General features: G+C 43.8%; 2 protein-coding genes and 1 long non-coding RNA gene across 6 annotated transcripts in view; 1 reads left to right on the top strand and 2 right to left on the bottom strand.

Annotated features, from left to right (window-relative positions):
• Positions 1-2,421: 2,421 nt before the first annotated feature.
• LOC118257010 (uncharacterized) lies at positions 2,422-6,125 on the bottom strand. The gene is made up of 3 exons (XR_004781433.2): positions 6,044-6,125; positions 3,134-3,276; positions 2,422-2,610 (listed from the first exon to the last, which is right to left on the bottom strand). It is a non-coding gene; the product is annotated as an uncharacterized LOC118257010 (long non-coding RNA).
• A 1,481-nt stretch (positions 6,126-7,606) lies between these two features.
• Positions 7,607-19,884, top strand: INIP (INTS3 and NABP interacting protein). Of its 3 annotated transcripts, none has more exons than XM_035564541.2 (5): positions 7,607-7,737; positions 8,422-8,507; positions 15,711-15,813; positions 18,327-18,417; positions 19,476-19,884. In XM_035564541.2, exons 2-5 carry the CDS (start codon positions 8,483-8,485, stop codon positions 19,569-19,571), a joined length of 315 nt encoding a protein of 104 aa, XP_035420434.1. In that variant the 5' UTR covers positions 7,607-7,737; positions 8,422-8,482; the 3' UTR covers positions 19,572-19,884. The 3 variants fall into 3 exon arrangements, with proteins under 3 accessions (XP_035420434.1, XP_035420435.1, XP_035420433.1); XM_035564542.2 differs by lacking the exon at positions 7,607-7,737 and adding an exon at positions 8,048-8,308; XM_035564540.2 differs by lacking the exons at positions 7,607-7,737; positions 8,422-8,507 and adding an exon at positions 8,749-9,015.
• Positions 19,885-47,902: 28,018 nt separating this feature from the next.
• Positions 47,903-61,797, bottom strand: part of KIAA1958 (KIAA1958 ortholog) — a 24,591-nt gene continuing 10,696 nt past the window's right edge. For both annotated transcript variants that reach the window (XM_035564543.1, XM_035564544.1), the window contains one exon: positions 47,903-48,948. In XM_035564543.1, coding sequence (XP_035420436.1) covers positions 47,903-48,948 — 1,046 coding nt within the window. The remainder of the gene's footprint in view (positions 48,949-61,797) is intronic.

Here is a 61,797-nt window from a genome sequence, read left to right as displayed (position 1 = left end):
AAAAAAGAAAAAAGGAAAAGAAAGAAAAGAAAAAAAAAAGAAAAGAAAGAAAAGAAAAGGAAAAAAGAAAGAAAAGAAAAAGAAAAGAAAAAAAGAAAAGAAAAAAGGAAAGGAAAGGAAAGAAAAAAAGAAAGGAAAGGAAAGACTAGGAAAATGCACTGCAAAAAGAATTAGGAAAAGGCACTGAAAAAAAATAGGAAAAGGCACTGAAAAAAAAAAAGCAAAATGCACTAAAAAATAGGAAAAGGCACTGAAAAATGAATAGGAAAACGCACTGGAAAGAAATTAGGAAAAGAGATTAAAAAAATTAGAAAATGCACTGAAAAATAGAAGGCACTGAAAACAAATAAGCAAGTGCATTTAAAAAAATAGGAAAAGGCGTTTAAAATAAACTAGGGAAATGCACTGAAAAAAAGAATTAGGAAAAGGCACTGAAAAAAAATTAGTAAAAGGAATGGAAAAAAGAAAAAGGCACTGAAAATAACCTAGGAAAGTGCACTAAAAGAAATTAGGAAAAAGCACTGAAAAGAAACTAGGGAGACGCACTGAAAAGCTTTACTCTGATCCTGTGTTGATAAACAAAAAAGTATATATATTTTTTTCAGGCAACCTCAAATCCAGGCTCTATTATACTTTGATTAAACAAGCTGAGAGATGGCATCAAGTCCTGCAGAAATGATCCCTGCAGATTACAATTTACTGATCTGTCCTCAGTTAACGACGTGTTAAAGCATTTGTGACTGCTGAATAGTTAGCAAAGGGGAGAAAAAAAAATAATCATGGTCTGTTTTAAGACATTCCCCGAGCAGATAAAGCAGCTGCGCATCTGTGATAAATTATTCTTTGTGAATAATTTGCTCAGTGCTAACTGGACGTAATAGAATAACATGCTACTGGGGGAAGAAGAGACAGATTGCTGTTAGGCTGCTATAATCCCTTACAGCTGTGTATAGAAATATAAAAATACGCACTCGTATATGTGACCAAACAGGACTCGGATGCTGTGAGCATTTTTGCCCACATTTAACTTCTCCTGAGGGAGGGAGTGCAGCCCGTTGAAACAAAAAGGGCAGCGCTGCCACCTAAAGCTAGGCTAGCAAAGCTTTGCAGGTGTCAGCTCACGAGCAGGACAAGTGTGGGAGTGCAGCACTGTGGACTTTGACTGCACAAAGAAATGCTATTTATCCCAGCAAGCACAATGACAAAAAAAAAATCCTTGCTATAAGTAGCTACTTAATATTATGCAATGTTTGAATGCTGTTAACACTCAAAAACCCAAAACAAGTCCCAGGCCCCAGTGAGAAAGAGGCCGTGAAGAATGCCGTGTTAGTTACACTTAAGAAACAGCAACTAATTTATCTCTCAGGGAAAGGAAACAGCACAAACTAGCCAGCAGGCAGGTTCGTCTATCTGCCACGCTGCTCAGGAACCAGTTCCCTTCATCTGAGCCCGTTTACAACTTACCAAGAGCTTTTTAAGCATCTTCACCCAGCTGTTTGTTCCGACTCAAAACCTTCTCTGAAGGAGGCCCGTCGAGGAAGCTTACACCAACACTGTCAAAATTCAGAAACCTGGGCACACTGTGGCTGTGTGCGTGCACAAAAGACCCGCTCACTAAACCCATTGGCCTGGTGGGCAGCAAGCTGAGCACCAGCCTGCTGTGTCCTTGCAGCAGCAGACCTACAATACCCTGGGCTGCCTGAACAGCAAGCAGTGTAGCCAGCAGATGGAGAGCAGGGATTATCACCCTCTCCTTGGCACTCATTATACCACAGCAGAACTATTGTGTCTGATTCTAGGCCCCCTAATACAGGAAAGACACTGGGAAACTGGAGATCGAGTTCAGAGGAGGGTGCTGAGATGGCTGGTGACTGGAGCAGTTGCCTTGCAAACAGAAACTTTGGGGACAAGGCTCTTCCAGCCTGGAGCAGAGACAGCTTCAGGGGCACTTAACTGCAGCCCCCAGTACCCTGCAGGGGGGGGATGGAGGAGATGGACCTGGGCTCTTCACAGTGGTGCACAGCAGGAGGGTGAGAGACACAGGACATGAACTGAAAGAGGCAGTTCTGATTGATGTCAGGAAGAACTTCTTCCCCATGAGGGCACCTCAGAGGAACAGGTTGCCAAGAAAGATTGTGCATTCTCTGTCCTTAGAGATTTTCAAGACCTGACTGCGTAAAGCCCTGAACAATTTGATGTGATTTCATGCCTGACAGTGTTTTGAGCAGGAGACTGGACTGGAGACCTCCCAAAGTCCCTTCCAACCCGAATGGTTCCGTGATTCAGATAATGTTTGTTGCTAAGGAGGTCATATATCTAGTTTCTGAAGTGATGTGAGGTCACCTTCCAACTTTCCCACACACAAAGATGAAGTTCCAAGCTCTAGCAATTTATTTATTGGTTTAGCTCCCTGTGAATACTGCATGGCCAGGCAACATGCCTCTCTGCTTGCTGATCACATTTCTCTGTGTTGCCTGAATGGTTTCTGCTTGGAGCTGAAGCATGTCATCCTTGGTCTTTTCATCTGACACAAACTACTTAGAAATGCTTCCAAATAACTAACTGGATCCGTGTATGTAAAATGCAGTCATGAATGCAGCAAGCTGTAACCTGGTTGGAAAAAGTTCAGAAGACATTAACAGAAGGATTCATATCCAGGAAAACATAGAAACCTCATGATTATTAATATGGTGATGTTCCTAAATTCTCACTATGGTAGTCATGTTTAAATTTCAGAATTCCAGCACCTAGCGTGCTATAAAATCAAGGCAGTTAACTGTTGAGCAGTTAACTGTCTTTTCTGTATAGATCCGTGGATCATTTCAATATGAATGTTCACTACAACTCATTTCTGGTAACAGCATGGATTTTGTCAAACCAAGCAGACAGGTGATAGTATCTGTAAATCTCTTAAGGACTGAAGATGAGACTGCAAGGCAGATGCCTACCTTCCTCTGAATTCAACAAGTACTCAGTCTGTAAATATCCCTCTAGGCAGCAATCTAGGTGTAACAGCAATGTATATATTTTAAGTAGCAGATGCAAACTATCATACTCAGAACCAGAAGAGAAAAAATGAAAAATCATGAAAATACATGAAACTTGTAATTTGTAAAGTGTGCAACTGACTGACCTTTTCTTTGCTGTCTTCTCTGCAACTTATTGCATGCAGAAGCTCGTTATAACTTCCTCTTTAGCCATGAGAGAAACCTTTTTTTTTTTCTTTAACATGGAAGATGACAATCTTATATAAACACTTGATTCCAAGAGCTAGAACTCCAAAAAGACAGAAGGTAGAACATTTTAATACTTGCATTTGAAAAGTTAAGAGTCAGCAGCAAGTTCTCGTACCTGTATTAGAACTAGTGATGGTTCGAACATTATCAGAGGAGCTAAGCAACTCCAAATATTTTGTATATGAAACAAAAAAGCAAATAGGTATGCCATGTAGCTGACTTCTTGCAGGAAAATTCTTCCACACACAAATAGATATCTCTAAGTGCATCAGCATGTGGATCATCTGGCTCCAGCAGCAGGCAAAAGAATGTACAGCCAGTAGCAGAGAAAGGAAAGTATCTATTTTCCTAGTAACATTGGAATAAATAAATGTCTCAATTCTGCTAAGAAGTTATGACTGATTAAAAAGATGGTAACGTTCCATTCTCCAGTTCCTTCTCCACTCCACTAACTGCAGTGGTGTAATTTTAGGACTGTAATATTTCCCTCGACATACTTATTGGTAGTCTTCTTTCTGTAAACTTTCACCAAGTTAAAAACAATCAGGACATGAAACATGCAAGCAACAGAACAAAATACAAAATGGGAATCAAAATCAGTGATTAACTGAAAAGAGACTGAAATTCAATGCCCATCTTGTAACACAGGTTAACCAGAAAAAAAAGATTGCACGCTCTCCTACCAAAATCTTAACTGTTTCTTATGTTTACATCATTTCAGCTTAAAAACAAGATAAAACAAGACAGGCACGTGTATAACACTAACCAAGCAAGAGGACAAACAGCGAATGTAGGGATCAAGAATCTCATCATTTCAAGACAAAGGTCACCAGTTTTGTGTGTTTAAGTTTCCCGGAGAAAATAGTTCTGCCTTTATATCTCTGAAATCAAAATCCTACAGGCTACCTCTTCAGAATTTTACCAGGTTGAATAGAGAGAGGAAAGGCCTATAGTTTGCCTTTTCGTGCCCCTGTGACAGGGGTACAGCAGGGCTGTACAGGGATACTTTGGCATCTCCACTATGACAGCATTAGTTTAGGAAGTACTCATATTACTTTTGGTGTTTAGATCTGTTTTCTCATTCAGGGCTGAGATACATTATTATTAAGCATCTTTGGCAACAAATGGAGAGCGTTCTGTTTATGTTACATCTCCTGTTATTTTTACTGATGGTGGGACCAAGGCCAGAATAAGCAAGAACAGGAGTTTTGGACAGAACCTACACAGTGCTGTAGAGTTGTATTATGTTTCAGATACCCTCACAGTTGTTAGTGTAGAAGCAGTTTAGTGGTGGGTTCTGAGAACTGGGTGCTTTCTCAATTGCTTTTTTAAATCCTCTTAAAAAAAAAAGTCTTTAAAACAATCCCTAACTTGACAGATAATACAAACAACTGCAAATATACTATTTGTCAGCAATAGAATTTAGTGGCAAGGTGTTTTCATTCATAGGAAGGATTGGAAAAACTCCTCAGTAATCATGGAAAGTGACCTGCAGGGTAAGCTATTTACAAATTTAAAGATAGGCAGCACCAGTAGGTTACTGCTGATCTGATCTGGATTGCAGGTACTCCAATAATACCACTTAGAATGTTTTTATAATGGCAGATGGCTTCATAAGTGCTCAGTATGAGCCTGAGAAGGACTTCTTCAGCTATTTCATAACATTCTTTTTCTAATGCATCTTCATCTTCCTGTTAGATAATGAGACGTTAAATGTCAACTGAGTTTAAAATGACTAGCAAGAGGCTATCTTCAGGTTGAATTTACTTACCAGACCAGACATGTAAAACCTTCTTGCTTTTCATCAAGTGTTCTATTTAAAGCCTAAATGATAGGATTCTTCTGCATAGCACACTCCAGACAGTACAGACAACAAACAATAAGGTAGGCTGGAGGCCACACCAGACAGACAGTCAGGCTTGTCTGGTTTGTCAGGTCAGTGGCAGGAAAGGCTTTTTTTCCTACCGTTTAAAAGACCTCCTTGACCCCTTTCTCTTTTTCCACCTGTGCTCTACGTGGAGAGGATAACATTAGCATCTGTCTGCTCATGAGCATATATGAAAATAATACACAGTGTGACCATTCTAGAGGATGTTCCAAAATTAAAATCCAACTGTATTTTGAAAAAAAAAAGTCCTTCCTTCTCTGTGCTACAACTCATGTCTTTCGCTGCAGAGGTTTCAGAGAGCAGGCTTTTGCCCCAAGCCAGTTAAATCTCATGCACATGCTTGACTCTGCTGGAAATTTTGTAATGACTTCCTAATAGATGCTATATAAATGCTATATTTTGCAATCTTTTATTTGAATATGGTGAACAAAAAAGAGAAATTTGAGGGAAAATGAAAGTATTCTGATGTACTAGAGATTAGACTCTGTTCCTTTCAAGGGATACATTTGTTCCTATTTCTACAACCCAAGGAGGAAATTAATTTACTGATATGAAACTCCTCAAAGCCAATCATTTGACTTGAGGCAGCACCATGTTTTCAGACAGATGCTCAAAGCTACTACTACGATTAATTTTCATCATGCTTAAACAAAACTTCAGAATTAACAAGTCCCAACCTTTCTACAGTTGAGTTGTTTCCTTGCTCAGGACTCATCCCCATTGCCCTACTATGTTTCCTTTTTCTACCCTCTTTCCTTGCTCCCCAGCCCAGGACCACAGTCCACTAAGTAAATTTTTGTCACCAGTGTTAGCTGGGTCACGGAAGAGCCCAGCAGCTAAGCCTCTCAAATAGCAATTTTGCAAAATCACATCTTGGTTCTGGCACAAGTGTTCAGTGAAATGCATCAGGTGGGGTTACCAGCCAGGGCTCTGCGCTGCTCTTCACTTGCAATGCTTCTCAGCAGGTAACAGATGACATGCAAAATCTCTCGCTGAAGTGAACTGCAGATCACCCAAGACAGCATAATTAAAAGGCAGAAAAAACAGCACACATTACAACTCTTAAGATACGATGAGAAATCATTAAAACAAAGCAAACAGGAAAAAAAAATCAGAAACAGGGAAGTTCAATCAGCTGTTTAGGCAAAGAGACTTGAAAATAATGCCCATATGTGCAAATGGCAGCAATGTTTGCCTTCAACAGTATTAACACAACTTTAATAGTCCTAAAGCAAACAGAAAAGTCCCTGTGATTGTCAGCTATTTGCTGGTTGCTCAGGTGCTGGTTGGGGTTTCATTAAGACACAAACACACAGAGACTGGCTTTACCAGGCAAAAAGTCCAGGTAGCCAAATTCTAAATGTGGAAATTACAAGTCTCTAGACATCTCTCTAACTTGTCCAGGTTTAACATTTTCACTCTTAGCAAGGCTTTGAAAAGTATGAATGCGTGTACAGCCAGGCAGCATACTTGGTCATCAGGACATTCCCTCTCCCAGAATTTGCATGCACAATACATGAAAAATGTGCTATTTTAGGTCAAATGAATGTTGCAGATACCAATAGGATTTTTATATGTTCTGTACACTCCCCTGAAATATTATTTCCACATCATCTGCTGCAGCTGGCCGCAGCGGAAGTTTTTTTTAAAAAAATGTCATTTCTCTTCGACAATTAAGCATATATCTGGTTGTCCAAGATAATGGAACAGCGTGGCATTTGGCAGGCACCCTCCCTACATTCTTACCAATATGAGTAATTCCACCCTAACTAAAACAACTCTGATTTTAACAAGCCCTCATTCCGCTTTTAGCCAGGAAACTGTCTTTTAAGTTAGGGACTGGTAAGACTTGCTGAAAGAGGCAGCAGATGCATTTTAAAGGCTTGTGGTGCATGAGAGACACGATACCAGGTTTGAGATCCCCCGTGGTGGGTCAGGATGCCCAATACAAACCCCACCTCACACCTTCAATACCCAAAATCTCAGTATTAAAGAGACCCCTTGAAATAACACCAGAAACAACAACAGCTGACTTTATACAGTTTATTTCCAATATGGTTAAAAAACAGAACAAAACAAAAACCCACAACTTTACTTCGCACCATCAAGACCCAAAATCTTAGTATTAAGGAGACCCCTTGAAGTAACACCTGAAACAATGTCAGATTACTGTATATATTTTCTATTTCCAATATGGTTAAAAAAAAAAAAAGTTATTTCACACCATCAAGACCCAAAATCTCACTATTAAGGAGACCCCTTGAAATAACACCAGAAACGACAGAGGACTTTATATAATTTTTATTTCCAATGTGGTTAAAAAACAACTTTATTTTATGAAAATTTACTGCCTGTAAAATAATAATCCTGTATTTAAAACCACAACAGGCCGCGTGACTGCCTTATTGACAAGCCAGGGGCCTGCGTTAAGTCCCCGCGGCCGGGCCAGGCCCGAGGTAGGCGCGGGCTCTGCCCTGTTGCCTTGGTTACCAGGCGGGGGGCGGGCCCTCCCGCTGCGATGGAAGCCGATTGGCCAGCGTGACCCGTCCATCATGACGCCTTCCCGTGCCGCCCGCCAAGGGTGCGTGACGTCATGAGCGGGCAGCGCGTACCGTGAGTTAACGGGGGGGGGAGGGGGGGATGGGGATGGCGGTGGCCGGGCGGTGGCCGGGCGGTGGCCGGGAGGGAGCCGGGAGGGAGCCGGGAGGGGGCTGAGGGGGGCGGGGGGGGCCGGGGCCCTCCCGCAGGTGGCACCGAACCGGGCCTGGCCGTGGCGGGAGAGCCCATTCCTGCGGCGGGGTGGGGGGGGGGGAGATGTGAGCGGGAGAAACCATTTCGCGTAGGGCGGGGGGGGGGGAGAGGGGTGAGGTGAGCGGGAGAGACCATTCCCGACGGCGGGGGGGTGGAGGGGGGCGAGAAGGCTGAGAAGGCGAGTTCATTCCTGCCTGAGGGGGGGGTTGCCCCCCACCCCCCCGGTGTGGCCCTAAAGGTTATTCATAAAACGTGAATAAAAAAATCAAAAATGGAAAAAATAAATAAATAAATCAGCCACGACTCACGTTGTTTCCGCTTAAAAAAAAAATTTGGAGCAGAACAATAAAAACAGCGCTAAACGTTTTCAGCAAGGCGTCGTGTCAGGGATCTGCCTCCCCGCAGCTGAGGCTTTTGTGGAGTCCGTAACAAAGTAAAATCCGTAACAATAAAATCCGTCACAGAATAAAATACAAACTTTTACAGAGTAAACCGACCTCGCGTTGTGCCTGTTTTTTTTTTTTTTTTTTTTTTTTTTTTTTCCAGAGATCTGTGGGGTTAAACGTTCGGACCGCAGCCGGCCGAAGGTAGGGCTGGGAGCTGGAGGATGGCAGCGAACCCCTCGGGACAAGGTAGGTTTTACCTCAGGTGCTGGATGGGGAAGGCAGTGGGCAGGGAGCCAGCGAGGTCACCGAAACCATGAGTTCTGTTCGTGGAAAGAGAAAAAAAAAAAAAAAAAAAAAAAGAAGTGAAGGAAGAAGGGCAGGGTGCTGGGGCTGAAAGCAGCAATGTGAGAAGAAGGCATGCGTTACGCGGTTGTAAAGCGACCCTGGCACCGCCAGGAGCTCTGAATTTCCGGTCATCCCTTCACATTCGTCCCATGGCTGCTTCCTGAGGACTGCTCTCAGGTAAAACACCGAGCACTGACCACCCTGCAGCTCACTGACAGCGAGGAACAGCCACAAGTCCCGGCTGTTCCACGTCATGATGGGAGCAGCAAGGCCCCGGCAGCAGTAGCTGTCAGGGGCAGACAGCAAGATAGCCTAGGAGGAAAAGCCAAACAAAATCATCATGATGATTCCCATGAAGCGATTCTTCACATGGTGACGCATCAGCATTGCATCAGTAAAATCGTTGAAGGCAGGGAAATGGTCAATCCATCTCACAGAGATGCTTAGAGGGGCTGGGGAGACCACATGCCTGGGACAGTAAATCGAAAGAGGGACTTAAATCGCCCTCTAGAGGTGCTTTCTGGAAACCTCAGCCAAACTCGGAACCTTCTGTCTTGTATGGAAAAGCTGAGGAGAAAAAAGCCTCCAAGGTGTGGTTCTTTAGGTACTGGTGATGAGAAATGAGTCCAGAGTTCAGATTCCCGGTAACGTGAGACGCCTTCAAGCGCTTTGGTATGTGAGTATCCTTATCCGGGAAAGCAGTCCTACAAAGCTGGGTGTGATAAATTCTGGAGCGCAGACACTTTGAAGGACTACCAGATCAATTCCCTTTTGTTTGTTTTGTTTTTTCAGTGCTTTCAAAATTTCAAAACAAGCACAGAAGGAATGTGTTGGTCGAAAGACATATTTTACTTGCTACTTGACCAACAGAAGTTAGCTTTTGTACAATTTACTGGCTTCTGTAAAAGTGCAGAGAGAATAGTATTGCAGATGGCAGATAGTCGTCTCTTTGCACATTTGAACTCTGAAAAACTTTTTGTACACAATAATAAATCTTGCTTTAGTTTGTAAACACCAAGTGAGCATCATTGCAAGGAGTAGAATGTTGTCATATAGACCTAAAAGCTGTTTTTTCTTAAATGTGTGAATTTATAGGGAAAGAGGAGAGGATTTTAGTGTCAAAGTGCCTTGGGTTTGCTTCCCCCCAAATTCCACAGGCTTGTAAATTGATAGCCCAAAGTATAAAAGATTCCAATGGTCTGTCTTTTAGAGACTCACCAAATGAACTGTTTAATTATAAAATGAAAATTATTTTCACAAAGGAGGCAAGAAACACTATTGATTTACACCATCTAAATGGGCCTATAAAGAAAAATAGAAAGGCACAGGTAAATATGTTCAACAGTTCAAGGCCTCTGTGGCTTTCTCCTGGCCAGATGCAGCCTAATAGTGAAAACGAATGAGACAAACACTTTGTTTTCATCTTTCTGCATGGTACATATATTGCTGCAGTTCAAGCAATTCACTCTGTCATTTCCTGCTTGGACAATTAGAAGAGGGGTTTTCTGAAATGCTCCTTGGAAGAGCTGTGAACTTGCTCAGATTTATCTATAATGGTGAATGAAACACTAGCGTTATGCACACATAGACTGCTCTCAGATTTTTTTGTACCGAATTGTTTCTTTCCCTCTAATCAGAACTGGTTATTATCTTAGATGGACTTGATTCAGCTTACTGATAATTGCAGCCTCAGACTGCAAAGGTTAAGATTTTTTGGACTGGACTTCCTTTAGCTCATCGGTCTCTGTTGTGAAAGCACTCCGTTATTAGAATCTCAAAGATGAGGAGCTGCAGCTGTTTTGTACAGCAAAACCAGATAGGATTTAATGAAAGCCATATTTCAGGGCTTTAGTATCACGTGAAACTGATTACACTGATTGCATGAAACTGGTTACAGTATTTAAAAGAAAAGGAAAGGCTTTCAGCATGGTGCATATTGTCCAGAACAGGAGTTCATAGACTGTAGTGGTGGACTTTGGTAGAAAAGAAACGATCAGCTTCTGATTTTACAGAAATTAATTTCAAGCACGTGGTAGTACGATGCTTCTGCAGTGTACCCTCACGGTACGTATGCAACATGCATTAATTATTTTGCTATTGTAATGCTTTTGTTTGTGCACAGCAAAGCCAAAGCTCACCTTGCATGCTACCAAATCAAAGACTTTGCTGCATGTGTGAGCTCCCCTAGAGGAAGCCCTCAGATCAGGGAAATGTCATTGTGCTCCAGGAGGAACTTTAGTTTAGGTCCCCACAGATGGAAGAAGTGCTTCAGACAGGGCTAAACTCTGGGGAAGAAGAGTTCTGGTATAATGGAAGAAACAAGCCCTTGAAATAAGTCTTGGAAGCTTCAAGTTGTAGCAGTTCTGCAGGGTCTCTTTCTATCCTGGTGGTTGTTTACTCTTTTGGCCTAGAGATATGCAAGCACGTTCAGGTAACACAGCCTGAGCAGGCAGGTTTGGCATTCTGTTCGTTGAGTCCCTGTTAAACAGGAAGATCATGGTGTTTTGCTGTGGGTTATGTCATCTACCAACTGTTCTGCTCTGCATCTGAGCCTTGCCCGAAGGCTGTTGCCTTCCCTGGAGAACTTCGCAGCCATAGAGCAATCAGTGACTTACATTCACTGATACATGCAGATGTTGTTTGGGGGACAGAGAAAATGTTAATATTTACCTCAGTAACTCAAGTTAACTGACAAAATTATTAATACATCTTTTGTTTCACAGAGCATATAAAACAATGCTCGATGTCAGAAACACAGATGTCAAAAATAACAGGTTTAAATGTCTCTGGTACCTTAGAGATGCAGATCCAGGTCCTCAATTTGACATCCAACACTGCTACCAATCTGTTTAGATGCCTTGAACTTCTTGGTTATCTTGTGTTTGGACTCTTGGGCCTGCAAAGCTGCAGAGGATATTCATGCACTGCTCAAACTGGAAACAGCAGTGCAACTTTTACCAGTTAGGGGAAGCCTAAACTTAAAGGTTTAGTAAGAGTTGCTGTGTTTGAAAATCCATGCTTCTTTTCATAGGTGCAAGCCTGGTCTTTACTGAGGATGGCTTTTTTTTTTTTTTTTTTTTTTTTTTAATTTGACACGTCCACATTATTAGTACTACAAAGCAGAACGGGGGAATAAAATCTACATATGGAAGGCTTCTTTCTTTACGGTTGAAGTAGGAAACTTACATAGCTTTTCAGGTCGGCCTTTATTGAAGCTTTAGGAGTCTGGGCAGGAAAGAATCTAAAGGGAAATCTCTAATATGTTGTCAGATTTGATGAATGATTTTGTAAGGATGCCATTTTTTCATCACAAAAATGGATTTCTCATGCCCTGCCCTCTCAATTATTAACTTTTTAATGAGCAGGTTTTATATTGCATTATAAATAAGTTAAAAATACCACCTGTAGGACCCTTGCATTATTAGCTGGGGAGCTCTGACATGTACGTGTTGGCTGTATCCCTCCATTTCCTCAAGTAGGCGAGTAGGCTTTTTTCTACTCATCATTAACAAATTCTCTTAAATGACTTCTTCAGTACAGTAGGTTGCTGATGGGTGCTGTCTGAGTGTCAGAGCAACAAAAAAAAAAACAAACCTCTTCTCAGTAGAGGAGGAGAGGGTAGAAAAATTATCTGGACTTCTGAATCCCTCTAGAGTTTCTGGCCTATGATACTGTAGCAAGACTTGCACTAAAATGGAAGACTGTGATAATTTTGCTTGGTTTCTGATCATAGTCTAAAAAATAGCATTTAAAATTCTATTAAAATTTTATTCTTACATATGCCTTAAAGCTTTCTGAATCATGCCATCTGCTTCATGATAAAATGTAAGCATATTTAGTCTTTATTTTTAGCTGATAGTAATGTATATTAAAAAGTGATCTTTTTTTCTGCCTCAATCACCATATCGTTTGACTTTCAAGCTTAGATTTATGCATTTCGGGATAAACAAGTGCTGGCAGAAGGCTACTGAGTAATATGTCAAGTTTTAATCATTTCGCCTGATGTGTAGAATGAGCATGCATACATAATGACTTTAGCTCAGGCCCACTTTGTTGTACTCCAGTTGTCCTATTGTCTCCAGAGTTTATGAAAAGGAATAGGCTGGGCTAGCTGCAACTCAGAAGTGTTGAATCTTAGCTTGTTGACAAGATCTCATAGCTGTTGCATCTCTTGGAGCGTGCATCCAGCTATGTTTCAATGTCTTGAACTCCTTACAGTTGCAGGGTGCTCAAAAAAAAAAAGATAGTGTATGTTACCTACAACAGGGAGAAACATTGAAGATGTGAATCAACAGAGTTGCAAAACAGAGAGTTTAAGTGGGAATAATGTAACACGTGAAGGAGAGATGGAAAAATGTGAAAATAGTAACTAGTTATGTTTAATTTAAAATCTGTTAACAAATGTAAAGGTGATTGTGGGCAATCTTGCATAAAAACACAGTAAAAAGTAATGGAATGACTCAGCTCCTTTCCAGAAAGCAAGGATCAAGAGACACTGAGTCATAGGGGAGCATATGTTAGGCATAGTAAAAGGAAAAGGTGAGGGTTTAATAGCAAGGCGATAAAGATGCAAATTATTATTTAGGGTAGAAGATTTCTGCTTGATAATTGTCTCCTTCACTGAGGCGTGCTGATAAAAGAAATATTGGATTACGCAGTAGAGCAGCAACAAAAGATCTCTCAGAAGGAATGAACTCTAAGTGCAGGTACTGCAAATACATTTTAATTCACTGTACATCAGTATGCTGATACTCCCCCTAAGAGTTACTCATCCGGCCTTGCTAACAGCATGTGGGCTACCATTTTTTCTACTCATGTTAATGCAGCGTAGCACCCAGGGTGGGGCCTGAGGGCACGACCCGCAAGTTTCCAGTGGAAATTACTTTGGCTTTTTATACAGAGCAAATTGAGAGAGAACTTGACCCCTACACCTACTTTTTATGATATTGTAGTGGCTTGGTATTTTAGAGACTAGCAGCGAATTAGATAAAGAAGTGTCTGCATTCTTGATATTAGGAGTGATGCTAGTGACCCAGGGGCCTGCAAAAGTTCTCTCTGTAGCTGTGGCCCACAGTCATTCTGCTGTACATGGCGTACTGGGCCACAGCAGGCACCTGTATATCTGGTTTATTTGGTAGCCACAACATAGTTACCACTGGGATACAGTGAGGTCCTTTACCATGTAAGAGTCCTGTGTAAGCACGGCTGTCTGGCCACATTTTTGTTTAAAGACAAGTTCGAAAATACATCAATGGCAGCCATTTTAGGCATTTTCTGAATTCCTTCGATCACTCTACTTCCGGACCCCTTCTCTACAATACAAGTCCCTTTCTGATATCAGAGAATGACATGCAGACAAACAAAGGCCACTTTCTGGTGTTGTCTACAGACAATATAATTTTTCTTCTCTGTTCTAGCGTTGTGGGCATTCTCCAAACTCAGGCTAAGGATAGTTTGTATATATAAGGGCATCAGTGTACTGAAACCTTTCTCCATGGATTGAATAACAGGCTGTTACTTAACGTACAAGCACATTTGCAAGCTTATTAGTGGTCTCATTCTTACCTGTTACTTATATAAAACCTGTACTATAGTTTAAGTTTGCTGGCATGAAAAATTAGTCCCTGTGTGCATATTACACTGGTATCATTCAGTTGTACTTTCAGTGACTGCGTTCAAATCTAGAATCTGGTAAGTTTACCTTTTCTTTGAAAGGGAAGTTATTTGATCATGTACCATGGCCATAGCTCCAGAGGTGACTTGGGAAGGAGTAGTAGGATCTAACTTGCGATAGAAACCTGTGTTTTAAAATGTATTAATATGTATGATATCTTAAGGAAGGTATTTCATGTTATAAAATGAGACGAGGTAAATTAAACCTATTTATTAATAGCCTTTCAGATGAGAGCAAAGCTTTGAAGATTAGTGTATTCATCATAATGTCATTGTAGTGGGTTTACACGGCAAGGTTTTGGTAGCAGGGGGCCATAGGGGTGGCTTCTGTGAGAAGGATCTAGAAGCTGCCCCATGTTTGGTAAGGGCCCCACTGCTGACCAGAGCCGAGCCAATAAGTGATGTTGTTTTGCACCTCTGTGAGAGCATATTTAAGACAGGGAAAAAAAAAAAACTGCTGCGCCACACAGCAGCTGGGAGAGTGAGAGGAGTGAGGAACAGCCTTGCAGGCGCCAAGGTCAGTGAAGGAGGAGGGGGAGAGGTGCTCCAGGCGCTGGAGCAGAAGTCCCCTGCGGCCTGTGGTGAGGACCATGGTGGAGCAGGCTGTCCCCCTGCAGCCCGTGGAGTACCACGGTGGAGCAGGGTTCTGCGCTGCAGCCCGTGGAGGAGACCACGGTGGAGCAGGTGGACCTGCACTGACAGAGGCTGCGGCCTGTGGAGGACCCCTGCCGGAGCAGATTCCAGGCTGGACCTGCAGCCCGTGGAGAGGAGACCACGCAGGAGCAGGTGACCTGGCAGGAGCTGCTGCCCATGGGGGATCCAGGTTGGAGCAGTTCGCTCCTGAGGGATGGACCCCGTGGTACGGACCCATATCTGGAGCAGTTCTTGAAGAGCTGCTGCCTGTGGGCAGCCCACGCCGGATCAGTTCAGCAAGGAGTGCATCCCGTGGGAGGGACCCCACAGCACAGGGGACGAGAGTGACCGAGAAGGAGCAGCGGAGAAGAAGCGCTATAGACTGACCATAACCCCCATTCCCCCATTCCCCTGCGCCGCTCGGGGGGGAGGAGGTGGAAGAGGGTGGATGAGGGGGAAGGTGCTTTTGGTTTCTTTCCTTTGTTTCTCGCTTCTCTAGCTTGTTAGTAATAGGCAATAAATCTTACTATCTCCCTACGTTGAGTCTGTTTTGCCCGTCACGATAATTACTGTGCGATCTCCTCGTCCTTATCTCAACCCTTGAGCCCTTTTCATCCTATTTTCTCCCCATTCCTCTTTGAGGAGGGGGAGTGAGAGAGCAGTTGTGGTGGAGCTCGGCCGCCCACCCGAGTAAAACCACCACAGTCATACTGTGCTGGATTTTTAATTCCACAAGGTTAGAGTTGGACCATAAAAATGAAGTAAATCTTTCTAATGTTTTTCTGTCATTCTCACCAGGTTTCCAGAATAAAAACAGGGTTGCAATCCTGGCAGAACTAGACAAGGAGAAGAGAAAGTTACTTATGCAAAACCAGTCTTCCACAAATCACCCCGGAGCCAGGTATTTTATATATTTTTTTTGGAGTTGTTCAGACATCACTGGTTAAATCAAAGGGGAAAAAAGAAATAGCAAGTGAGCTGTAAACTTGTATAAACACTTAACAGAAGTGTTTGTTCGCCATGCTCAATAACTAGTCAGAGAGACCTTGCATGCTAAGAACACATTAATATTTAAAAATTTTTACAGACCTTGAATTTTGGCTTGCTTAATTTCTGTTTGAGAGGGGGAGAAACAGGTACGCTTATTCAACTGTATTGAAGTCTACCTTAAAGAAGAATCAGGGAGTAGGTATGTAGAAAGCATTTAATTATTAAGCTAAAATGCTCTAAGGAACGCAGATAGCAGACCATTAGTTTCAGGGTACTGTGTGCAAGGAGTGAATTATCCTTGAAACTCCCTGCATGCAAGCCAGAGCCAGTTTATATTACTGCAGATCTTTTTGTAAAAGATGCTGAATTGTAATTATAATTCGGCACCGTGAGGTGTAATGATCTTAATTTGAGTTTAGAAGCTGTCACTGGAATATCTCCCATTTAAGGAAAAAAAAAAGAAAGGATTTTTGTCATTTTCAGTAACTAGAAAATCATACACTAGCTTACATGGAGAAATGGGGGTTGTTGTGCTTTAGGGCTGGCAAGAAGCATGTGCAATGCCGTGTTCTAGACACAGCGTTACGTAGGGCATCTGTACAGTAGTTAGACACTCGGAGTACAGTCTAGGTGCTGCCTGCTGCTTTTCTGAAGGAGATTTTAGATCATCTTTAACTCCTTCATACTGTCACAAACTGTGCAGAATATGTGAAGCTGCCTCAGTTAGATCTCTTATGTAACTCCACGTGCAGGTACCACTCAGGCACAGCTACCGATTAGAGAGGAAGTAGAAATAGTCATACCAATATGTACAGCCGCTGAGTCCTGGCATTTCCAACAGCATTTCCACATGTAATTGCAAGTCCAGCAGAGTTTCAATAAGTGCTTGTTTGGTTTCTTTTTTCCTTAATTACATAAAGTATATGCTAGTGAGTGGAATTAGAAACTAGAATTTCAAGGGGGGACAAACTAGCAGTCAGACTCTCTGCTTTGCCATGTTGGGCTGATGCATGGATTTGAGCAACTGACGATTCTATGGCAGGGATCTTGTGCTGTGGGCTTTAAGCCACACAGTCGTCAGAAATAAGACCGTGGAATTTCTGTAAATTTGGCAGAGAAACACTTGATGTACGTAAAGCACAGTAGTGGCACAGTCTGTATAAGGGTGAATGAGTTACTGGTCTCTAGCCCTAGTATATGGGAATCCTCTATCTAAAACCAGAAAACGTTTCTTGAAAAGTGTCAGTTTGTGATGAGGTCTTAAGATTATCTACAAAAATCATATTGAAAAGTTAGAGGATACAGAATTAAATACCTTCAAAATGACTGAAAATCTTACATTTTATATAAAGTTAGTACCTTTCTCCAGCAGATGCCTATCTTAGTATTTGTCACAAAATATGTTTAGAGGATTACTACTTAGCTTTCATTATGCATTTAAGTCTAGGTTTAGCTAAAGGTCTTTTCATAAGCCTGGCTGATTTTGGAAAACTGATTTAGTAAATCAGCTGTTGACATTGGAGCTGCTAGGAAAAATCAGCTGATGAGTTTCCTTGGATCCCTTGTACATCCTACTTTTGTCTCTACGAGTAAGCAGAGCTGAACTTCTAGCACCAGTCTCCAGAAGCAATTTGAGAGGTAGGTGTCAACTGCTTGCAGTGCAGCTCTGATGGCAGTCCACACTGATTTCTATCTGGAGGATGACTGCTCATGTTAATTAGTGGGCGGGGAGGAGAGTCTCCTTTTAATTTCTTCGTTTTGTTTAGCAAGGTGAACAAGTCTTAAGATCCAAAAGAAAAGAAAACATACTTTGAAACTTTAATTTGAAACTTAATGTACACTGCACTGGGATACATAAGCAAAATCAATTGCAGGTATCATAAGCTATCATGGGGGGATCATTATTTCAGTTATGTCGATAGGAAGCTTTTTTTTACCACAAGCAGTAATCTGCTGCCCACCTGCTGAAGAACTGGTTTTATACTGAAGACTGCAGAGCTCTTGTTAGTGCTTCTGTTTGTCACAGTTACTAGAACAGTCACTGAGTGACTGAGTAATGGTGAAAACACAAAGCTGTAGTTTTAAAAATTACTGACATCGTCAAAGGTTGTACCCCACTGGTTCCACTGACTTCAGTGGGACTCGACCCATGGGCGAAATCCACAACAGAATTCAGAACTGTAAGCCTTACAGGATTAGCTTGGCATCAGTTGTTTCTGCTAGGTCAAATGATATAGCTGTGATCACTCCATTTTCCCTTTCTCCCTTATGTTAACAAATAACAGTTTCCCAAACAATAGTTAAAGATGTCCGGCCATACGCCAAGTAAATCCTGAGCTGCAGAAGTCATGGAACCTATGTCTAGAACGGTAAGGACAATTTTATCTGAGGGTATGTATCGTACCATCTTGTTCTTTTTTGCAGCATTGCACTTGCAAGATCACCACTAAACAAGGATTTCCGTGATCATGCTGAGCAACAGCACATCGCAGCACAGCAGAAGGCTGCACTGCAGGTAAGCTGATACAGTCAGCTTCAGTCCAGCTTGGCTGTGTTTTAGATGCTCATCCTTTCAGAGAGCAGTCCTGCTTTCTCTCACCTAGAGAGAATGAAAAAACACTTTTAGAGGTTAGGTTTCATACATTTGTCACGAGTGAAGTTTCACCTTCTGTTATGAAACAGGTTTAAATCTATCAGCTGTTTCTCTCTTGATATAGTTTGGGAATGTAACCTGTAGTATAATCATAGATGTTCTGTACATCTCTGTCGGGAGTCAGTTTCACCGGATTTACAAATGTCTCATGAATTGTAGGGAGAACTAGTCATACTAGTCACGCTTCTCACTGTCTTTCTTGCCTCCAAGTCTAGCTGTCTTCTCTATACCCCTCACCAGGTAACTGAAAAGAGCCTAAGATCTTCTCTCAGCCTTCTCTTCTGACTACATAAGCTCAGTTCCCTCATCTTCCCCTTGGATGTTGAGAGCTCCAGCACTCAGCCAGCTCTTTGGCTCTCTGTTGCACTCCCTCCAGCTTGTGTCTCACACTGGAGAACCCAAAACTGAGCACAGTATCCCAAATACAGCCTTGTGAGCGATGATCAGAGGGAAATAATAGTGTGCAAGCATATATATACATCATGTGAGCAGAAGGCTGGTGTTGCAGGATGTGTCTGCTCACACAGCATTTGTATGTGTAGCCTCAGCGTGTGTGACACTACTGATGCACACTTCTGGCATAGAGTCATATGCGGCATCTGTACCAAGACCTGTAAGTTGGTTATGGATGGGAGTGGAAGCGTGGGGTCTCGGAGGAGAATGTTCAGCAGTTCACTTACCAATGTCCTCACCTCTGTGGGATTTTCCAAAAAGGGCACAGCAGGGAATGTGCAAATTCATACCCCTGATGGGCCCTGTTCAGATGTGTCTGATCTAAAATACTGTTTTTGAATTTGGGTATCAGGGCTGAAGAGCAGACTGGAAGAAAAACGTAGTTAATGCTGCAGAATCTATAAAGTCTTGAATCATATTAGTGCTGCAGGGAGTTATGCTTTAACAAATATTTTCCTTTTTTCCAGCATGCACACGCACATTCCTCAGGATACTTCATAACTCAAGACTCTGCATTTGGAAATCTTATTCTTCCTGTCTTACCTCGACTCGAGGCAGAATGACTGATGCTGTTTCTCAGAACTGCCAAGTCTGATTTTGTCCGTAGCGGGAACTGTCAGACCTTTTAATTCGTTTACTTTTGTATCTCAAATACTGCTTCGTTCTGGATTCTTGTGGTTGCCTTGTGGGAGTATGAGCTCAAATAATGAAACAGCAGTGTTGTTGAACAGAGATTTTTATCCCATATTTCTGTTCCTTTGTCAAGTCAAAGTCAGCCATAAGACTTCCTGGGTGTGTCAAGTGCATGGCGCTTGCAAATTTCTTCCCTGTTTCTGTGCTTCCTTTGAATAAATGTCCAAACCAGGGTCACCAAAAGATGGATACTTTATCAGCATTTGTGTTCTTTATTATTGTGTATATTTGACTTAATGAATTATAGAAAGTCACTTTTGTCCGTCGAAACAGACATGAATTTATCAAATGCATCAGTTGGTCACTCTTTTTTGCCATATGCAGAGACATTATCAAGTGTATTGTTTGCTGTTGTAGCATTCCCTGGTCTTCTAGAGCCCTTAGATATAGTGTGCCTGTCTCTTTATTTTGTGAACAATGAAAACGAATTGAAGTCACCAAGAAGGGGAAAAAGCAATTGCTTCAAACAGTCTTTCAACAGACAAAATAAAAGCCTCTTAATTTCTCTGGACATTTCAGAATAAACGCGTTGTGTGCCAGGACAATTCAGTTCAGAAGACCATAATTTTAGTCATGTCCTTTTCAATACATGGTGTGTTTCATTTCTGTTTGTTTTCTTCCTTGCTCTTTTTTATCTGTGGCAACCAATTCTAGCTCCATGCTGTAAGAAAATCTTAATTTTGTAATTGTGGTTATGCTACCAGTATAAAATAACTTACAGGGAAAAGTAGTCCTTACATAGACATTCTTACATACCTACAACTTTATTACTAAAATTATACTCGTAACTTGATTGCTTTTCCTATGGAGGGAAGATTTAAAGAGAAATTAAGTGAAAACCAGAAATCAGAAAGCATCTGTTAAATTGATGCCCATCTGAAGCAGGTCAGTCCTGTGCAGAACCTTAGCTGTCCCATCTAGTTTCTGGAGTTGTAGAAATAATATCAGGAGCGTGGACAGCACATGAAGAGTGCAGGGAGCAGTTTGCAGATATCCGTAGTGACATTCAGGGTTTCTTGTTTTGTTGTTTCCGTCTGCAGGGGATTGCCTGAACACAGTGAGCATTCGTGAACTATAGGCAATATTAACAGTTCCATTCCTTATGTGTAAGAAGACAGAGCAAGGGGCCAAGAGGTTGGTGCAGCTATGAGGAAAATGCCACCACTTTCATATACCTCAGCTGAGTATGGAGCTTTGCAGAAGCTGTGACATACTTAAACCTGTTTAAGGAGGAGAATCTTGTGTAGGAGGTCTGAGAAAGCTTAAAGATGTGCAAATTTAGTATCGCCTATTCATATTGTGCTTTTTGAGGGGTCTGTTACGGTGAGTCATGGGAATGAGGATGGGTTTGTGGGCAGTGGAGGAAAGAGTACTGTCATTTCTGTTTTCAGTGGTTGGTTCTATGTAGCTTTTTCTTTTTAATTATCAAGAGTAATTTCACCACAAAACTGTTCTGACTACTCAAATTATTCTGTAGTGTGAGCTGATTATCTTAGATGCTTTGAAGAAAAAGAACTGGAAATCTGTGTACGCAGAAGAGGTTGTATGAATCAGTCCAAGTTTGGAAACATACAGAGGTAAAAAAAGGTAAAGGAGATACAGCAAGAAGTTTTGATTTCATTTTTTCGTTTGATTTAAAAAGCAGGCTGCACAGTCCACATTAAAGGAGCTTTTTTGGTTTGCTTGAGAAAACTGATGAAAGAATGCTTTCTCTAGAAACAGACATTCAGTGCTATCACATTGAAAGACAGGCTCTCTCAGTGTTGCTGCACAGACTGCATGTGATGCAGGCAAAGATATAGCAAAGATCCTTCTCCTTTGTAAAGCTCTAGTTGCTCCACTGAAGTATTTTAAACTTGCCGGCTGTGGTGTTTTCATCTTATGTACTGAAAGATCTGTTTTCGGAAGTCTGGGGCTTAGGCTCATAGGTATGTGAAAGAGGGGAAAAAATGACACAGTTTTTGTAATATTTTTAAGTTATAACGCCAAAAATTATTCTGTGTAATCATGAGGGACTTAGTGATATATCTAGGCATAATTAGCTGTCAGAGTTACAAATGTTGTATGTGGAAGCTTCTGTCTTAGAAACCACACTCTAGCAATTAGTGTCAGATGCATCAATTTGTCTTGCCACACTCACTTTTTCTTTTCCGCTATTAATCAGTATTAAAATCATTAATCTATCCCTGTACCGTAATCTCAGCTAAAGCTTTTCTCCTGTTGAAATTGCATGCTCAGATGCAAATCATTAGTAGTTAGAATATACCTGCACTAGGGAGAGCCTGAGATATCTTTTTTCTAGCAGTGTCCATTAAGTCCGTCACGTAAAACCAGGAGGTTTGTAATCCAGCGCTGACCGGTGTACCAAGGAGTATTTTAACGTGTAATCACTCAAGAATCATTTTATTTCATTTACTACAATAGTAATTTGCCTTTCCAATCAGCACAGAATGTTGGTGTAGTCTGTCTATAGCCCTCGTATACCCCAGATGCTGGGGTAAGAGCAGGTCCCAGCACTGGGGACATCTTACACTGAAAAACAACGTGGATAAGATGGCCTAAAACACAGTAAGATCACAGTTGCTGAGTGATGGCAGAGCTGTAATTGTCAAGAACAGAAAGAGGTAAAGAACTCAAAGATGAACTGAAGCAGTGAAAGAACTGAACCACAGCTTTTTTCTTCATATCTCTCTGCTCTTCCTTTGACTAAACAACTTTCCCCTCCACACTCTTAATTTCCATATTTAGATACTAAAATCACTTATTTTCCTACCATTACATGCTCTGGAAAATGTTCAATTTTTACACAAGCAGCCTGACCTGTATAACCACACATGGTTTCTACAAGATCTTAGTTTCCAAATCTTCCTTCTATTTTCACTCTGCTGATCTAGAAGCACTGTTATGAGACTAATGAAACTCTTAGTATTAGAAAGAAATTACGCCTCCCTGATAACGCTTACTGGGAATTTCTAGTTCCTTTGGTGTGTGTACAATCAGTTAAATGCTAATTCTGTCGTTATGTGCAGTCAGCACAGGAGAAGCCAGCTGTAATTTGTGAGCCTTGTGAACTCAAGTTTGGTGCCATTCTGTTCACGCCGAGAAGTCCCATCCAAGCTGGATTCATTGGAGGTCTGTAGTCTGGTATCAGACTGCCTGTGTCACTTAAAGGCCAGAGCTCATTTCATAGAACCAGAATATCCTACCCTTACCCCGGGACCCCGTGGACAGGCACACCACTCCCCGCTGCTGGCAGCACCCACAGGCTCTGCCCTGAGCTCTGTTTTGAGGAAGACCAAGACACTGCTTGTGGAATCCTCATGGCTTTTGTGTTTATTTAATGAAAGACCAGTGTAGCCCTGCTAGTGGTGCCATTGGGGTGGCCTCTTTCAGTATGTCTGCAGGACATCCTTAGGCTGAAATCCATCACACGGAGCTTTCTGCAATGAGCCATAAAGTTATTTTCAAGATTACTTGGCTAAGTGGATTTCACACACTACTAGGTTAAAAGCTGGCACCAGTGAGTTTCTGCGGTTGTTGGACACAGGGCTTAGCCCAGAGTCTCTACAGCTTAAACAGCACTTCCTCCTCCTTTCCTGGGTCATGCTCTTGATAAAAGGAACCAAGTGATGTGCTTCCCTGGGGAAATGATTTTTAGCTCTTTCCTAGAATACATGTTGTTCAGAGAAGAAGAAAGCACGTTCAAGTCAGTAAGTGGTGAAAACATGATCAGTGCAGTGAGACATTATGAAAAATTATACTTAATTGCTAGTGAGGAAACATCTCTTCAAAGTTACTCCACTCTGCCAGGTTCCTTGAGGTGCTGAATTACAAAAAGTGGTTGCACAGCCCTCAGCCTTTTCTCGTGAAGACCTATAGTGTGGATACTTCAGTGTCAGCAAATGCTGCTTTTGGCATGCAGGCTTTGTAGACCATGCCTGGAAATACACAGATCAGTTCTTCAAAATCTACCTTAAGTTTGTCCTAAGGTTTGTATCAATTAATTTATATGTGTAAGCTTGCAAGATTTCTTCACTGTGCATAAAGGTTGCAATGTCCATTAGGATATGCCTATAAGTGTTTGGTACACAGAGAGTTTCTTTCATTAGGAGAGACACCTAATTGTAAGAAATATAGGTAGATTTATGGATATGTTTGCATCTTCAGAGGCTTTTTGTGTAATTGAGTGTTTGCAGCTGTGGATCACCACAGGCTGCCAACAGGACACCAACAGTGATATGCTTTCAAACTCTGCCCTAGCAGGTGACTTGCTGGTCAGAGGAAAGCAAAACATCCGTGCTATGACCTGTGCACAGTTGGCTGACATGGGTGCTGCTGTACCAGCAACTTGGCAGACCCTCTCAGAACTAGGTGTCTTATGCAGATGATAAACTCTGAGACAGGGTTTCAGAGAGCACGTGCCAGTATGATGTCCTGCTCCCCACGTGGGGCTTTCCAGCAGTGTTGCTGCAGTACAGCAAAGAGCATGATGCCAGAACCATCCACAGAGCTTCGTGACGATGCAGTCTGTTCACATATGCTAAGGGTAGCAGGTGACATGCAGCCATCTATGAGCGGGAAATCTCAACTCCAATAAACGATTGCTTATCCAGGTCTCCCGTTCAGTAATAGTTTCCAGGCCCTGGTCAGGAAACTACTTACCTCAACACTGATAGTAAACGAGATGGGAAACGTGTATTTTCTTGTTCCCGTGGCTGCTACTTTTCAGCATGTCTGAGCTTCCCAGGGAAGTGTTGTGCACTTGATAAATATTCTCATTCTGTGCTGGTTCTTTTCGGACAATCTGAGAAGGCGAAAATAAACCCCAGAGGGCAAGGTTCACCGCCCAGGAGCAGTCTGTGCCCTGCTCTGGCCAGGGATGGAGTAGGAACCCAACCTCCATGCCACAAGAAGAGTGCCCAGATTCATGCTCACAAAGGCAGCGTGTCCTCAGTCTCCTCTGGCAGAGCTCCTTCCATCTGGATAAATGATGAAATAACCTTTGGGACAAGGACCTGACCCTGGGGCTTCCACAGGTGAGAGGCTTCCACAGGTGAGAGCCAGACCCACAAGGTCACAAAACCAGCTTTGCTCCAAGCCAGGGAGTGAATACTTGTCTACCTAAACAGGGTCAGTCCCTTTTCAGTCTCAAAGAGGAAGGTTGAGAAAAGTCGGTCAGAAAAATGCCTATCCCATGCTAGTGAATGTTGCTATGCATGTTCAGGACAGCTGTAAAGCCAAACTGAAATGAGAAGAGGAGGCTACGTCTCTTCCCAATAGTTCTGAGGAGCGTAGTATTGTAACACTTGGGAGTATTAACTTGGGAGTGTTCAGTATGCGTTGTGCATTCCCGTAGATATGTCATTATAGATCTCTTTCTCACTTCTGATACTCAAAACAATGAAAGCCAATGCCTAGCCCCCTCCTCCTCCCCCCCCTTCTGATTTTTTATCTGTTTTTCTTTCCTACAAGCTATTTCCTGCAATGTTGATTTCGAGTGGCAGAGGGAAGTATACCTATGGGATTTCCTAACACATACAGTATAGTGTAAATTATACACCCTTCTATCTGACAGCCAAACTGATTTCAGAAATATACCCATAAATAACATTTACAGTGAATTACCAAATGCACCTTGCAGTCCCCATTAATATGACAGCTTTTTGAAACTGAGATCATTTTCATGAGGATCAAAGCAAACACTGTGAAACACTGCTGTGGTTCTTACCAGTCTGACATATAATGCATTATTTACAAGCAAATGTTAGCTTTTCTGTGTCTCATAATGTTGTTTTTTCACATAACAGCTGGGAATTGTGTCTTTAATTCTTTCGTGTTCAGCATCCGAATTTGGGAGTGAAAAGAATTTAAGACAGATAAGGGAGTAATCATCCCTTGGTGACTTTGAGACAACAGCTGCAGGTAAATCTGTTGAGAGATTTTGCTCTCATTAGGAGTCAGATGGTGATCAACAATTATGCTCATGGTGCTCTGCTTTATTCTAACCTGGCAGGGGAAAGGTGGGAACTTCTGATCTTGCAGCAGGGCACTCCTCACAGAAAGTTTGTCTTTTGTAAGTGCAGATCACCTCTTTGCTCGTTCTCTCCCCGTTTGTGGGAGAACATTTTCATGCAGCAGCTGTTGTGCTCCTCACTTAACGAAAGCATAAACTGAGCCACGGAAAGGGGAAGTGCTTTGCTGGAGTCATCTACTTACGCATTTGCAAGGCCCAGGTGAGAAGCCAGACCTCCATGTACCAGTGGCCCTGTCCACCACCACCTCTGCTTTCCTCTTCTCTTCCCCGCAGTACGTGCTGAGAGTGCCAAGTGTCTCATTGGGTTGTACCTGTTCTCTGGGCCTGGCAGATCTGGTAATGTGCCTCAGAAAGAAATAAACTTCCGCCCTGCCCCACGTATCCTCATTACTGCACGTCTCCCCATCTATTGTCCCAAAAATATGTGCATATGCTTACTGCTGAACTTGCTGTTCCCCTGCAGATACTGAGTGGCACACAGATCACAGGAGGCTACTAAGACCAGCCCTCTGCTGATACGGGGTCGGGGATGGTGTCCCTGGTGCCGAAGCTCTCCGTATGGAGCACAGGCTTGTTACACACTGCTGTTGGAGCTGGATGGAGCGCATTCAGATCTCCTGCAAGTGTTGGAACTACAAAATAATCTCTTTATAATAGGATTTTTATTGACGTCTAAGGTAGGCAAGGTACATTTTGGGAGTTTATTAATTAACATCAGAAGCATAAGCCATATCGAGTGCAAAAGCCAGTGCCCCTGGTGTGGGAAAAGTGAGTCTTTGCCAGAAATGTGTTCATAATTATGATGAAAAATATTTGTGCTTGTCCTGTCATACAGCTTTCCTCACAGCCGCAGTGTCACTAGACATAACAAGTGACACCTCGTAGCCAGGCGAGTTTTCATGGGATGTGGTATAGTGAACACATTCCTGTCTCAGAGTTCAGTTCTGCAGCAGTCTGCAGTAGCCACTGTCTTTGAGGGATCACCACTAGATCCCATTAACCTCTGTCACAGGCTGGTGGCAAACAACCACACAATAACCAAGCTGCTGATGAAAAAGGCTACAGCACAGACTTCACACTGCTAGATTACAGAGTAGTGTCAGACAAGGGTGACTTGCCATCCAATTATGTTTCATCCCAAATTAAGAGTGCCTGCACTGTTTGGGAGAGGCACGGTTAGGAGGAGACAGGTATAGCACAAGTCACTCGATATGCTCCAAGGTTCATGGTCTCAGTGAGGAAAGCGCCAGCCACAAGCACGGGGTGGGAGGTGGATCAGACTCTTGTTAACCCAGAGAGACCCCCAAAAGGAGAACCTATCCCCTGTGTGGCAGCGGTGCAAAATTAGGGACCCAATCATGTGAAAAGTCTGGCTCAGGGACATCATTCACCCAAGAAATGTGTGTGGGACAGCTTGCACAGCGTTCTGTGCCACTGTCAGAAGGGCTCAGGTCTGGGGAGTGAAGACTTGAAGTGCATCTTGGACCTCCTCTTGCCAGCAAATCCTTGCTCCTGACAAGCTGGGATTGCTTCTGACAAGCAGAGCTTGCTTCTGAAGCTGATACCAGCTTCAACACACAGGTTTGTCATCTCCTGTTTGTCCTGTTTTCCTCAAGGTTTTGCTCCAACGCGACTTAGAGCTGGTCTGTAGCTGTCTGTGTGCTCCATCAATGCATGTTTGTAAGTTTAGGTCTCTCCTTCATGAACAAGCAAGGTGACCAAGCAGAAAAGGAAAAAGGAGTGTCATGTTCCTCCAAGCTCTGACCCCAGCTCCAGACTCATCTTGAGTGTTGTGTCAAAACGATGCCAGACGCAGCAGATTGTCCCTGCAGGGACACTCTCCCGTGCACTCTGCTGTCTCTGAATGAACAGCAGAGTAATCGACATGGCATCTCCCTGCTTCACAACAAACCCTCTGATCATGTGAATGGCAGTCATTCCCCTCAGACCTACTATTGCAGGCACCACTGCTTTGTTTTATAATGTGTGAATAATAGAGGTGCTATGCTTTAACTACATAAAGCACAAGCAGGTGCCCCCAGAAAATGTCTCCACTTTGAAAGGTAGTCATGAGCCGGCCCCTCAGTCTGTAAACATTTAAAGTAGCCAAAGTATAACAACAGAGGAGTATTCAAATGTCGAGGTGTTCCTGCCAGTCTCCTTTACCATCTTCCTCCACCCTTGTCCACAGAAATCCCTTCCCCAGCCCCCAGCTGCTCTCCCTGTTCGCAGGGCAGCTGCACCCCAGCGATGTGGACGGTAACCCCAAAAAGAAGAAGCACTGGGGCAGACCTACGGACCCTGCTGCAATTAGGGAAGATGCTCAGTGGACATCCAGGCACTGACACAGAAAAATACTTCTCCTCCAGCTTGTTTCCCTTGCCCTCCAACTACCAGCACACGTGTGCCCTTGGCTGGCAGATCTGGGCTAGAAATCTTGAAGTTCCTCTGAGATCAGTGACTGGTATGGTTTCCTTAGTGAATATGTTTTAAATGGGTATGAGAAGCCCCATTTTGAGAATAACCACTTCAGCTCAGCTTCACTTTTCTTGCGCCAGCACATGATTTGGTCACTTCTGCTTTTCCCCAGGACAGGCTCCATTCTCCCACAAACCCCATCAGTGAGATCAGCAGGAGCAATCCCATACACCATATATATCTGCGTAAGTCAGGTCAGGCCTCCCAGGGGTCCTTAGAGCAGGTACTGATGCCTCTTGGCAAGACCCTAAGGAATGGGTGGCCATCCTGAGGGTGACTATAGGCCATCAGCAGCAGGCAGAGACCTCCTCTAGAGCCGCAGGACCTCCTCCGTGCCCTGGTCTCCTGGTGTCTCTGAGAAGGGCTGCTGGAGATGTTTATGTAGAGATCTGCAGTGCTCTGTCTCCCTTTGCATCCCAAATATTGGCCTGCAGTGATCTACGGTACCGGTTAGTTCATTTTTTTGTCTTTTCCTTGAATAATGGTGATCAGTGCAGGTCACAAGATGGCCAAACATGCCTCCTGGGCACTGCAATGACTGTCTTCAAAACGAGTGATTCCTTCTCAATGTCTGTGTAGTGAATATCCCGGTTACAATGAAAATTGCAATTCTCTTGGTCCACCATGGCAATCAGAGAGCTCCAGTCCAGCAGGAAGGATGACTGCAGCCTTGCTACCCTAAGCATTCAAATCCTTTAATTTGGGGCTCCCTCAGCCATCAGGCTGGCAAATGAGCAACAAGTGGAATGGAAAAACAAAACACAGCACACGATATATTTTTAGTAAGTGATACGTCTTAAACTGTTATTTTCCCCTATCATTCATCTCTGAGTCTGTAAGAAATGTGGGTTACACGCACAAGGTTCTTTCCATTAATGAGGTCTCAGCCTGTGTCCCCGTGCACGTGTAATTCTGCATGGCCGGGCTTGGGACTGCTGCACGTGGCTCTCTTTTATTTTTTAGGAAAGCTTAGTCAGCTAACAAATGGTATGGAACAGGTAAGGTCTGAAATCAATCTTCTGAGTAACTGAAAGCTTTACTTAATTGAGTTAAAAGTATGTCCTATATTAGCTTGAGAAAACATTTTCTTGCAGCAAAACTGAAGCATCACTTAATTTCAGCTCTAACACAATGGATTGAATGCGCCATGCCAGAATCTTAATCACCCGTCTTGACCACAAAGAAAGTTAAAATGAAAGCATCAGGCCTGTCTGCTGTCGTGTGCCAAAGCGCACAGCCCCACCTGGGCAGGGAGACATCGACGCCCGTCCCCTCTCACCGTGCCATTTGTCACTGTGCACAGGTTTTCCCAAGGAGTTAGCATGTATGGGTACCCAACATGACACAGGCATGGGACATAGGACATGCCTGGCCCACAAAATGCAACCACAGGAACTGAGCAAAGAAATTAAGGACCAAAATTTTTTTTTTTTTTTTTTTTTTTAACTGAGAGCAATGCTCACAATGCACACCTGAAATCCCATTCAGGCAGAAGCTCCGATATTTCCATCACCATCGTGTGACTTGCCTGGAAATCCTGACCATACCGTTCCTCCTGCCACAAAGGCTGCTGAGGCTTCCCAGCACGAGGTGCTGATGATGGGAAATCACATTCACAGCCTGTGAAGGCTGCAGGTTGCAGCTTCTCCCCTGCTAAAGTTGAGGCCATCCTGTATTTCAGCGTTCAGTGAATGACTTTCTTAAAATTAAAATAATGCAGTGCAAAAGCATTTTAAAAACGGGAAGAAAGCTATATTTTAAAACAGATGCACCTACAAATCACACCAATATTTAAAAATAAAAGTATTCAAGCAATTTTGAGGAATGGAGGAAGCTATCTTTCAAATAAGAGCAACCAAGTGTCATCATTTTATTCTTGCAATCAGGTAACCATTGGACTGAAGCTGTGATTTCAAAGCAATGCAAAATACTAGAAAATCAATGACTCTGTAGTGGGCTCAGTAGGTCTTTCTGCTAATTAAACATTTCACAGCCCTAAAACCCAGCCGTGTCTTTTCACTAGAATAGAAGCAGATTGCACGTCATTAAATCGCATGTCCCTATCCCCAGCTCTGTTTCAGGTCTTCCGGGTTTTCTTTTTTTGTGACTTGCCACAGCTCCAATGGAAATAAAAAGCAGTTTTCCTCTCAAGAGAAAATAGACCAAGCCTTAATTGCAGAAGATAAGTTCAAGGCAATTATTTTTACAATGGACTGTTAATTTTTGAGAATTACATCTCTTGGATGCCAGACCTCAGACACCTGAGAGTCCCTTCAGATTAAAAAAAATGCCAGGCATTTGATTTCTAATGTAAGCCCCCCTTAAGATGTCTCAAAACCTGGACAGCCCTGAAATAATAATTTTAAATGCTCACCATTTATGAACGACTGACTGAAAATGCTGCCCTTCGAGGTGCTGTAGTCCATTTCGTCCATTTGTTTGTTATTCGGTAAATCTGGTAGCAGTTTCTAGCTGTACCTATGGGTTCACTGTAAATGACAGAGTATTGAAAAATACCTGTATTTACAATACACCAAACAACCAGAGAAAACATCGACAAATGGTTCACAAGAAAATAACTTCTGTACAGTAGATCCGAAAGAAAATGTAGGCACTGCAGCTTCAAGAGTCCTCAGCTTCGAAAATTGACTTTCTCTACTCCCAGCTATGCTTGCTAGGGAGAAAAATCCACAAAGCACACATGTTGCTGCCTCTGATGCTGAAAAAGCTCTCAACCATGCTTTGTCCAGAGGACCTGGGGGAGAGAGAGAGGTACAAGAGCTGAGGAAAATATCCACGTTGGGACTGCTCCTGCCCCTCCGAGCAAGGCTGGGTTCCTCCCTCTGCAGATTGTGACAGCGCTCCAGCTTCACTTTCATGGCCAGCCTGGGGATGACTTCCCTGAGGGAGCAGATCCCCATCCTCTGCTCCTCGCACTGCATGTTCCCCACACCACCGACCTCCTCCCTGGAGGTCAGGCAGGAGGGAGACGGAGGAGACACTGGAGGCCGGTATGGACGTGTACCTGTAGAGGAGGCAGTCCGGGCAGAGCTTCTCCTTGGGCTTTCTGGCAGAAGAGCTGAAGGTGCTGCTGGTGATGGAGAAACCAGCACCAGCGATCCTGAGGATCCAGTCCAGGCATCATCGGATAGCTTGGAAAGACGTGACTGGAAAGTCAGATCTATCTCTTTTCTTCACAGGGATGTAGAAGTCCTCCAGGAGTTCACTGAGCTTCAAGAGGAAACAAGGGGAAAGATATGTCAAGGTGCTAACGGAAGGAAATGCAATGCGGGTGGGGAAGACATGTTGTAGATTTGCTCTGTGTGAAGAAACCTGCAGTAGCTTCCAAGCTTCCTAGAAGTTTTGTTTCTGGGCAGCCTGAGAGTCTTGGGAAGAGGCTGCGTGTTTATCTGAGCAGAAGAGGCTAAATGAAACCCATGGTGTGAGGGTGCCCAGGCAGAACAGATCCATTTCCCGGCCTGGCACCTCTTTCACGCCAACTGCAGAAGTCCAAATTCAGAAGAAAGCAGCTGAATTCCTCACCATTTTTGAATTGAATGAAGGTTTCAGTCACACTGAGGTATGAGTGTGCAAATGCGTGATCCGTGGCTTGGGCATAATACTTTTCTGCAGTAATACGGTACATATGGAAACTTTTCAGTCAAAGAAGAATGAGGAGGAGGACAAGAAAGAAAAGCACAACGAGAAGGAGAAGAGGAGAAGGAGAAAAAGAAGCATCAGCAGCTCCTTCTTGTGGCCATGAGATGTCAGCATTGCCGTCAGGCTGCCAGGCGGGCTGCTTCAGCCTGCCAATGCCTTAGAGCAACCTAACAGAGAAACTTAGCTACAAAAACGTGAGCAGGGATTTTTGTACTCTTGCCCTTAGCCACATTTCTCATTTTGGTGTGTAAACTAGCTTTGCTGGCAGTTCATTTTCGGAGAAAAGCCCTCAAATGCTTTGAGTTGTATCAGCTAGCTCTGGGAGCAGAAATCACGCAAACAGCATGTCCTGGGGGGAAAAACAGAGAAATTTGTCACATGCCAGCATGAGGCCAAAGTTGTGTAAAAGTGTTATGTACGTGGAAATATTTTGAATCACTCTGGGTTTCCCAGACACAGTGTGAATTAGAAAATAATACAGCTTTATAAGAGAAACTTGGAAGATCCCCAAGACCACAAGGATATAAAGAAGGCTCAAACCCCATCTCCTCGGTGCTGCTTCTCTGAAGTTTATGACAGCTTAATTTAGACAGGGGAGCTGGCTCCCACTGAACAAGCACTGTTTGGCTAAGTTTTCTGACCGCAGTGATGTCCACGTAGTCCCGGAGTCCCCGGGTCATGCACCAGTATCTCCGCACATTGAGGGCACAGAGGGTGCCTGTGGGGACATCCCACAGGTCTGTGCACTGAAAACTCAGGAGCAGCAGGAGGGGCACCGACAGGGGGTCACAGGGAGTGTGTAGGAACCAGGCATACGTACAGCCTGGACAGGCAACGCTCACTGGGTAGGATTTTCCACTCAGACCCACTTTTTGCTCCCTGTTAGGCACGACAGATGAGGCCCTATGCTTCAGTGGACCATGGGCAGCAGCATCTTGATGGATGTTATGGGTTAAGTGACGGTATTCGGTGTGCCTTTCTCCGAAGGAGAGCCTCTGCCTCACAGACGGAAACTAGAAGCAGAGGATTGATGAACAACCTTCTTATAGACATTCAGACACTTCATATCCTTTATGAAAGAGTAATACAATTTTATGATACCACTATAATTTTATTATACCCACTGTAGTTCAAGCCTATTTTTTACAGGGCTGAAGCTCACGGATTTTGCAGCCCAGTGCCTGTGAGCTGAGAACAGCTGCTCTGAACATCCCCGCATTTGCTTTCTTTTGCCCAGGAGAAAACAGTTTATCCCCTCCATTCTCAGGCAGCACCTAGGAGTTGTGGAAAAGGCTTGGATCTTGCTTCAAAAGATCACCATCACAGGGGCTCTGTTTAAGGATGCAGGCCTTCCCATCCATTCTGCATCGCTGGTTCCAGAGCCTGTGCACCGCACCACAAAGCTCTCTGCCCAACGCTGCCTGTCAGCAGCTGGGTGATGCTCTAAAGGTTTTAAATGATGTCTAAACACCTCGAGGAGTGCTTGATAGAGGTTCTGGGGTGCTGCCAGAGGCTCTAACCACATCTACGCCCCTACTGAGTGTGGACAGGAGTTGTCACTGGGACTTGTCAGGCAGAATTTGGAAAAACATCAGGTGGTCAGGAGTACACATCCCAGCTTTGCAAATGCTGGTGCTGAAAAAACAAACAAACAAACAAACAAACAAAAAAAAAAAACAGGTACCCTGCCTTATAATTTCATCAACACTTCGAGGTCTGGATCGGGTCCTCTGAGGCTGAATTTTTATGGTGTAACTCAGGCTGCCTGACTCACTACCACGGCAGATACGGCACGAGTAACCAGCAAACGCAGAGGATATCTAGCACGAAAATCTCAGTCCTGTTCACTTGCCCCAGTACCTGTTTTGCCGCCACCCTCCTGCAGGTCACCTGAGGGTTTATTTTCCAAAGGACGCTTTTGAGGGGGTGTGGGTTGATTATGTGAATGGGCAGCACTTCAGTGCCCCAGTAGTGATGGTTCCTTTGAGCAAGTCTTTGTGCTTGGTTCACCTGGTGCCACACTCCTCACAGAGCCCAGCAAAACCACAAGAAGTGGCCATATGCGCAAGCACAAGCCCTTCTTGCCAAACCTCTGTCACTGAGATGAAATATTGTATAGGAAAAACAGTTATATCTGTCACTGCTTGCCAAAACATGCACGCAGTCTACTGCTGTCCAGACAGCTATTATCTGATGGCTTGTAGCTGCTCCACGCCAGACCTTTTAAGTGTAAATGCACACACCACATGTCTAGACACCTAGTGCTCTGCTCCATGCCAAGGCCGGGAGTTGCAGTGTGTGTGTGGCTGGGCAGGGAAGAAGCAGAAGGTTGCCAAACAAGATTGCAAGGCATCATCAGAATGGGTGAGGTCTCAAATCTGATTTCTCCTTAAAGATTTTTCTCCCCTCCTAAAGCTCCTCACACAGCTTGTGGTGTCACTGCACATCAGCGGTCACTGCCTCAGAGGCAGGGCATTATTCATCCCCTCTCTGTGCAAGCAAAGATACTGATCTCCCACCCATCTGTCCCAAAGGAGATGAAGAGCTCTGTCCTGTCTGGGTGTTCCTAAAACCCCCAGGTACCTACTCATTTTTTCATTTCTTCCTCACTTCTGTGTTGGCCCACACGAGGATGCTGACACATGTCTCAGGTAACGCTGCTGTCCAGAAGGAGCAGGGACTGCAGATGCTGTTTAGAAAGAGCAAGCTACTGTAAGAAGAAGTCCTGCAGCTCTCTCCAGGGATAGCCGCCAAGCTCTGTTTCTCTCTGGCATATATATTATAAAATAAACCACTGGCTAGTTTCAGACCAGCTAGTTTTCAAACCCTGCAAGACTGCGCACGAGGTCTGCATGTGGTTGTGAGCTTCATGGGGTGGGCACCCTCAGGTGTGAAAGGAGGAGGAGAGGACATCCCAAGGGCTCTGGAAGCACAGCGGTTTTTAAAGCAGCCATCTGGATTACATCAGTGTACAAAGGGAAAACCGAAAGCAGCTGAGTTACCAGAACTTTAACAATTTGCATAGCTGAGCCTGCCTTAACCACATTAATCATTAACCACCACCTGCATACTCACTTGTAGGCCAAAAGAAAGCACATTACCTTCACCCTCCATGAAGACAGCTGAATTCAAGCTATAGGGGTAGTTTAACACAAGGTGTTTCACTTCTCAACAGACAGTGAAAGCAGCTGGTAGCCCCTGGCTATCACCTGTCCATACCTCACTTTTCTGGTGTCCTAACACCAACGCAAACACGTTGCTGTGCCCTGGATAGCAGTCGCCGGAATGATTTGGCTTTTTGCTTCTTCTCATTTCTTTGGCAGAACCTGACCTTCCCAAACACAGCCGTCATCCCATGAGCAGCAGCTCAGTGGAATTTCCATGGAGCTGTCAAGGCGTTTCTTTCCATTTGGGACGCCTTTCTTTTAGAGACTGAGAGGGCTTTATTTGCTTTGGTTTTCTGGTCCTTTAATCTTAAAACCTGCTTTTGAACAGATTAAAATCATACCTGAGAAGCACCTGTCTTAAAAGATGTGTATCCTTGGAGGCACATTTAATTTTATTCTAGATCAACATTGAAACAAACCTGTGTGGGGAGCAGACCTTGCTGTTGAAATTCTGAGTGCAAAATAGGTCGTTTCAAGCCAAACTGTGCCTTGGAATTGATGTGACCAGACCAAGCTCAGGAAAATACCTTTATTCCAAAAAGGCTCTTGGTACGTATGCTTTCAGTCGTACTGAAGTGAGATTAAATAAGCACATGGTTAAAGTCAAGCTTGTTTTTAAGTACATTCCTGAGCAGGGAAGGACTTAAGCAATTGTTTAAACGTTTCCCTGAAACACGACCCCAGAAGTTAAACAGGGCACGACAGCAGCTATTGCTTGGTGGGCCTATTTGCACTCTGCTAATCGAAATGCTTCACAGGTCCAGGGGAACTTCCCAACTATGCTGATATTCATACTTGAAAAGCTGTGATTTTTTTATACAAACGTGCCTTGAAATTTCAGGTAAATTGCTTTCATTTGATTAAAGGAAATGGTCATCTTTGCAGAAGACAGTTTATTAAATACATGAGAATTGGTCAATACACCTAATTACAGGCAAAATACTGTGAATAAAGCATGCACTTATCACAGACACCAATGACTATCTTGATTATCTCTGAAATGGTCTTCAATTCTGTAAAGATTAAGGCTGTACCAACACAAATATAAAAAAAAAAAAGACAAAAACGACAAAAAAAAGAAAGTCATGTTACATTAGTAGCAAACACTGTACGGACAGTGAAATCAACTTCTAATGCAGCAGAACCAGACTTATTAAAGATTATCACAAGGGAATAAAAATGGAGTTGAAGTGTGATAAAGATCAGAATATCTCTGGAATTTGCAGATCAGTAAAACTGAATGTCATACTTCAATTAATACACAAGCGAACTCATTCTTTTCTAAAGCCCAATATTCTCACAACTGAGCAAGGGGTGAAATTCAGACACCATTAAAAAAAAGGAAAAAAAAAAAAGACCTTTTGGTTTTACTTCCTTCTTATCAAGTGTACTTTTATACTCAAACACTAAAGGGACATTTTTCAAGGAGACAAAGGAGACATCTAGCTGAAGGGTGGTGAAACAGACAGCAGTGAAAGATACCTTTACTCCATCCCAGTCAAAGAGGGGTGGCGGGATTTGCAGCAGGAAATCAAACAAACAAACAAGCCAAAACTCCATCAACCCACAAATGCTAAAATAGAGTTCTCGACTGGCATAAATCTCAGACAACTTTGTTGACGATATTGGTCTTCACCTTCCAAGGATTTTATCCAGTTTGAAGTTTGCTTCTTAACAATCTTTTGCAAAAAGAGCAACATGGCATCAGTATGGGTCAAAATTTATCCACCTACCAAGTTAAAGGATTGCCAGCCCTGGAAACACAGATGGGTATGAAGGGCTCAAGTAGGCTACGAAATCTTTCCTCATTTACATCAGTGAAGCCTTTTTTCTTCATTTTTCTCAGGTCCCTGTGCAACTCCAGAAAGAATGAAGTTTGAGGACAATGCGGTTGAGCAGGTAGCTCTGAAAACAGACTGGTTGACAACACTCCTGACATTTTCAGAAGAAAAAAATATCTCTCGTCCTCTGAGATAGTCTCAATTTGCAAAGCTTAATGCATTAAAATGCATCAAAATATTACTTGTCCCTAATAAACCATTGCATATATAAAGTCCCAAATGCAGGGGCAAGAGATTTGTGTTAGAAGGTGCCATACGCACAGAAAACTGCATTTTAGTGGTAGAAATGTACCGCTGCTCATGCTCAAATCTCTTTCTTAATTAGCTGTTTACAGCTGGCGCTTGCAAAGTAAACTAAGTAAGTCCCCAGATTCTGCTGGGGTTTGGATGGGGTTTGGATTCGTTCTCTCTTGGCTTCTTTCAGCAGCACACATTTGAAGGCTATAGCTTTGGTTTGTTTGTTTGTTTAAAAATAAATAAATAAAAAAAGCAAAAAGCTTGTCCTGCACTTTGGACAAAATGCAATTACAAATTACAAGAGCATATGACTGACGACACGTACACAGAAGGCATCACAGTGATTGGAAGGTGGCATCTATTCCACCACAGTGTTAGCATCAGCCAGTTTGCTTCCTGAAACTGGTGAACTGCAGCGAAAAATGAACAAATGCCAGTAAAATTGCTGACACACCACAGGCAGCAGGCTAAAACCTAATTTCAGGACTGCACCTGTAGAATAACAACTGCATTTCCAGCTTGCAAAGAGATAAATAAATGGTATTGATTGCTTTCCTGATTCAAATCCAAGCTGAAGAAAATGTAAATATATCTAGCCTCACAGCCAAAGAGAAGAAGATGGGAATAAACAACTGCTGTGCTTCAGGAACTGGATACATTCCTGGGCAAGTTGGGCCAACATGTGGAATAAGCTAGGAAGACCAATTGGTAGGCCAATTTGTGCAGTTGGTGGGGCTGTGAGGACTAAGACCTAGCTATAAGCAGAAGAAGCACAGGAGATAAGCCCCTCTGTCCCTATCGTGCTTATTTAATATTAGGGCCATGCAGGCAGGAGTGGTGTGGGGTCAAACCTGACGGACACAAGTGGAGGTATGTGTTCTTGTGTACATGGCTGCCACAGAAGGAAAATAACAGAGAAACACATTGCAGCTGGTCTCAGCTCGCAGAAAGTGCCCGAAGAAGCCACCAATTTATAAAGGGTAATGAAAAGGCTCTTTATGTCTGAAGAGAGCCTTAAGTGACAGGAACTGAGTGCTGCAAATGCCTTGAACATCCTAATCACTTTTGGAAGGTTGAGATCTTTAGTAAGGTTTAGAATAGTTCAGTTGGAGGGGACCTTCAAAGCTCATCGAGTCCAGCTCCCTGACCACTTCAGGGCTACCAAACGTTAAAGCACATTATTGAGGGCATCAACCAAATGCTTCTTGAACAGGCAGGCGTGGGGCATCAACCACCTCTCCAGGGAGCCTGTTCCAGTGTCTGACCACCCTCACGGTGAAGAAATCTTCCCTGATGCCCAACCTGAGCCTCCCCTGACCCAGCTCTGTGCCCTCCCTCGGTTCCTGCCATGGGTGACCAGGGAGCAGAGGCCAGCACCTCCCCCTGCCCTTCCCCTCCTCAGGAGCTGCAGGGAGCAATGAGGCCGCCTCTTGGCCTCCTCTTCTCCAGACCAGACAACCCAGGTGTCCTCAGCCTCTCCCACACGACATGCCTTCCAGCCTTTGGACCAGTAATGTTGGATTTGATTCACTGTTATTTTCCCAATCACATAAGTTTTTCTGGAAACTTGGTATTCTTGTTTGAAAAGCCTTCTCAAGATCTTTACCAGACTTTCATCCCTCAGTATGCAAAGATGCAAAACTGATGGCTAGTCTTTTCTCTTTTTATCCATATAAAATAGTGTTTTAAGGACCAGCCTATGCGCAGCTGACCACGCCTGGTGGCAGATGAACCATGCGCCAGGCAGATGAACATCTCGCGTTTCCCTCTGGCTTGTTTCTGTTGTACAACTACAATATGGTATCACTTCAGCCTGTCAAAATCTTATCAAAATCAAAACGAACTCTGCGTGTGTGTATTCACTACACTGCCAGATTCCAAGGAGAAGGTGGAAGAGGAACTGAAAATGCAATGTCAGAATTTCGATAAACAGAGCTCGTCTACCGTGAAAGCAATTGGAAAGAATTAGACCAAAAATCTTGGGCTTGAATTTCATCCAAGGCTCATTTGGCAGCAACGTATGGCTTCAGCGGAGGCGGAAAAGGGGCTGGAATCCACCACTTGACCAGGCTGACACTTGTTTACAAGAGCAGGCTCACAACTGTCACGAGAGCTAACAGTTTCTCATGGTAATCAGAGGACTGCTTTCATTAAAAGGCATTTTTAGCATGCTCCGCAACAGCTCGCGCAGGCTTGGCTAATCACTGGATCTGTTACCAACAGGAACATTTGGGTACGGCGCATTCCCTCTTACCCCTCGCCTTCACAGTTGGCAGGCTGCTACAGGAGGTGTAACTGAGGGGGATCATTTCTTTTTAGCTCTATCAAGTTGTTGTTGGCTTTTTTTTTTTTTTTTTCAAATTAAAATTAATGAGAAGACACTAAAGAAAGAGTGTTCAAGATTTTTTTTTACTTTTTTTTTTTTTAATGCGTCAAGCTGATAAGTGATCATCTGTTCAGAACAAGACACTAGAAGTTTGGCACCTCCTGTCTACCACAACATACTGATTCCTTCTACAGAAGGCACTAAATACTGGCTTAAAACAGGAAACGAACAGCAGAACGCGGAGTTTTACCATGACACACACACAAAAAAATCTGTCAACTGGCACAGCTCCTTAGTACAGTTTTCAGTTAACTACAATGGTGGTGATTATAGCAGCAATAGTTAGCATTTCTACAAGTACCACATAAATGTACAGATGTCAGAACGCCTAGAAAACATGCAAAATCTCAACAGCAACGTCACAGAATCACACGATGCATAGAAATATTATTCTTATTTGGCAAAACAGTGAATCTTTTAACAAATACTTTCTTTTTTTTTATAAAACAAAACAAAAGAATTAACAAAAACTACCTTTTTACAAACTTTTCTTAAAAAAAAGCTGAGTTGTCCTTATAATTCAGGCAGTTACAAAAGTCATTACGTGGAAGTTAGCCATAGAGACAGGTTCAACTCTGAGTATGGATAGGTTGGCCACTTAGGAGAATTCCCAGACGATGCTATGTGTTGGTTATGGGTTGTATTGGTTAGGTTCGAGCAAAACACGTTTTTGAACTCCTGTTTTGGGAGAAACAGTACTAATCCTGTCAATTTTCAAAATGGGAGAAAACACATTCACATTAAAAGATTAGAAAGATTAAACATTGCATGCAGGGAAAGATAAAAGCCTTACTTTTTTTTTTCCCTAGCAGCGCTCACCATGATAGCAAGGGTTGTCATAGCAAAAATACTGTTCAAAGGCAGAATTAAAGTCAGCAGATAATTAAAACAAATGGAAATGGTTTTATAATTCCAGTGTAAAACAAACTAGGATATTAAAGGACAGCTTAAAGATGAGGATTATGCTTGCCTACTTCAGAAAAAAAAAAAAAAGAAAAAGAAAAAAAGAGAGAGAGAGAGAAAGAGAAAAACTTTCATTGCATTTGCCAGGCTTTCCCACTGCCTTTCACACTTAGATATCCTGCCCTTTTCTGTCTCGAGTAACTTGGTCTGCTCCGGCAGGTCTCAAGATGACCCCAAGACACGCAGATAGACGAGTCCTGTCCAGCAGCAGCACCACCAGGTCGCAGGCACTGCTGTTGGGCTCCCACCGCTTCTCCCCGTGCCAGCTTTCAGGCTCTTGTAACACATTTCATGCCACAACCTGCCTGCATGTCTGAGCGCTGTGGATATTTCTGCACCTGCATTTCACACCCACCCCACTCCATCCCAGCCCTGTGCAGAGGAGCCCAGTCTTGACGCAGGACCCAAACCATAAGCAAGGGCATTAAATGCTTGATAGTAAAGAAGGGAAGGGGGAATTTTGGCAGGAGCAGACCCGGGACTAAAGGCTACCCATGACTGAGGCCAACTGAGAACATGCCGTAACGATGCAGAGGACAATCTCAGCAGGATTACAGCCTTCAGATAGCAGATCAGATTTTAGCAGTGAGGAATGCTAGAAAGTCTTCTCTGTTCACAAAAAGAACAGCTGAAATGGCAGAGATAGTGTCTATAAAATTAACGATATTTCATTTTTCTAGCACAATACAATACTTTTGTCCAAAACATTTCGTATTTTCTTGATTATTTTCCCCTCGCATGGCTGTTTGGTTATTTGCTTGACATTTATGGACTGTATAAAACAGTGCTAACCAAAAAGCCCAAAGGCTGGAATTCCCCAAGCAATGTGAAAGAGCTAAACACCTCTTCCCGTTCCCACTGAAACTCTACCCCGCTAAATTTCGATGCTAGCACCTACCTCACCAGTCTCTTAAAAAATCCCAAACACTGTGATCTTCCATTAATTACAATAGATCAAATGAAAATCTGAAAAGGTGCTGATTTTTTCAGACACTAGTGACTGCCATGTAATGAATGCCGAGCACCAGAGTAGAAGATTAGGTAGAAGTGTCCTGATCCCTTTGAAACAGTAAGTCCATTTCCAACGCACAGACAGCTCATTTAATGGCATTTTCATAATAAAACAAATAGAATTTCGTCCGTATTACCAACCAACATTTACCAATTCAGTGAGAAAACAGAGAAAATAAATTCCTCCCTCGAGACACAGACTCCAGAGACTATGGTAAAACCCATCAGTTCACATAACAAGCAAATTTTGTGCCAAACATATTTTTTTCCCCCATCAGATTAGGAGTTAAAGCTTTAGACATCCCCACTGCTTTGAACATGTTCCAGTGAATGGCTATTGTCAAACTTTCCAGCAGGCTCGCAGACGCCTCTAAGCCGTGAAGCTTTGTGACTTTGATGCTGTAAATGCCTCTCTGCTGGTTTTGGGAAGAGACGAGGTGTTGGAGCTCCGCAGAGCCTCGCCAGAGGCCGTGCAGCGGGGAGGATGTGGCTGGCACTCACTTTGCACCGGTGGAGCTGGCAGCTCTGGGAAACCCGGCTTTTCCTCGGAAGGACAACTCCATCAGCTGCAAAAGAGGTGGAGCAGAGGGGAGAACCAGCCCCCGTGTCCCCATCGGCCCCCAGCCTTCCAAACCCCTCGAGGAGGTATGGCACAGCCTTGTGTGTCAGTCATACACCGTCCACCACGCACCACGGGGCCGGTGCCATCGTGTAGCTGTGCTCAGAGCCTTCCCCTGCGTGGCTCACCAACACGGTGTGGGTGGCCGTGTCCAGCTGGCCCAGGGCTCCTGGTTTTCGGAGAGTGGTGCAGCGTGCAGAGCCAGCAGATGTGCTGGGAGACACCAGCCGAGGTGGCACTGCTCCTGACCAGCGAGGCACGTGGGGACCATCACCAGAAAGCGCAGTCCGAGCTCTTCTGCTGTGAAGATAGCCATACTTTGTGGTGGCCTGCCTCCTCTCCACGCTCTTCCTCAGCAGAGCATACAGATTCAGCACATACACGAAAGCACGGAAATAAAAGGAAAAAAAATCCCCTCTCTTAAGAACAAGGACAGCAACTCACGTTAGGCAAAACAACCACCTTGCCACACAAATGTCTAACAAAGAATCCTCGTTAAAAAGTGCAGATCCACTGCCAGCCGCACGTAACAGCGCACAGCTGAATCCCCCTCTAGCCTCGCATGGAGGCGTGAATTGGCTCATTTCAGGCAAGTCAAACCACAGCTCTGTGTCCCGTCGGCACTCCTCCTCCCCATACATTCACGTGGCCTTTGAGAGTTCCAGGGAGGTCCCGCTTCCCCCTTGCCTGCACCACCTAAAATGAATTGATTTCCACTACGGAGTGAGCCCAGGATTTAGGTGCTGCGGAGGAGCGGTCACCTTGCTCCTCTTCAAGGATGTCAGCAGAGGCCAAACAGAGCACAGACGTGGCACTGGCCCTCGACACACCACTGAATGTCACCTCACTTTGCGATTTGAAAGCACTCCCACAGAAAGCAGAGAAGAAGAGTGTCCAGAGAGGAGAGACGCCAGGCTGCGGAGTGCTGGTGTGCAGTATCGCACCTACCACGCGTACCCAAAGCGAGGCAGCCTGCCCTGAGCGCGTTATCCCCAAAGCACAAGGTCACTTGGTAGCAGGGAGGGAACTGTGGGCCAGGAGCTGCCCTGCACTGAGCAGTCCTCTTCCCCTAGTGTCACAAACGCTGGGAGAGGGGAACAGTAGAGGAACAGGGGGACGGTGAAAGGGACGTCAGGGATGGGGGGTACCAGTCAGTCAGTCACAGTCGCGCGCAGCTTATGGTCAGGAGGAATAATCAGCCCACACACCACGCGTGCTAGTCATGTCAGTCAATGCACTTATGGGAGGTACACAAAGACAGAGGGAAAAAGGGTAAAATACGAGCTGGGCAGGAAGAAAACCTAGTGCAACAGGAATTTCAGTTTCCTTTACGGCTGCCCCATCCTCGGGGCAGCCCAGGCTCTGGAGTGACACAACACCTACTCTTCCTGATCTGCACCTTCACACCGCACATTGCTTGCGCGAGCGGTGGTGGGAGATGCAGCCACAAAACGTGCGAGAAAAGCACACGCAGCAGTACAACCTGCTGCTTGAATCTCTTTTTCCTATTCACCTTTCTAAGAGAAATAAGAAGGCAACTACACTATAGACTGAATACCAGTGACCAGCAGCTTCTAAAAGTAAAAACACAAAATAGCTCGAAGGTGTTGATATTCTTCACAAAGGAGAATGTGCATCAGGGACACTATTTCCATTGTTAGATTGTCCTATATTTCAATAGCATGGGTGCTATCATAGAATTATTGCACTATGTAAATGAACAACGTATGTGCCGTCGCTTTAGATATGCCTTGCAATTTAGTCTACAAGGCAGCCCACAACAGTATTTCATTCTCCTGCACTTAAATATACATCTTGTTGCATAAATTTGTATTTGAAAATTAAACAGGCAGTTTGCAACACCCAGATATCACAGATTTCAGTCCCAACTACTGGCATGGACAGAATTACATTGTGCAAACCCACAGTACCATAAACACATGCATGGACGATTAATGAAACCGAGCTGAAGCCTGCTGTCAGCTTTTCCCAGCTAAATGTGCAACCACATGAGCAGACCCACGCACATGCGCTGTGCCCAGCCGCCTCCTGATCAAGGCAGCAGTGCCCACGTGTCACCCCCATGCTCCCTGACTCTTGGCTCGGTGCCACGAGCAGGCCACTTGGGAAGGAGAGCAGTAAAACCAGCACAGACCCATGCACATAGCCTGCAGGCCTTCGCATCGGCACTCTGCCTCTTTCCTAGGGGACACAGAGAGTACAAGGCTAAACTGCACTCTTGGTAGCACTGATCGCATCTCTCAAGAGCTGGTAGATGGTTCTGAATGCAACCAACACGTCTGCAAACCATACAGAAGGCTCTCCATCTGTGTTATCCCTTTGGTGGGTTTCTAAAGCTGCAATAGATGCAATCTAATGACTTTGATGCTGACAGGGAATGTCTTCCTCTGTCTCTCCTGCTGGCTCTGAACGCTAATTTTTGAGCAGACTCAACTCAGTAATCTGTCAGAAAACTATCTGATTTTCCCCTTTCTGTGCTCTATTTCCTGCTGGGCTAGCTAGCTGAAATGACTCATCAAAGAGGTCTAACACCAGATTAAAGAAAAGTGAATGGCAGAAAAAAAAAAGGAAGGGCAAGAGGAAGGAGAAAGCAGAGCCCCATTTTGGAGACGGCTACCCCATATTGTGAAAACCACAGCCCATACTGTGGGGCCCAAATTCAGCTTTTACATCAGAGCAGAATTTAGTCAGGAGCACCACCAGCCAGCTGCAGCACATCTCTGCAAGAGACCCTCCCAGCCGCCAGCAGGGCAGGAGCAGAGCAGTGTGTAGCGAGCTGCTCTTCTGATTTCATGGTGAGGTACTGGGTACCAAGAGCCAGGGTAGGGCATCCCAGTCCTTTGCTAATGCAGAGAGGAAGGCCTGTAAGAGTGCAGCACCACCCTCTGACCATGCTGCTATGGCTTTTCACCAAGCACTATCCACACCGCCACGGTGAGTGTGTAACTAACTTACTGGTGGAGCAGGTTTTGACACCCTCGGAGTACGGGGAGACAATTACAAGCAAATTAATTGTCATCTGTCAGCAGCAGCACAGCAACTGGGACACCTGCGCTCCTGCCAACAAGAGACAAAGCCATGGCAGTGGCTCAAATCAGAAGTTGCCCTCCCAGTGGGTTAACAACACTCCCCGGAGCTTAATGCAGACAGCAATTCATTAGGCCGTCGTCACTTAACTCCTTGCAACTGTCCACAAATGAAGACGAGGTAACGTGTTGTGCTAAACGCCCTTCAGATCTAATGTATCTATTCTGGGAGTATGATACTATTTGGGTATCATATTCTGGCCATATGTCTTTAACTGCTTCAACAAGTAGTATACCTGGGGCCGCCCGGTCAGAATTCGCCAGGCGATCTGCCATCAGTGTGAACTGGAGGCTGGCGTTAGTGCAGATGCCACGAAGCAGAAAACACACGCCCCTGTAACGCCGAGGCTCCTGCCGTAAGCACACGTACCCCACACCTTGTCACCCAACCAGACACTAAAGCTGCCGACACGCCCTGCAAGGCCGAGGTTATCAGAGACATTGCCTCAGCACGACAAGGCACTAACACGAGCCATCCTAATACTGTATAAAACAACTCCGACAATACATGGAGCCGAGAACCCAAAATCCGGTTGTAAGGTCTGGTTCCGTGCTTTGTGGGGCTTGAGGAGCGACACAGGACAGCCACGCCATGGGGTGGCTTCTTTCCCTTTCAAGCTCAAGTGCTGAGATGAGCACCGATGTGAGGGAACTGAGAGCAAAACCTGTCCAAGCAGCTGGGCCCCTCAGCTGGCACCACCAGCGAGTACCTTGGCATGGCACCCAGCACCAACCAAGACCAGCTGCCCAAGTCCTCGGCCCCCCCAGGGCAACGAGATCCCACGGACAGTGACAACAGCCCTGCAAAAGGCCGGGCTGACAACAACCCAGGCCCTGGTCACCAAGGCTGTGTACCAGCTTTGCTACGTGTGGAGCACACTGGGGCCCGAGTCCAGCTGTGTCACCTGCATGGAGCTGGGTGGGACGCCAGATGCTTATTAGAGAGGAAATCTCCATTCTTAGACCTTCCATGGACCATCTGCTACCCATCCCTGCCCAAAATGGACCTTCAATAAGGCTTATGTGAGGGACAGGCAGTCTGCCGCCTCCTTCCATGACATAGCAGCACCGAACACAAGTGCTACATGGCACCAGGTGGGTTATTTTTATTTCTTTCTGCTACTTTTGTCTCACCCTTTCTTTGGAATAAGTTATGAGTAAAGTCACTGCACTGTTGCAGATTTAAAGAATGTAAAGGGTATGAAGGAATGTAAAGGAATGAAAGCAAACAAGCGTAAGGGAACAGAAAAGCAAAACCAAAACAAGTCCTCAGTAACAGTTTGACCCACCCAACATCCTTGGGAAGTCAGGTGAGGCTGAGTCCTTCACGGATTTCAGCGGACACCAGACCACCCCGGCAGACTTATCTACAGACTGGTCACATCTCTAGAATATCCTAGTGGAACATTTCCATCTGAAATGTTGAATAAGCTAGGGTGAATTACTTGAGAGGTACTGTACGTCAATTTAAAGGTCAAGAACTATAATGGTTTACCCAAATATTTGTTAGTGTTTTTCCTGTACTCAGAAAACAGTTACTTTGCAAAGTCAAATGTTGGGACAATAGCATTCACTATTTCAAGGCTTTAAGGACCAAATTCTGCCTTCAGAGCCAAACACACATTTTCCATTGTCTGCAACGGAAATAGATTATGTGTAGGTGACTTCAAATTGTTTTCCAGTGCTTAAAACTATTCAGCTTTTTCATTCTCTGAAGTAAATATCAAACTATCCTTACACTTCCTGTTATTTTTTGTGGATTTCAAGTGATGGCTTAAGACATATTTAATGCATTTTCTCTGTATAGTTTGAAATAAGATTATGGATTTTTCTGAACTGTTGCATTCCCCAGAATACTGAAAGAGTGGCTCCAAGTCAGTAGGTTTTATATTAAGTACACACAGTGACAAAATACTAATGACCAGTGCTTAAAGAGTTAAAATTATTTGTACGACTGCTTTTGCCATTATGCTTCTGCTTATTGTTGAAAATAATAGTACCTTTTAGTCTAAAGACCAGTGACATTTTGATCACAAAAAATCATCAACAGAAACAAAAGCTAAAAATAGCTTTTAGCTGACTTCAGGATTTTTCTTTTCCATCAGGCATAAAGCCTCAGGAAACAAAATTAAAAAAAAAAAAAAAAGAAGGTAAAAATTGTTGTTAATGCTTTCACAAAGTTACATTGTTGTATCTCTTATCTCCTTGTCTTGCTAATCAAGAGCAAGCCAGCAGGTAAGGAGCAGCAGCCAGTAATACGTTTGTCTCTACTCTAGGAGGCCATGTTGAAATAAGAAGTCAAAAAAATGCTTTAAAATAGAATTGCTACGTAAGCCTCCCTGGGGATCTACAGTCACCGATGTGTGCATGTTAAAAATGGTATTTCCAGTCTATCTTGTGTTGCCTGAGAACCACTTTTGTCCTTTTAAAATCTGCAATTATATTATAACCCATAAGTAACTTTCATTTTTGTATTAACACTATAAATACTATATTAGTAATACTAAACTATTTCTATTGACTTATTTGTAAAAAGAAAAATATATTATATATTTATATATTTTTATAAAGTGAATTAACACTGGAGAGAGGGCTATGGGGGAATAGTGTACAATCACAGTTGATGCGTATTATTGGGCACAAATTCAATGCTTGAAACAAAATGGAAAAGAAAAATCTGTCCAGGTCATACCCCTCTTCAAGCTGTGTCAGAGGAAGAGTCATAGGATGCTGACACTATGAAGTTGCCAGTATTGGAGTGGCTTGCCATGGACTGGGCAGCCTGCTGGCTCAAGTTATTGCAGATCAGCACAAGCTGGTTGCTCTGCGCTTCTGACAACGTGCTACAGCTCTGGTAGACGCTGAAGTTGGTCTTCCTTCCGGGGATGTTGCCCTTCTCGCACATCGTCTTTACCATCTTGGCAAGCTTGTTTTTCCCCAGGGCTTGGCAGTTGTACCAGTGAAGAGCAGCCAAGTTGACGACGGGTTTGATGGAGAGGTAAAAAGGCGCGTCCTCGTAGCGCATGGCTGGAGGCCGCCTCTGCGCATACTCCTTGTAGTCTTGCACGGGGCAGGTCTGCGGCGAGTGCTGGGTGGCGTACACCCGCGAGTCCGTCCCGCCTCTCTTGCTCTTGGCGTTGACGTCTCCGTTGTCCGGTCCCATCCACTCCAGGTACTCCAGCCCCGTCTCTGTCACCCGCAGCCGGATGTCTCCCCACTTGAGGGTGGACCCATGAAAACCTGTGCAGTGTCCGAAGGCCTTAGTGTTGTTCAGCCAGACAAGGTTCAGGAGCCCTTCGGGATTGTACCGGCTCAACAAGCCTCTTTTGCGCAGGATAAGTTCATCAGCAAAGGTGAGCTTCATGGATTTGTGTGGCTTGTTTCCTTTTCCTTTACACCTCAGCTCTATCTGCTTTTGCTTTAGAGCCTCCTGGGACCTTTTGAACTCCTTATCCCTGGTAATACTGTAACCATACCTGTGCTCTTTGAGATACCGCTCCAGCCCACACTGATAGTTGGCCAGGCTGTTCGGCTCGTATTCAGACCCATCCTTCTGCCTGGCATCCACAAAGAAGGAAGCAAGGTAGGCATCAAGCTCTTTGCAGGGGATGACGTAGATCTCTCGGGTCTCAGAAGGATACTTGGAGATGAGGAACTCGCGGAAATTGCGGAGAGCCGTCTGTGTGCTGCGAATGGTCTTCTCGTTCTGCTCCCTGCTGAGCTCTGCTGCTCTCTCATCCTGGTCTGGAGGAGGGAGAAGGAGAAAGACAAAACAAAGCAGAAGAAGCAGTGAGTTTTCGCAACAAGCTTTTCCCCAAAAATAAACTTCCTTTAAAAGTAAAGAGGAAAAAAAAATTAATTGCACAAAGAGCACTGGAAAATATCATTACATACCTCTCATACGACTGAAAAGCCAACTTCAGTTTGACAAATGATGTTACTAGAGCATGGCACAAAACCAAAATGAGCTCCTCATGACACTGGGGCACAGTTTTGTGCATGGAAATTTGTGGAAAACAGTGGGATTAGAGGCAATCTACGTTTTACAACAAATGCAAGGTAGGCAGCTTTTCTGTGGATTCCAGTGCTGTGTGCAGGGCCTGCTCCAAGTAGTGAGCCCATTTGTGAATTGCCTCATTTGTGAAACCAGAGGTTGTACTGGTTCCAATTTTTTTTCTACAAAAAATAACTAAAGCCTTGTATTTATCACATGACAATTATCTTTAATCAGACATTTTTAAAGAGCTAAACAAATATAGACAAGTGTACAGTACAAGGCAATGCAGCACATCCTAGGAAGGGAGTTAGCAGGTAAAAGTACCACAGAGCAATGTGTAATTTACAAATGTACACGAATAAAAAATAGATTATACTTCACATTAGAAGATATGGAATAAAACCGTCAGTACTTAACATGATTATATAGTCTCTCTACATAATCAAGCTGTACCTTGGCAGTAGAAGTGCAATTGTGACCGTTCCTTTTCATTTTGCAGAAAAAATCAAATTCAGGAAACAACTTATATTGCTCCATAAAGCTATACTCAAATGTCCTTACAACCAGTGGCATATCAAAGCACAGTATTCAGATGCTACTGCAAATATGGTTTTTAATGACAAATGATTTTTCAGTCTGATCATTAGCATAAAAGGAAAAGCTTTTTCCTGTGAAGTGATGTGTGCATTTATGGACTGTTTTCTTGGCATATGGAAACTATCTGTACACGGATGCAATTTTTAAGCAGATAGGAGGAAGTGTCACTACAGACAGGACAAACTGTAATGGTTTTAGAAAGTGATGAGAAGCAAACGCAAAGAAGGAAAATTCCAATGATTTGACAATTCTCTGTACTTGTAAAGCAAATGTCCTTTCCCTCTCTCCCACTTAATAAGCAGAAGAGGGAAAAAAGCAAGTTCTTTTCTCCTCTATCTTACTGCAAACAAAACATACATTTTGGTGTCCCTTCTTCACCTGACTTACAGCGAGAGGGAATCCTGGTGTCTGTGCTTCAGCGGCACCAAGCAGCACTCACCAGGTGTTTCCCACCCCACATACACACCAGGAAGATGCATGGGACATGAGGTGTCATATCGGCTTGCACTTTTCTTATAGTCTGTTGTTAGAGTCTAGGGAAGACAGATGCCCTCTTATTATGGTGTAACCTGTCTTGGCCAGTAAAACAGTCTGAACCAACCAACCAAAACTTATTGTTGTCATTGATTTACCAAACCAAGCTATCCGTGGTACCCCTTCCTTGTAATAATGCAGTGGAACCTGCTGAAAGGGGTCCCTGGCAAAGTACAGAGAGATGCAGGTCTGCAGCCAAGGCCCCTGGAGGCTTCTGCAGCCATGAAAAGCATTGCCACAGGGCACTGAGGTTTGCTCTAACCGTGCTCAAGGGGAAGAAGAAAGCATAACCAGTCTATTTCAGAAACTGGTTTTAATTTTCATGTCAGTATCAAAGAGCTCCGAGCAGCCTTCAGTGAAGTCTCTTGCTTCCAGCGATGGGTAGGTTAGATCATTTTGTTATGGCTAGCTGCAGACTGGAAATTAAGAGCCAGTGCTGTTTGCGGTTCAGAAACAAAACATTTACTCTGATACCTTGCTCACTGCACCCACCACCACTTATTACAGCACTGTGTAAGTAATCGGTTCTTTGACTGACAGCCCACATTTTTAAGTAGTGTTTCAATATAAACAGCACATATAATGGCTTGGTTTTATACATGTCATCAATCAGCACTTCTTACAGGATGTCCTGTCACAACACTGCAGAGACACACAGTCAGTCATTTATGTTTTGGCATCTTTCCTTAATCTGCAAAGGAAATTGCCAGATCTGCAACCAACAGTTATAAAATCCATGCTGCATAAAGATCTCCGGAAGGTGCATGAGCAAAAACAGTGCCCCTGAAACACTGCATTCCCGCAGTGCTCTGGTGTGTTGCTCCACAAGGCAGGAGGGAAATGCTGAAGATAATGGGGTGAGGTTATCTGCCAACAGATTCGGGAGAGCTAGGTCAATTTTGACTGGGAATCCAGCCTGCAGTTGTAGTGAATTGTTATGTTCCTACAGGACTGCTCAAATATCACACATATCTCATGGCACGGGACTAAAGTAGTGAGACAGTGAGACCCAGTGGACAGAGTCTGAGACAGCCAAAGTTATCAGACATCAGCTGAGCCACTGCCGGGATCTGCACGTGCTTTTCGTCTACAGCAAAAAGCAGACAACGCAGCTGAGCCTTACTTAAATAAAAAAAAATGTTAGTAGCCTATGACAGCTTAGGAAGGAGACCAAATTCTTCATATCATTAAAATCTTACTTCCTCATTCAATCAACAAGATGTCATAGTGCTGAAAGAAAACATATTATCCATCTCCAGTTACCGCGGGGACACAAATTTTATCCAAACACCCTTTTAATATCACCAAACTCCATGTTTTCTGCTAATTTCATTATTTTATTCCCTATTATTGTGGTGATTGACACTCAGCAGCTAACCACCCCACAGCCACTTACTCTCTGTCCACACCCAGCAGGACAAGAAAGAGAATAGGAAGAGCAAAAGCAAGAAAATCTGTGAGTGGAGACAAGGTTGAGTAAGTGTAGGAAAGAGGGGAAATAAAAAAACACTGAACAAGTGATTGATCCACCTCACACAAGCAGAGCAACGTCCAGCCAGTCTCTGAGCAATACCCACCTCCCCCCAAAACCCTCTCTTCAGTTCCTGCTGCTAAGCGTCATGTCATATGTCATGGAACATCTCTTCGGTCAACCTGGTTGAGCCCTCCAGGCTGTGTCCTCTCCCGGCCTCTTGCCTACACTCAGACTAGCTGGCTGAAAAAAGGGAAAGCCTTGATGATATGAAGAAAGTTAACACCATCCCAGCCAGACCCAGCATGACTGGGCCGTTTGGATCACTAATGAAACTACAGCCCACCATCAGGCCTATCTTCCGTCCTTTCCCCACAACCCTTGCCAGGACAAGGAGATCACAAAAATTACTCCCTGGGTGCCGTCTGCAAACAGCTCTTGCAAAATGCTTACAATAAGCCCGTCCACTCTACACATCTCTTCTTTGCCTATAGGAAATAAGGTGAAACAGAATCGAAGCCACTGTCACAGTCTGGATGTTTGGCATTGACTGCTTCTCCTCTAGCCACATGGCCTTGCTATCTTGTCAGAGAAGGAGATTAGGTTTGTGTAATGTCATTTTGTTCCTTACAAATCCATCCAGATTGATGGATAAAGAAAGACTAAATTGAAAGTAATTCAATCATTAAGAACTCAAGACTAAAAAGCATCTCAGCTGTCATCACAATGAATTTTTGAAAATACGTATGTTATGGTAAGGATCGAAGGGCATGGTAAGGACAAGCTGGGAGAACTGCTGAGGTACATGACTTCATCTCTGGGTTTGGGGATTAAAAGTGAATGGTCTTGTCCCGGTACAGGAGTGTTTCCAGCCTAACAGTTCCCAAATGCTTTCTTGGTCTCACCTTGTTGCATCTTTCCGAGTAGAGATGAAAAGCTCTTCTGGCCAGGGCTTACCCTTTGGGGTATTTTTTCAGTGGTCCTTCTGGAAACTACTGAAAACATAGGTGGAGATCTACATTAGTCCCCTGACCACTGCAAACTTAAACCTGTTTCCTCTTGGGCATCCATTGCTCACATTATTATGAACTCCTCAGTGTGCATGGGTTCAAAAACTGGGTGAAAGCACAGAAAATAATTACAGAGTGCTCCTTAATACAAGACAATATCTCTAAACCAGAAACACCCTGATCTGCAAATCGCTCAGGACAGGAGAGTGGGGAGGTGTCATATATGCTTGCACTTTTCTTATAGTCTTACTTTGGTGTCCGTTTTTAGAGTCTAAGGAAGACAGATGCCCTCATATTATTGTGTAACCTGTCTTGGCTAGTAAAGCAGTCTGAACCAACCAACCAAAAATTATTGTTGTCATTGATTTACCAAACCAAGCTATCCATAGTACCCCTTCCTTGTAATAATGCAACCTTTGGAGCAGGTAGTGCTGTTCCCCCTGTGTTATAGACCAGGAGAAGAAACTTAAAAAATAAGTTGACTTGGAGATGCATCTCCCAAGGTCCTGTCCCCCAGCTGCACCAGCACACAAAGGGTCTGATCCAAGCACCTGTAATTTGTATCTGATCCTGTATCAGAGTTTCATTTCCAAGAAAACTAGAACATGCTAGAAAAAGGCTGTAAATCCCACTTTGTTGTGGGATTGGGGTAAACTCCCAACTAAGAGTTAGACAAACTGGCTAAGTAGTTTAAGTGTCCCAGATACCTAAAGTGACTTGGCGGAGATCACACAGATGACCGAGTGGGAGCTGAGTGTCCCTGGCCAGCCCACAACTGTGAGACAATCCTTCCCACAGAGCAACAGCTGTGGTCTGATCTTTTCATAATCTGATCTTAACGCAGCCAAGACTTAACATTATCAGCAGAGTTATCAAACTCGGGGTTGTTTTTATTTCATCTCGCACACACCGACACACTCTGACTCGCCAGTTCTCACTGAAGAGGACATAACCTCCTCTGTAATTATGTATGGTGAGGGAGAAGCACTTGCTTTTGTTCTTCATGCCAGACCACTGCAGACTGTTAATGTTCAAAGGGGGTCTGTAACATTAGCGGGAGTCATGAGTCTGAGCTCACAGCCTCAAATTCTGCTTAAGGAAGTCAACAAGAACTCCAGCAATGTAGGTTTTTCAGATGGCAATCACACTACCAGCCAGTGTCTCCTCTGCCTGATTTGTGCTCTGACTAGAAAAATCTTTCTGGAGAAGACCCACGTTCACCAAAATGCTTTTATTCAAGTGAAAAAGCCCAGCACACACAGGATGCCACATATCTCCATGCTGGAGCTAAGCGCTCTCTCCCCAGGCACCATCACTTTGCAGGTCAGCTCCTGCCCCTACCCTGCAGTTATTGGAAAACAGTGGTACTGTATCCACGGGCCAGGGCCATAAGCAGCCCCCTAAAACGATTAATGTAAGCCACAGCCTACCTGTCTTTTCTTCTGTCTTTCAAGAGGGTATTGGCAGGCCGATGAAGTTCTCAAGGTGGGCAGTTGTTGCGCTGCTGTGCAGAGAAGGTCCATCATGTCACAGAGCGGGGAGGCTACGCTCCAGCAAGCAGTGCTACAGCAAGCAGTGCTACAGCTTTCCTGCCGGCAGCATCCAAATGCTGCTGTCCTAACACAGCACGTGTGTGTTTGCTAACAGCCAGCACACTGCCAAGGCCGGCCACAAGGTATCTGCCGCCATTCTGCGTGCAAAATGGTCAGTGGCTTTCACTATGCCACGGGAATAACCAACTGAGCACCATCCTCACCCCTGAAAACAGAGGGTGAGGGTAAGAGCAGGAGGCCTCCCAGGTAGAGGTGTCTCTGAGCACTCCCAGGACCACTCTGAGACTGAGAGGGAGAGCTAAGCACTTGGAGAACGACATTTCTGGCATTTTTAGTATCTGGTACGGACCACCTCTGTCGGGGCAACTTCTACACACATGCAGTAGTCAAAGGCTTAGGTCACAAATACATGCGTTTTAATGTAATTATTTCATATCCAACAATAACTGTTTCTTTAGAAAGTCCTGAGGCCAAATAAAGTGCATTTCCTTTGCCACGATATATCATATTTATTTAAGCTTAGGCTTGGTGAGTCAGAGTCAAAAGAGGGGGGAAAACCCTGTGACTGCTTGGAGATTTTCATCAGGCTTGACATCTAACAGCTTCTGAGCTCTGCAGGACCAAAGGATTAACTTGTTAGCTGCAGATTACTGAAGCAAGAGAAAGTACTCCTGCACTTTTTCTTGAATTTCTGCCCTACCCATCTGATCTTGCTACTAAATTCTGTTTAACAATTAAAGTTCTCTATTTCCACTACATTAAGCCAAACACCATGCAGTTTAACATTTTCAGCAAATGCTTTCATTAGCATGTAAAATCTCTAGTATGGTAGAAAATTCTTAATTAAAATCCACTTATAAAAGATGTTAGGTTTTCTGGCCAAAACAAATTATGCTTCTATTCAGTTAACCTCCTCCAGCAAAATTATCAGTGAAATATTTTATGATTCTAAAATTAAGAACCCTCAAAGAAAAAAAGAACACAGATTCAAAGCAAATGAGCACGGGAATATTTATAAATTGGTATCTCCACGAAGTAAGAGTCACTGAAATAAACTTTACCCATCTGTACATTTTTTGCAAGGTGCAGAATGGTCTCTTAAATTGATGCTCACTCAGATGCTAGTGCTGGTATTCAGTTTGTACTCTTTTTCACTACTTTCTCACCACAAGAGCCTGAAAAGATGCAAGGTGCAAAGTCAACGATAAAATTTCCTTCAATATTAATGGAACTACTACATCATCCTCGAATGCCAGAAAATTTGGAGCCATGACAAGGGATTAAGAATTTATGTCCTCCTATAACTGATTGGATCAATCTTTTACACAGCAGATACTAGCAGTGACTGATGAACTCTGCAAATCAGCAGTGCTCCAGGGACTTTTGATTTGCACAAGGTAGCACCCTTCTCTACTGTGATGTGACATCTTCTGAGATATTTCAACACAATGGGTCTAAAAATGCATTTTCTCATCTAAAATGGTTTAATTTATCCTACACGTGATCTTCACTTCTTCTAGCTGGTTTCAGTTTTGTCAGGACTAGCGGAAAAGGGAAAGTGTTGCATTCTTGTTTTACTCTACATTTCACTTCAGCCACTGAACACTTAGAGTGGTATTTACGGAGCATGGGACTGTATAGTTTCCCACCTTCTTATGAAGCTGTCGTGCAATGCACTGGTGTGAACAGCTGCAATACAAAATGGGAAGTGTTTCCTGTGCATCCCAACATGGGGCTAGTCATGCATACCCAGATCCATTTGTTTTTTTGACCTGCATTTAGCAGGAACAAATACACCAACTCCAGCTCTGCCAGTTTAGCCAAATACTGTGCAGCATTTTCACAGCAGGGAACTACAGCTGCTCCCTGAGGCACAGCCAGAAGAACAGCAGAAGCAGAAGAACTTTTGGAAGAGCACTGGAGAAACCGTATACCTCGTACTTTGGGGATGTCCAGGTGAAAGGTACTCAGGGCTCAGAGGGACTGGGATCCCCCATTTTAGCTACCCTGTTTCAAATCAGTCACCTAGATTATAACAAAGCCTGGAAACAGCTCCAGGTTCACCTGTCTGGTCTCATTCCTCTCTTATTTCCATGTTACCTGTTGCCTTTTCAGGCACTTTTTAAATACAAACTCTTTGGACCCCCACTATCACAGAATCATCTAGGTTGGAAGAGACCTCCAAGATACCAAGTCCAACCTCTGACCTAACAAGTCCTCCACTAAACCATGTCACTACGCTCTACACCTAAACATCTTTTAAAGACCTCCAGGGATGGTGACTCAACCACTTCCCTGGGCAGCCCATTCCAATGCCTAACAACCCTTTCAGTAAAGTTCTTCCTAATATCCAACCTAAACCTCCCCTGGCTCAACTTTAGCTTTCTGTGCCATCTTCACTATAATTGACTGAGATCCAGGAATCCAACTCTCATAGATATGGAGTATATAAAAAATAAACTTAGAGAGAGCTTGCAGCCCAGAAAGCCAGTTGTGTTTTGGGCTGCATCAAAAGAAGCATGGTCAGCACGTCAAAGGAGGTGATTGTCCCCCGCTGCTCTACCTGTGTGAGATCCCACGTGGAGCACTGCATGCAGGTCTGGGGCCCCCAGCATAAAAGGGATGTGGGTCTGTTAGAACGGGTCCAGAGGAGGGCCATGAGGATGATCAGAGGGCTGAAGCACCTCTCTTTCAAAGAAAGGTGGTGAGAGCTGGCATTGTTTCACCTGGAGAAGAGAAAGCTCTGGTGAGACCTAATTGAGGCCTTCCAGTACCTAAAGGGGGCCTGTAGGAAAGATCCTGAGAAAATCTGCACCAAGGCCTGTACTGACAAGACAAGGGGTAGTGGCTTTAAATTAAAATGGTAGGTTTAGATTAGATGTTAGGAGGAAATTCCTCACTCAGAGGGTGGTGAGGCCCTGGCACAGGTTGCCCAGAGGAGCTGTGGCTGCCCCATCCCTGGAGGTTTTCAAGGCCAGGCTGGATGGGACTCTGGGCAACCTGGTCTGGTGGGAGGTGTCCCCGCCCATGGCAGGGGGTTGGAACTGGGTGGTCTTTGAAGTCCCTTCCAATCCAGATCAATCTATTATTCTGTGGGTTTTCTAAACCTAAAACCATTAGAAAACTTTTAAAAATTTGTGAAGCCCTCTCCCTTTCAGAATAACTGGCTAAACTTTCTTCAGCTATGTTCACTTCTTTATGTTCACACATAATTGCACCTCTTTCAGAGCTCAGGCTAAAACACTCAGGCAGACTGGTGAAACTGGAGTGCTGTTGGCATTGGTCGGTGGTAAAACGTGATGCACAGTGTGAAGTAAATGCCAGCTTTATGTTGACAATGTACCTTTGCATTCAGATGCATAATAATTTCCTAACAAAACAGCTAATTCCACTGAAAAGACTTGAAGTAATGATTTCAATTTAGGGCTAAGGACAAAAGCTGCCTTTTTGCCTAAGATTTTCTTCAGGTTAAATACTTAACTCTGGAAAATATCTTTTGTTTTACCCAGGACTTTTCAGCCACACAGTGAAATGTTGGCCTTTCAAAGCATGTTATTTACTGCATGATCTGGGGCAGAAGGAAATAAGGGAGTACATCAGCAATTGTCAGACTCAACCAGCGAACTGGAAGCTAGATGAGGCACTGCAGAAGTGAAGCATTTGTTTTCCAAATGGACTTAACCTGCTGGCCACCAGTCCACAAAGCGTACCCAGTTCAACAAAGCATATAGTAAGTGCTTCCTGCATTAAGGTCCTTTATTTACATTTATGCCTACACAGAAATGTAGAGACCAGCTAGATTAAGTCATTATTTGTTTAGATAACAGAAGAGGAGTATGACTGAACAGTCCTATGTGTAAGATGACTGGATTCAAGAGTCGCTATGACAAAAAAAAAAAAAGAAGAAAAATTCAAAATGAAGAAAGAAGACATAAATATCAGAGCACCTCCCTCATTGGATGAAGTTTCTTATTTAAAAATTAATGAAGCTTTAGGGGTAAAACACAAATTCTTGTGCCAAAAAGCTGATTTCTTGTAAGAAAAACAGGGCTCTACATTTTCCATAAGGTTTTCAACTCTGTTTGCTCATACAGAGAAGCTGGAGTTACATGCATACACAGACCTTGCAAACACCAAACCACTAATCTAACTAATGGGCTGGCTTGCACAAAACCACAAGTACCATCTTATATGGTGTTTTGGAAAACCTGGCCAAGTGGGATTTTGTGCTACAGCGACCTCTAAGTTGTGGTGTTTCTATTCGTTACAGATATTGTACAACAGCATTATACTGCAGATTATATTAGGAGATCTCAGGGGCCAGTAGTTTTTGGCTAATACTTGTGTCCATATCCAAAGTAACATGATGAAGGAACCCTAGTGCTGTGCCTGCCTGTACAACCAACAAGACAACATGCTTACACCCAGCAGGGTCACAGCTCCTGAGGACGCTTCCTCTCAGCCCCTGTATTCCTATGGGCCAAGCCTCCCAAATAACATGAAGTCTTACTCCCTAGGTCCTGTCTGCAGTTGGCCCTGTGGAAGAAGAATGGAAAACAGGACACAAACATGTATCACTTTACAGATCAGTCTTCTCTTTTCATAGCACCCTACCTTGCCACAGGCTTAGCAAGTTCTCAGCTACAGCCTACCGACAGTTTTAATGCCATTGCGTTTAAGAGCTAACTTTAATAAGCAGAACTGAGAAAGCACTGCACGAGGTCTCAAAGGGATGTGCCGGGGCTATGAAGTTTGCCTGCTTTTGATTCACTCCAGACAGCAGCTGAGATGCAGAGAAATGGTGGGAAATGAAGATGAGGGGGAGAGAAGGGAGAATCGGAACAAAGAGATATGAAAAAAAGAACAACAGTGAAGAGAGAGATGAAAAACAGATGAGGATCCTCTGAAATCTAACTGTATATCACTGGTTTGGAATGAGGCAGTCTAACTGGGGCAACGAGCAGTGGAACAAAGAAAGGGAGTATGTAATAAATATTTTATTACATTAATCATAATAGACTGCACTTTAGTCTTGGCCAAAATGCATTCTTAAATCAAGTTTAGAATGTGACGGCAGTTTCAGACTTAAGAGCATGAGGCCCACATGACTGTAATTAACGTAATAAATCTTGCTGTGGAGCTCTCTACACAGGCTGACAGTGCTTAGTTGATATATTGCTTATTAGAGACTGCAGACATTTCCCCCTCTATTTTATTAAACTGCCATTGGTAGTGAATCAAAAGGTACCCTTTCCTGCTCTGGCTGAACCGTCAGCTGCAGATGTAGCAGGGAACACGTGTAGGGAGCCAGCACCCCTGCCTTTTGGTAACAGGGAAAGCAGCATCCTAAATAATTGCATTTCAGTATCTCATTTCCCAAAACCCTCTTATGTTTAGTGAAGTACTCAAATTGCCTGCTACAGAGCTTGCAGTTTATTTCTGAAATCCTGGCTGGTGATGTTACACAATGACACAATTTGCTTTTACCTTTCTGCACTGTATATTCTCCAGTATGAGTGAAGCAAGCTGTGAAGGGCACGAACCCTATGAAGAGCTCACAATTTACAACCTCGCATAACTAGTTTCAGAGCACACTTTTAACACACATATTTTCTTTGTCTTCACTGGGTCAGAGAGCAGAACTTAAGGACCAGCTCTCCACGCAATTCTCCAGAAAGGATGAAGTGCAACACTTAAAGCAAAACAGTTCCTAAGGCGCATTCTTTACCCTGCTTTGCCATCTTGACGCTCCTTGTTCTAGGAAGGGGTGAAAGTTCAAAGACGCCAAGATCCTACGAGCTTGGAGGAGACAGAGCAGCTGTGCCAAGGGCAGAGATGTGTGCACATCCCAGCAGAGGGCAAGGCTGCGGACCCTGGGCACCAGATGCTGCCAGGAGGCTGGCCAAGGAGCACACACTTTGCTCCAGAGGTGCCAGGCCGAGCCGGAGGGACGAGGAGAGGGACGTGCACACGCAGGGAGCCAGCTTCCTCCAGTCTGCTGCTGGTGGCACGGCTTGTTTGTGTCTGCCCTTGGATACGTGTTTAAACTTACTTTGTCAGAGTTTAATTGAATAGATCTGTAGTCACATTTCGCAGCTCTGTTTGAATAAAGCCTGTTTAAATAAATTGAGGGCTTTCAAATTTTTTCTGGCTACGTGCATACACACAGCATACACACATACGCACCTCCTTGCTGCTCAGAATATTGTTATTATCTCTCTTCCGTAATTACATTGTCAAAATTTTCCTGCCTGGATTGAATTGTTATTTCCATAAAAATAATTTGTTCTTCTATGCAGCATACGAACAATCAGTTTCCCTACTACTGAGTGAATTCATACAAAAAATGACACAAACTAATTCATGCAAGAGGTGATACGGAGTATAACTTAATGAATGTAATTATGGATGTATAGTATACACACATATATATGGCTGTTTTATTATGCACTAGCACAATAAACAGTCTGATGTATTTAACAGCTACAGAGGTGAATGGTAAAGGGACAAGGTGTTTGTCAACAAGTTTTCTGAGGACTATCTGAAATCAGGGGAGACAAAACACAGGCAAAAAGACACCTCTTTCTACAGCAAGAAGAAAGAAACAGAAATCTAAAAGCAAAAAGCAAAGCATGTACCAGCATACAGGCAAGAATGCTGGGCTATAAATCCTAGAATAATTTTCATGCCTGCTAATTTTTTTCTTGCGGGTATAGTCAGTAAGAGACAGTAAATCCCAAACAACAAGAGTCATTAACAGAAGAAAATCCCCATAACTGGGGACACCCACGTGACTGAAGGACAGTGCTCACCACACTCAGAAGACTGCTCCAAGTCATGGTCAGGGTGGAAGTACTCACATACAAAAGTACCTGTGGTTCTGTTGCTCATTCAGACAGGTATCCTTGAGCAGTCACTGGACTAAAGAAGAGATTAGGCAAATATCTAGCTAGGACAGGGGCGATAGCAAACAGAAAAATGAAGCAAGCCACTCAGAGATCAGAGATGAAAGTCCTGATCTTTCACAGGCAGTATCTTTGGGTACCGTTATGTCCTGCTTAAAATAGCTCAGCAAAGAAGCACATTCAGATTTTGCCCTGGGGTGATGTGACCTGGGTCATATTATCTCTGAATCGATTTTTTCCTTCTCTGCACAACAGAAGGTCAGTTTTTGTTCTTCTTATTTCCAAGGACAAATTAGCAAGTAAATGATTAAGTATCATTAATCCATGGTTGTATGCTTTCAAGCGATGTTTTCATCATGAAGATTTCGTTAATGAAAAGCAACAGCAGACCACAGTGTCACTGCCTGCCTAAACATACCCTTAGTTTAACCAACAGGGACACGTACGGTCCTTCTGTGTATGTTTGCGTGTGCACTCGCTGTTACTGAAGTCAATGGGAGCAACAGGTATATGTTAGAAATAAGAC

Source organism: Cygnus atratus, chromosome Z, assembly GCF_013377495.2.
Source record: "Cygnus atratus isolate AKBS03 ecotype Queensland, Australia chromosome Z, CAtr_DNAZoo_HiC_assembly, whole genome shotgun sequence".
NCBI classification, from domain to species: Eukaryota; Metazoa; Chordata; class Aves; order Anseriformes; family Anatidae; genus Cygnus; species Cygnus atratus.
Note: the sequence above shows the minus strand (reverse complement) of the source record. Positions and strands in the feature narration are given on the sequence as shown.

Coding starts and splice junctions, on each gene's coding strand:
- INIP (XM_035564540.2), top strand. CDS start 8,976: ATGGTGACGCATCAGCATTGCATCAGTAAAATCGTTGAAG. Junction 15,814..18,326: donor ACAAATCACCCCGGAGCCAG/GTATTTTATATA, acceptor TCTTTTTTGCAG/CATTGCACTTGCAAGATCAC. Junction 18,418..19,475: donor AGCAGAAGGCTGCACTGCAG/GTAAGCTGATAC, acceptor CCTTTTTTCCAG/CATGCACACGCACATTCCTC.